At 53.7% G+C, this 55,156-nt stretch overlaps 2 protein-coding genes across 4 annotated transcripts; one reads left to right on the top strand and one right to left on the bottom strand.

The window, feature by feature from the left end:
* Positions 1–5,073: 5,073 nt before the first annotated feature.
* Positions 5,074–27,207, top strand: PADI6 (peptidyl arginine deiminase 6). The gene is made up of 16 exons (XM_059895207.1): positions 5,074–5,165; positions 5,883–6,066; positions 7,787–7,859; positions 10,501–10,565; positions 11,056–11,167; positions 11,982–12,107; positions 15,593–15,771; positions 16,034–16,137; positions 20,098–20,209; positions 21,654–21,761; positions 21,964–22,118; positions 22,829–22,985; positions 23,090–23,213; positions 24,311–24,381; positions 25,494–25,655; positions 26,803–27,207. Exons 1-16 carry the CDS (start codon positions 5,074–5,076, stop codon positions 27,034–27,036), a joined length of 2,058 nt encoding a protein of 685 aa, XP_059751190.1. The 3' UTR covers positions 27,037–27,207.
* Positions 27,208–28,524: 1,317 nt separating this feature from the next.
* Positions 28,525–54,376, bottom strand: RCC2 (regulator of chromosome condensation 2). 3 transcript variants are annotated; one of them, XM_059914750.1, is made up of 13 exons: positions 54,316–54,376; positions 52,885–53,170; positions 47,187–47,280; positions 44,037–44,180; positions 41,321–41,452; positions 40,864–40,952; positions 39,411–39,525; positions 37,316–37,482; positions 35,272–35,452; positions 34,871–34,976; positions 33,843–33,915; positions 31,766–31,843; positions 28,525–30,989 (listed from the first exon to the last, which is right to left on the bottom strand). In XM_059914750.1, the coding sequence occupies exons 2-13, from the start codon at positions 53,161–53,163 to the stop codon at positions 30,885–30,887; spliced, it is 1,563 nt and encodes a 520-aa protein (XP_059770733.1). In that variant the 5' UTR covers positions 53,164–53,170; positions 54,316–54,376; the 3' UTR covers positions 28,525–30,884. The 3 variants fall into 3 exon arrangements, with proteins under 3 accessions (XP_059770733.1, XP_059770715.1, XP_059770724.1); XM_059914732.1 differs by having other exon boundaries at positions 54,208–54,366; XM_059914741.1 differs by lacking the exon at positions 54,316–54,376 and having other exon boundaries at positions 52,885–53,254.
* Positions 54,377–55,156: the final 780 nt, after the last annotated feature.

Raw genomic sequence — 55,156 nt, forward strand, 5'->3', positions numbered from 1 at the left:
AACCTCTGAGGGAGAGTGAAGGGGGAGGGGGAGGGCCGGGCCCCCCAGGGGTGCAGCACATCCCCAAAGCTGCACTGAAGTCAGTTTCCAAACAGCCAGCCAGGTGAACCGCCTGAGGTATATGGATGCTCATTTGATTATTTGCTTTAATGTGTGTGTATGTTAAATGCACTCCTCTGTATTTCATGGTTAAAAAAATAAAGTTATAAAAAGTTGACCGGATCACAGGGACACTCGGCAGGAAAGAGCAGCAGAGATGATGTCACGTCAACCTCAGGCTTCTCCATATACCACAGAGCGATATTTATCAGGTTCGAGGGCAAAGGTGCAACCTGATTCCTGGTCACGTTGTCCTTTGAAAAAAAGGCAACAGACATGGAATGCAAGAACCCAAGGGGGACATGAGAACTGACTGTCGTTTCAAACCCGCAAACGTTTCAGACATCAGCAAATTCTCATTGTCTCTCCCATTTGTGATTTCCGTTCCACCAGCTAGAAAGCCACATAAAGCGGAGTCTTGTCCCTCTTGTTTTCTGCTGTGCCACACGCTGCCTAGCTGGACGTGGCACAGAATAGGAGCCATGGGTTTCGTGGAATGAGGTTGTTAGTCCCCATTGTGTCCTTTTCATATGTTTTCTTTTATGGCCCTGACATTAGGACTTAAGATTCCCCTGAAGAAAATAAAACTTGATGACTTGAGGTCTTGAAGATTGAGGCCAGATTTTGGCTCCATAGAGCCTGAGATGCTCAGAAAACGCCCAGAGATGCTGTTTTCAGGTGAGTCGTGGAGAACATCATGGTGGAAAAAGATGGTCATCCAGAGTGTCTGCCCTCACACAGACTAAGGAGAAAGGGATCCATAAACCCGGTCACCATGTGCTTCTCTGAAGAGAATCAGCTCCCCCCAGCCCGCTTGGAATTTGCTGAGGCAGAAGATGCACAAGTGTTTCTTGTGGACAGAAGGGGGCCATGCACAAGGGGAAGCTGGTGTGAAGTTGTCCCCACAAACCTGACCAATAGGACAGCCTGGAGCAGTGAATGAGCTCAGTAGACAAAAGCTGAAGCCCTTGCCAGATTCCTCGGGCTGCAGAAGGCTGGAGAGATGAGCTGACGGCTAAAGCAGCCCTCGCATCAGCTAAATGCAAGTGAGCCTCCTCCAACCATTCATGGGGGTTGTGGGGCATCAGTAAAGGAGCCAGGGGAGCCCGAGTGAGAGAAAGCACCAGTTTCAGTCCTACCAGCCCCATGGAGCATCTTGTGATGGCACCCAGGAGCAAGAACTTTCCCGCTGCCTCCCCTCCCTAACACCCATCTCCCCTCCCTTCTCCTGGATTCACATGTTAGTTTTCTGCAGCTGCTCTAACAAATTACCACAAACTTGGTGGCTTAAAACAACAGAAATTTATCCTCTCACCGTTCTAGAGGCCAGAAGTCCAGAACCAGTTTCACTGGGCTGAAATCAAGATGTCTGCAAGGCCGGGTCCCTTCCGGAGCCCCAGGGGAGAATCCGCTCTTTGCCTCTTGCAGCTTCTGGCGGCGGTCGGCATGCCTCGGCTGGTGGCTGCATCACTCCAGTCTCTGCCTGTGTGGTCACGTTGCCTTCTCCTCTGCGTATGTCACTCCCTCTGCTTCTCTTATAAAGACACGTGTGATGGCATTTAGGGCCCACCCAGATAATCCAGGATAATCTTAGCTCAAAAACTCTTAGTCACATCTGCAAATTTAGTCACAACTGCAAGGACTCTTTCTATATGAGATAACACAGGTTCCAGGGATTAGGGCCTTGATATCTTTTGGGGGCTATTATTCAACCTACGAAAGGTTAGGAACCACCATTTGCCAGCTGGAGAGATAGAAGGGGAAGAAAGAAGCCAAGCATCCCCTTTCCAGAGTTCTAAGTTTTGCAGCTGCGTTAAATCCTAATGAGAAAGACTTAACTTTTTTTAAATTGAGATATAATTGACATATACATTGTGTAAGTTTAAGGTGTGCAAACGTGTTGATTTGATACATTTATATATTGCAATACAATGACCACTGTAGTGTTAGCTGATACCTCTATCCCATCACAGAATTATCACCTTTTTGTGGGGGGGTAGATTTAATTTCATAAAAGCAAATTAAGGGGTTTTCTTTTGTGTGGGGTTCAACTTTCAAACCTCTGAATTGAGATTGTTTGGTGACTGTTTTTGTTTTCGGTTTTTGTTGTTGTTGGGTTTTTTTAAATTTATTTATTTTATTTATCTTTGGCTTCGTTGGGTCTTTGTTGCTGCGCGCGGGCTTTTCTAGTTGCGGCCAGCAGGGGCTACTCTTCATTGCAGTGCGCGGGCTTCTCATTGTGGCGGCTTCTCATTGCGGAGCACGGGCTCTAGGTGCACGGGCTGCGGTAGGTGTGCCACGCAGGCTCAGTAGTTGTGGCACGTGGGCTCTAGAGCGCAGGCTCAGTAGTTGTGGTGCCCAGGCTTAGTTGCTCCGCGGCATGTGGGATCTTCCCGGACCAGGGCTCGAACCCGTGTCCCCTTTGGCAGGTGGGTTCTTAACCACTGCGCCACCAGGGAAGCCCTTGGTGACTGCTTTATGTCTGGTTCCCGGAAACAGATTCTGCCCACAGGAGGTTTCTGGGCCGGAGGTGGGGGTGGGGGGAATGGTGGGAGGATGCTATTAGGAACCATACCTGGGAGGGAGTCTGGGGGGCAGTGGGAGACGATGAACTGGGATGTAGTGACCACAGAGGTTTTGGGTAATCCCCTGGGATGCTCTGGGGCTGGGCCCTCAGAGTTGTCCTGAATTAAGACAAGCAGCCTGCCCTTTGTCTCCGCACATTGGATGTAGCTGCCCCCAAGGAGGGACCGTAACCTTGGGAATTGGCAGTAGACGATTCCCGGAAAGGGACTTGCTGTGAGCAGCCGGAAGCCAACACTCATAGCAGCTGGGGAATTAATGCCTCCGCCCTGAAGAAGGGGTCAGGTGGCATACCATAATGTCCACCAGCAACCCAAAGTGACCGTGGGAGTTGATTATCTCAGGAAACATCACGGAGGAGCTGAGGGAGGACTTCCTCCACTGAATCAGCATGTGAGGAAGCATGGGAATCCGTGTAAAAGTTGCTTATGGTTACAAACCCCTCGCTTCATTGGAGAGACCTGGGGAGGCCCACTGGGTTATCTTTTGCAGGGATTGGGGGTCATTTAGTCATTTGGGCCACAAAAACTGATTGAGTACCTACTATGTCCAGGACTCTTGTGGGTGCTGGGGAGTCAGTGGTGAACAGGAATCCCCCTAGAGGGGGTGCAGGACCTGCTCTAGATCCCTCCAAGCCCCTCTCATGCCCTGAAGGTTCTCCATGCACCAGGCCGAGGGTGCCCCTCCCCACTATACTCAGAGCCCCGCACAAGGCAGGGCTGCCCAAAGGTGGGAGGGACAGGACTCCCATGCTGTTCTGCTCCGGAACCCTGAGCCCAGCCCTCTCGACCCCTCCCAAGTCAGACCATCCCTTCCCCCCAGCCGGGCTTTGGCTGGCTTGTGTGTGAGCAGATGGGGGGACGGGTGTGGGCCAGCCATTTGGGGTGAGAGCATACACATGATGGGCTCCTCCTACCAGAGGGGCATTTAGAGTCTTCCTGGCCACCCCCTGCCTCCAAGAGCCCCCAAACAAAGCCACTCCTGCAGTTATGCTGCATGCTTAAAGCCTCCAAGGAGGGCTAGTTTTCTTTTTAGTCTCGAATTCACCAAGCCTGACTCACCGGGCAGCCTTCACACGGTACCCAACTTATGTCCCCCAGGCGGTTACACACAGGTTACTCATCACAGCATTGTGTGCCAGGGCAAAAGACTGAAAACAAACGCTTATATATGATTGTACAGCCTTCCTCAGAATACTACACAGCCATAAAAAAGGATCAGGATGCTTTTTTACCTACTGATACGAAGAACTTCTCTCTGAGTTATAAATGTGATGAAGTGAACAAAACGAGGTACAGAATACTATGCAGCATATATATTACCATTTACGTAAATGTAAGAAAGAGGGGAGGATATAGGTTCATGTTGGCTTGGTGACGCGTAACATTTATTTGGAAAGACTTAGAAGAACCTGATGCCTCTGGCTGCCTGCACGTAAGGGAACTGAGTGGGTGAGAGACAGGAGGAGGGAAACTGTTGCTAAGCCCCTTTTGAACTTGGACCCATGAATGTCATAGCTATTCACGAGTAACTATAACCCACACTGAAAACATAAAATAAGCAGTTTTAAAGTTAGCTGGTAAGCCTCGTGGGCTGGAACAGGTGTTCTCATTTCTTTGCTCAGTGAACTCAGCAGAGATGGGGAGCAGCTGGTGACCACGCTCAGCGGGGCTCTTTCATCCATTCATTCCACCAATACCTATCGGGCCCCTGCTGGGAACTGGTGACACAGCTATGGTCAAGGATCCCCCTAATCACCTGGGGAGGGGGGGCAGCTTCCTGGACCACACCCCAGGAATTTGCAACTTTAAGAAGCCCCCATCCCCCTCTCATTTTTGCAACCACCAGAGTGCTGAGGACCACTGGTCCAGCACTTTGTGCCTTACCTCATCAATTTCCAAGAAACACACACCTTAGAATCCAGGCCCCAGAGCCTAGAGGTGCTGTCACGTGCCCCCCTCCTGACCACTGCCCCATGCACCCCCTACAGATATTTGCTCCTGACAGCTTCCAGCTGAGTTAAGCCTCCAGCGCCATGGCCAGGTTGACCAGTCCCAGACATCAGCTTCCCAGAGCCCCTCTTGCTCCCAGTTGGAGGCCAGAGACGTAGGCAGCCAGCCTCAGCCTCCGAGGGTCTGCAGGCACTAGGTGCTTCATAAATTAGTGATGCACGGGCTCTGACCCCAGCTGCTCCTCGGCACCTCCCTTCTTCCCGGCAAACCTCCGTGGAGAAAATCAGTTACACTTGGGTAGCTGCTTAACGAGGGGGCGGGCTGGAGAGGCCCTGAGCCCATAAGAGGGCAGGGCGATGGGGAGCCCCGGGGTCATTTGAGGTCACTGTGTGAGGGTTGCTGAGCAGGTCTGGGGGCGGTCAGCTTGCAGAGCCGTACCATGTCCTTCCAGAGCATTGTCCATCTGTCCTTGGACAGCCCTGCCCATGCCATTTGTGTGCAGGACATGGAAATCTACTTAGACGTCAATGGGTGAGGAGCTGGGGGCGGGGCCGGACTGGTGCCTCGTTCCCCTCCTGAGGCTGCCCTGGGATCACGCGGGAGTTGAGGGTTACCTCCATCCTCCGTATATTACCCTGTTGTCCTGCCTCATCTCAGGGGGCCTAGTTTGGGTCTTTAAGGGCCTCCCGGTCCTGCTTCTGCCCCTCATGGGCTGTGGGGCCTTAGAAGCAAGAGCCTTGCCCCTTCTTGGTCCCCTTATGTGTGAAATGGGGGTGAGGTTGGCTCCCAAGGCAGCCGTGAGGATTGAGTGAGGGAGGCGCCTGTGAGCTGGCGCCTCGGTGGGGAGGTGACTCACAAGGTCATGTCTTCCCCAGGTCGCGGCACAGACCTCCCAATGTTTTTCCCTATAGGGATCCCTTGTGGCTGAGACAAGTGGCTCTCCCCTCCGTGGAAGTCAGGAGTTGATAAATAATATGTATCAATAGCTTGGTAACTTCTAGAGTGTCGGTGGGAGGATGGGGTCTGGGCTGGAGCTTGTCGGAGGGAGGACATGGGGGTCCTTGGAGCAGGGCATGGTAAGAGTAAGGCTGAAGTTGTGTTAGGACCCCAAAACTTCCCTGACCATAAGTTAGGGTGTCTCAGCACCTGAGAGGCTGGGGGGCCATCCCCGTCCACGCCAGCTGCACTCTAGGCCAAGAAGGTGAGGCTCTTGTGCCCCAACTTCTACCTCCTTGCCGGGCTACCTAGGTGTGCTCCGCAGCAGTGCAAGTCCTTCACCGTCGATAGCTCTCCGGGAGTCGTGGTCCAAATCTACGGCACAGACCCAGTAAAGATCGGGGAGGAGGCTGCCATGAACCGGTGGCCCGTGTCACATCCCACGAACGTGCTGGTGGGGATGGCATCCCCCAGCTCTGCCAACGACAAGGGCAAGGTAGGTCTTGGGGGGAAGGTGAGGGGGACTCCCCCAGGAGACGGAGCTAACACAACCCCTGGGGTCTCCCTTCTAACAGCTGACGTTTCCTGAGCTCTGAGTCTATGAGAAATTCAGTGCCAAATGTTTTGCACATCTGACCTTACTCAGTGCTTGCAACAAACCTGTGAGGTGGGCACTCTGTGACCCCATTTTACAGACGAAGAAACTGAGGCACTGAGTGAAGGAAGTGCTCTGCCCAAGCCAGTAATCAGCTGAACAGGGATTCAAGCTCAAGCATGTCTGTCTCCTCCATATGTGCTTCTGACCAGGACACCAGCTTCCAAATTAGCTGCTTTTGAAGTCTGGCTTAAAAGGTTTCAGCAGCAGAACTCAAATGGGCTTTTTGGCTAAGACTGATCTCCCAGATGCGGAGCCTCTTAATGAACCTTAAGAGCTACGCTGAGTTCAACGCTGAGTACTAGGTATCATGAGTTGAATTTCCAGAGGCTGGCATTACCTCCTTTTACATAACGAGGAAACAGAGCTAGAGAGACCCCTGTAAACCTAAATAGCATAACTACCGTGGGGCAGATCCAGGATCTGAGCCCAAGTCCGTGCCCTTTCCCCTGGGCAGGCTGTCACCCTAACGGAGCCCCTGTGAGGGAGAGGTGCCCTTCCACCTTGTAGAACGGGCTTATCAGTCTGAATGGTTAGTGGTGGTTCTGAGTGATTAGAACCACTTGATGCCCAGGCCACATCCCCTGCCAATCAAATCAACCTCTGGGGCTTCACAGCTCCCAGGTGACTCCAATGTGAAGCTGAGGGTGAGAACAGCTGAGGAAGCACATTCAGGACCAGGGGACTCGTGTTGGCAGAACTTTCTGGAGGGTAGTTAGCAGAGGACTAAGCGGGGCTGACTGAGGGCAGTACACATACCCCTCTACACTCTGTGCGCAGGGCAGGCAACTCCCTAACAGGAAGGTAGTACACTTAGGTAAGACTGAGCATCTCACAGATAAGGGTTGAGGCTGTGATGTGGCCCAGCTGAGCCTAGAGGATCTGAGACATGTTCTCTGCCCAGGGCTCAGCCTCCAGCACCATCAAGAGTGAGATGCTTACTCCTGGCCCCAGCTAATGACTAGTTCTGTGGTTCGTGATGGCCTGTGGTCAAGGCCAGTGGCTGAAAGGCAGGTCTTTGTCTAAAGACTCCTCTGGAAGCAGAGGTTGGTGTGGGACACAGGAAAGACTATCCCGCCCCAGTGTCCTGCTTCCTTTTGGGCAGCTTAACGCATTGGAGGCCCTACATCCTCATGGCCCATCTCATGGGGCAACAGGTGGGGTCCAAGGAGGGGCAGGTAGAGTGGGGAGGATGTTAGTGTTAGTGTAACTTAAAGCTTGACCTCTAGAGCTGGACAGCCAAGGTCGTAAATTCTATGCCACCTCTTTTTCTGGCTGAATGATTTAGTCCCTCGATCTCTCTGCCTTTGGGGGTAGAGCCCACCTGGATGGGTTGTTGTGAGGCCTCGGTGTGGAAGGGCCTGGAGGGTCACAGCATGTTATACACGGGGGTTATTACAGTACGATGACTCTGTACTGGCTCACAGCAAGGCACCGGAAGCTCAGAAACTGTAACTCAAGACCAAGGTCAAACGGCCAGACTCAGGTACATGGCTCAGGGTCCTGCTCCGGCCCCCCTGCCCTCTAATGCTCCCATGGGTGTTGGGTGCTGTCTCCACAGGTTTCGGTCTCCTACTACCAGCACAGTGAGGATGTCCCCATGGCCACAGCTGTGCTCTACCTCACGAGCATTGGTGAGTGTCCTCCCAGCCCTGGAGAGGAGGGGTGGGCTTTGCAGAGGCGAGAGGAGCTGAAGGGGGCTCTCCCTGTAACGAGATGCCTCCCGTGGGTCACAGATGGATTCACACAGTGCCCGTTCCCGTGGTCCCTCAAAGCTCACTGCTGACCTCATTCTCTGACCAGAACAGAGGCCATCGGGACCCCACATGTTCACGTCATCCACCTACCTGTGTCAGGGTCCTACATTCCGCTTCCTCTGCTGCAATGGATGACGTGTCTGGTCCCAAGTTAATCCTAACCATACCAGACTCTTTCCCCTCTCATTCAATAACATTCCTTCAGCAGTTCTTACTGATGTAGGAAGCCACTACCCCTCCTGCCCTCCTCTTTAGATTGTTCCAGAACAAACTATATCTATTCCCTTAATAGGAACAAGTTATTATGCCTATTCTCTTAAGGAACCAGCTATAATGTCTGTTCTTAGACCTGATTCTATGTAGTCTTCAAACTCCACTCCCCCACCTCTCTGCATCCTTAGTTTTTCCTCACTTTCCCTTGAACCTGCTCAGACTAGACCCCTACCACCAATGCTGCCCTCAACGAGCCCCTGAACACCCTCTACTGCACTCAGTTCAGTGGTCTATTCTCTTCCTCTTCCTGGACCTGTCCTCAGTGTTCACGACACTGGTGGTCCTTTCTTGAGCCATTTAGGGACCCTGTACTCGGCTTTGCCCCTCTGCAGCTGGCCTTTCCTTCTCAGATCCCTGTGCTGGATCTTTTGGCCACACCCCCCGACCCCGCCTGTCAGTGCAGTGCTGCAGGGCTACACGCAGCCCACAGGTGACTCGCAAAACTCTCTAGCCCAGCATCACCCATAAACTTGGGGGTCTACTCACCAACAGAGCTTCCTGAGTGTCTGACCAATGTCTCAAACTTTTTTTTATAATAACAGGTAACATTTGTTGAATACTGAGAGTGATAGGCAGTTTTCCTATATGTTAAACCAGATCAAATTACTCACCCTCGGAGAGTGTTTCAGAGAAAGCGATATGCAATTTTCAGATCAACATTTCTCCTTTTTATTTTATTTATCTATTTCTTTGGCCCTACCCTGCTGGCATGTGGGATCTCAGTTCCCTGACCAGGGATCAAACCGGCGCCCCTGCATGGGAAGCGTGGAGCCTGAACCAAACTTAATACACACCAAATTGAACCGATGCCCTCTACCCCCAAGTGCCTCTTTCCTAGTAGTCTTCCGCATCGTGCTAGAATCTCCATCCTTCCAGCTGGTCAGGCCCAAGCCCTTGGTGTCGCCCTTGCTTTTCTCTTAGCCCGTGTTGATCATGAATCTTGTCGGTGTTGCCTTAAGTCTAGCTCGAATCCAGCCACCAGCCACTACCAAAGCTCTCAGCCTGGTCCGAGGCATGGTCATCTCTGCCTGGGTCACCGACGGGTCCCCAGTGCGGTTCCCTGCTCCATCCTTGATCTTCTACAGGTCCAGTCTCAATTCCGCCCCCAGAGAGGCACCTCTCTAAAAGGCTATCAGATAACATCTCTTCCAATCAAAGCCTCCTACCGCTTGCCCACGCTCAGATTAAAGCTGGCATCACCGTTACCTACACAACCTACCCGAGCTGGCCTCACGCTACCTCTAACCCACGGCCTCTTTCCCTTCCTTTGTTCATCCTGTTCTAGGCACACTGGCCTCTCTGACCCTTGAACTTGCCACCATGCACTTCCTATTCTAATTGCTTTTACCCCAGATACTAATACGGGTCACTTTCTTGCCTCCTGCAGGTCTCTGTTCACACTTAGAAGACTTCTCTGATCTAAAACTGGGACACCCCCTCCATCCCCTTGTTCCCTGCGGCATTTTACCATTGGACATAATATGTATTTTACTTATTTCTTCACCCCTTGCCACTGCCGCATGTGTGCATGAGTACGCACGCATACCTCCTAAGATCAAAGAAGATAGGGCCTGTCCTGTGCGCTGCTGTATCCCTAGGACCTAGAACAGTACCTGGTTGGTGACGGGCATCCTTGAGTATCTGTGCCAGGTGCTGAGTGGACAGCAGTAAACGAGGTCTGTTCCCTTGGCCCTGACATTCCAGTTGAGAAATAGCACACTGAATGTCAAGAGTTATGAACAAAAATACAACCAGGGTAAAGCCACTCAGTGGTCAGCAGGGTGGGGAGGGGTGAAAGGTGGGATGCAAAGACCCAGGAGGAGCCCCTGTGGTGATACTTGGGCAGAAGCCTAGATCCTTAAGCTCTAAAGGGGCTTGGAATTGCCATGTATTGAGCCCTGGCCATGTCCTAGAGGGCCAAGAGCTTTCCCAAAGGCTGGGGAGGAGGACCTTCCAAGTAGGAATCACCTGGGAAGAAACCAAGAGGTACAAATGGCCTCATGACCACAGTGGACTTGTTTTGTGGCCTCCCAGGAGGTTGGGGGAGATACATGAATACCTGGGCCTCTCCAGGCTTGCTCACGAGACACTGTCTGCCTCTGAGGAAATTTCTTCCAAGCCGGCAGCATGCCCCAAATGCTGGAGGACCCTGATACCAGCCTTAGGCAGCCCTGGGGCCTTACCTACAGCTCCAAGGCTGCATCCAGCTGGCCTAGGTGGCTGAGACCTTTCCCTCCTGTTGCAGAGCTCTCCCTGGACGTGGATGTCTACCGCAGTGGGCACTTCGAGACAAATGACAAACAGGCTAAGGTGAGGCTGCCAGGGGCAGGAAGCAGGCCAGGGGCCCAGGAGCCAGATCTGGCCCACAGACTCAATTTGGCCTTCCTAGTGTCAAATTGCTACAATACAAATCAGAACTGATGCTCTTTCAAAACATTAGAATGTCTGGTGGCACTAGTCTCCCATCTTAGCCTGGTCGTGTAACCAACTAGGCTGGAGGGTCAGCTGCCCCCTTCAGATGGGGCATGTCTCCTCCAGTTTGCCCCAGACCCCTCCTCCCCTAACACTGAGCAAAGGTAGGAAACTGGTAACCCACATCTAGATCTCCACCTTCCTCTCAGCCCACTTACCTGATGTTACTGTCCTGTCCCTGTAGGTACTTGAGTGGGCAAACTCTGATCTAGAGGTCCCCGTCGCCCTGGAGAAAGGCTTGGCTCTGCCCCTGAGGTGGAATAGCATCTGCAAAGCCAAGGACTTAACCTGGCTTCTGCCTGAACCAACGTTCCTGTCTTCTTTACAGAAAAACTGGGTCTGGGGCCCCAAGGGCTGGGGTGCCATCCTTCTTGTGAACTGCAGCCCGGCTGACGCGCACCAGCTCGTGGGCAGGAAGAGCAAGGTGTTCTCTACAGAGGGTGAGAACTGGCCGCTGACCAAGGACCATCACCCACTTTCCTCCCTGGGCTCTGCCTCCCCTGGGGCTTCACGGCTCCACCCCTCAGCAAACCCAGAGTCCAGGCGGATGTCCCTGCTCTGGGCCCATCAAGTCTCTTTTCAATGGCTTAATGGCTTGAAGCGTGTAACTGGGCAGAAAGGGGCCCCTTGGCAAGAACACAGGCTCTGATGTCAGATAACAAGCAGTTACTTCCTGGCCATGAACTTGAGTATGTTAACTTCCCTGGTCTTGTTTTGCCATCTGTAAAATGGGGATGATACAACGGACATCCCAGGAGGTTGAGAAGACTAAATGAAGACACACAAGGGGTAGGCGAGACCCTTCCTAAAAACCCTCTTGTAGCCTGGGGCAGGACCCTGGGTGTCCTAGCAAAAGCCCTCTTGGATCTGGTCCTGACCTGTGGTCTGGATGTAGATTCCAGGTCCCAGCAGTAGAATGGGATGTCCTGATTCACACCAAGGCTGGAGGGGAACGCACGCTGAACTGACCATTCCAGGCCCTGTTCCAGGTGTTTGTGGGAACCATCTACCCCTTACAACTGATGGGGTAGATGCCACCGTCACTCAGAGTGGGCCCCAGCTGTGGCAAGTTGCCTGTAGCCATATGTGCAGCAAGTAGCAGAGACAATGATGCAGGCCTAGGCCAGAGCAGGAGGCACAGGGTCCTCGGTGCTCCAGTATACAAGCCCCTCCACCCCCGACCCTACTGCTCCCTCCACCCCTGGAGCGCTGGCCTCCAGAAGCCCCTGAACCTTTGCCTTGTCTTTTGCTCAGAAACAAAGAGTCTGTCCCAGATGATACTGAGAGTTCAGGGACCCAGCTGCATTTTAAAGAAATGCCGGGTGGTTCTCCACACCTCCAAGGAAGAGTCGGAGAAGGCAAGAGTCTACCGGCCACAAAGTGAGTGTTTCTCAACATGCCAGGGCCAGTTGTGGCCACACCTGCTCCCGGCAGGGTCCCCGTCAGAAGCCAGCTGGGGACCGAGAGCAGCAGGTCAGGGTCTGTTACAGCCGGACTTGTGTCCCTGGGATCCTCTGGCTGCCACCTTCACCATGGAGTAAGTTCTATACACGTGGGTGAGTCATTGTACCTCCAAGCCACTTTCCCCAGTGGGGGCGATGATCGTGCCTCTCCTACAGGACTTTTACAGCTGGATGAAGAGAGGTGGGCATTAGATGAAATGGTGGCTATAGCCTTGTATAGATTAATGTCTTCTCCTGAGTATTCCTGCCAGGTGAATCCATCTGTTTCTTAACCGAGACTTGGCTGTATTAGGTTTTGAGAATTCAGAGGCTGGGAAGCCAGAGTGGCAGCTATGCTAGCACATCCAGCCCAGGTACCACACAGCCCAGGTACTGTGTGGCAGGCAGGTGGCACGTCCCTATTCTACAGATGAAAGCGTGGAGGGCTGCTGGCTTAGACAGTGGATGTGCCCAACTCCAGCAAAATACCCTTCAACAAACAAGTCTTTGGATTTCCCTAAATGCGTTTAGTATTCAGTGCCTCTAAATTGAGATTTAACTCTTTGCTACTTTCTTTAAAAGCCAAGTCTAGCTTCAGCTGGGCAACTGGGGAGCGTGCCGCAGCTCCCTCCTTACCCACGCTCGGGGGCCTCAGCTCCGAGTCGGCTGCTGCATCTCTTCGGCAGACCTAGGTCACAGCTGGACTTGGAAGTGACCTGGGACTAGCAGAGAAGGCAGCCCAGGTTGTATGTGGTCCTTTGACATGTGGGCTAGAAATGAGCCTTAGAAACTGTGGCCTGGTTCAGGCCATGAGGGCTGTTCTGGTCCTATGAAGCCCACTATGTCCAGGCAACTCTGAGGTGGGCTGGGCTGGATGGGCCTCGGAGCCTGCTCAGGAGGCCAGGGATGTGTGTACCTGCCTGAGATGCCATACTTCAAGCTACCTACCTGCCTTTTAAAGTATTCAAAAATTTAGGGCAGGGCAACACAGCACACTGTGTTAACATACCCTCCAGGTGAAGCTGAGTTGAGCTGAAGTTGGAGAGCCATAGTCTAAAAGATAAAGCAAAGGAATTTAAGAAATTTCCAGAGAAATTGAAAGCCAGAGCATAAGGTTCGAGAAAAAAAGGAAAACACTTGCATGAAAGCAGTGATCAACTATGACCAGTGCTGTTGAGTGACTAAGATGCCCAGATCAGTGGGAAAGTTGCTTTTCAAAGCTGGTCATTAGTGACCTTGATAAGAACAGTGGGGATAAAAAAGAGTAGGGAGTTCCCTGGAGGTCCAGTGGCTAGGACTCAGCACTTTCATTGCGGTGGCCCAGCTTCAATCCCTGACTGCGGAACTAAGATCCCACAAGTTGCACAGTGCAGCCAAAAAAAAGAGTAAAATGGGCAGGCACAGCAAACACAGACCATGGAAGGAGTCTGCCATAAAGGGAAGTATGTGGCAGTAATAACTGGGTGGGGCCTGGCATGGGGTGGGGGTGGGGAACAGTATCTGAAGATGGTAGAACACAGCATATCCATGTGCAGATGGGACCCATCCAACAGAGGTGGTGAAATAGACTCAGGAGAAAATTATAGGAATGAATACACAGGACTCAGAGTATGGGAAGAGGGAGAGTTAATGGCCACAAAATAGTGTTTCCAAATACTGCTGAGGCCCCCCTCTGAGGTTTGATCATATCCTTAAAGATCTTTCAGTGTGGCTTTCTCCGGCTGCTTGAATGCCAGGGTTGAGGTCTTGGTGTGGGAGCTGATGGCGTGTGCAGGGTAGTGGGTCAGGTAATGGGTCTTGGAACGAGAGGAGGATGCAAAGGGGAGTGAGGGTGGAGGGTGGGAATCGGCCGTGTAGAAAGGTTTGGGGCCGGGATGAGACTGTAGATGAGCTGGAAAGACTGAAAGAAGATGCCAGATCTGTTTTGGAGGTGGTATCCGAGCCATGAGCCTTGACATTGGCGTCTAAGATGATGCAGAACTCGAGTTCATTGAAATAAGGTCGGAGAAGCAGACTGGATGGTCTGGTCTATGGTGTAAATGGTACCCAGCACCCTAGTGGTGGAGACAAGCCAGTGCTAGAACAATCCACGGAGGATGGTAACGGTGGTAGTCAGGTACAGCGAGGAAGGGGGCAGGTGGCATTATCTGATAGCATGTCCTTCAAAGGGATAGGATTCTTGAGAAATGAAGAGATGGTCTAGAAGTGCCATCGAAGATCAAAGGGCACCTGCCCTACCTCTAAGCCCAGTGGTACACAGAAGGTAGAAAAAAGGAGCACGGTTCAAGGGAGTGTTTACTCTGTGCCCTGGGGCTCCTGCTCTAGAAGGATAAGGATATTACTTGCCCTCAAAGCCTAGGGCAGATGGACAGACAGCCAAGTACCAAGCAGGGGCTTGGGGAGTGGAGGTGGTGAGAGCTCAGGTTAAGCCAAGCTGAGCGAAGGCAGAAAGGGCCTTCTAGGTAAAGGTAACTGTGTTGTGGCTGGTCCTTCTGGCCTCCTTTTCTGTATAATGAGGGTGATCGTTACAGCACCTGCCCCAAAGGATGGTGAGGATGTAAATGAGTCCGAGCCCCGACCCCAGTTGCCGGCATGTAGTAAGTCCACAAGAAACCTTAACTGTGCTTAAGAGCAAGCGACTAGATACGAGAGAAGGCCCCCAGCAGCTGGAGAGAGACCGGATGGTGGGCAGTCACTATCCAGCCCCGCAGCACGCCAAGCACGCCTGTTGCGAACCCTGGGCGGGGGCCCTGAGGGGATGCAAGGGGTGGTCATCTGGTCTCGCCCCCTCAAGGTCTGGCTCAAGGCAAGCGAGGAAGCCTCCAAAGCAGGAGGCCACATAGGTACATCCCCAGCGCTGGGGCTGTCCAGCTGGCCTGCCACACGCTAAGGCCAAGCCTGCAGCCAGCACCCCTAGCCCTTGTGACGAGGTTCTTCTGCAGAACCGCCTGGAGCCCGTCTGCGAGGCGAGCCACAGCCCCACTCGGGTGATCACTGTGTTGCAACCCAGAGCAAGAGGCCGGTGAAGCCAGGCCATGGCCCCAGCTTGTGTCGGACTTTTTGGGTGAGGCTTCCAAGCCTATCTCTGCACAGTTTCTCATCTTGAAGACTTATAATATTCTCCCCAAAGCTGGCCAAAGCGTAGAACCACCATGAGCCTTCACCTCTTGAAGGCAGGTGTTTTTATCTGAGTCCCAGCTCCCGACAGGTCTTTGAAGAGTGAGTAACTGGCCCCCGTTCGTGAACAAACACCTGGCTGTCCACTAAGCCCTAAACACCAGGAACCTAGGGGCCGAAAAGCCATCTTGGCCCCCGCTCTCCTGGGACTCCCGGCCTGACTTCCGACCTGAGGAACATGCCATTGGGTGTGGTGATGGGCACCAGGCTCCTTCAGCAGCCGGCCTATCCTTCTCTCCTTCCTAGAAGACAGCTCTAGCACCTTCGAGTTGGTGCTGGGGCCTGACCAGCACACCTACAACTTGGCCCCCGTCGAGGATGACTTGGAGGAAACCTTCTACGTTGAAGCCTTAGAGTTCCCATCCGCCAGCTTCTCGGGCTTGATTTCCTACTCGGCCTCCCTGGTGGAAGAGTCTCCAGACCCGGTACGTCCCCGGGAAGAAAAGCGGCCCTCAGAGCAGGGACTGTGGGGGAAGAGGGACCTGTCACAGCTGGGCAGAAAATGGGAGCATGGTGGGTAGAGCTAGGGTGTCATGTCACCTTCGGGTAAGAGTCCTGTAGAGGACAGGTGAGGGCCCGGAGGTGGGCTGGGCTGAGCATCTGGAGGCCCGGTGGGGGGGGAGGTGGGGAGGGGGAGAAGGTGGACGGGGAACCAGGTCACCAGCAGGACCTCGTCTTACATCGCAGTCGATTCCAGAGACCGTGGTGTACAAAGACACCGTGGTGTTCCGGGTAGCTCCTTGCGTCTTTGTCCCCAGCACCCAGATGCCTCTAGAGGTATACCTGTGCAGGTAAGAAGCCCTCAGGCTGCCTGGGCCGGGTCGTTTCTATAACTGGCATGCTCTCCTGTCTGTCGGTGGGGTGGGTAAAGATGATTAGACTTCTCACCAGGAATGTGAAGTCCTTCCACCTGAGGCAGCCATCCGATGCTTGTTTGGATACTTACAAGGCTAGGGCTGGAGCCGTGACCACGGCGGTCCCCCTCTGGTCTTAAGGGGAGACAGACAAACAGCATGGTTTCCGGTAGGATCCAGGGCTATAAAGCCAGGTAAAAGGATGGAGGGGTAAGGACGAGATTGTTATAGGGACAGCAGGGAAGGCTGCAGAACCAGGAGGGAGCAGGCAAGAGGAGGGGGAGGGGCGACAGGGCAAGGTGAGCAGGGCCTCAGCGTATTAGGGCGTAGCCTCTGGGACTGTAACGGACCCCCAGACGGTGGTTTAAAGTCAACTTTCTCCCACCTAGATGCCCCCAGTGGCAGTCAGGGTTCCTTTCAGGCTGTGGTAATGCTTTCCCCTGGGGCGGCAGCTTCATCTTTATGATGCAGGCTGAGCACAGGCACATCTGAGGCCCGGCCCCTAGGAAAGGGGAAGAGCCAAAGTCCGGGCAAAGCCACTCATTTGTCGCTGCTGGAGTCTGGAAGGCTCCTGAATTGCTCTGCTCACGGGCCAATGGCCTGAAGAGGCGCAGGCCACACCTAACGGCAGGGAGGCCAGGAACGATCTCTAGCTATGCGGCTGGAGGAGGGGAGAAAAGACTCTGGCAGGTAAAACCCATGGGAAACCATCCAGGGTTCTGCACAACCACTCCGGCCACGTGGAAAACCAGAGGTACAAATAAAAGGAACCAGTTCAGCCACTGCGATCACGTGGGCCAAATGCAGCCATGGCTCGGGCCGGGGCGGTGGGAGCTCAGTGGTTAGATTCAGGATTGCTTGGAAGGTAGGCTCCCCCGCCCCCAAGTTAGCTGGGGGATGGGAGGCAAAGCAACAGGAGTGTCCCCTGGGTTTGGGGATGCAACGAGATGAATGGCGGTGCCCCTGCCTGGGGTGGGATAAATTGGTGCTTTGGCTCTGGAGACATAAAGCTAGAGACACCCATTCAGTTTCTAAGTGTCTGGAGCTCAAGGGAAGGTCTGGCAGCTGGAGATGGGGGGGCCCTGGCACGTTGTGGGTATTCAGAGCCACAGGCCTAGCTGAGCTCAGAGGAGGAGGGAATATATTAGGAAGATGCCTGAGAAGTGAGCTCTAGAGCCATCGAACCCTTGGCTCCAGACAAGAACCTAGCAAAGGAGCCTGAGAAGGAAGAGGAAGTTCAGATAAAAACCAGGAGAGCGGAGACCCAGAGGTTAGGGGAGGGTGATACCTGGTAAGGGGCCAACCATGGGAAATTCCGAGAGGAGAATAAAGTGCCCATTGGGTTTGGCAAGATGGAGGCCACTGTGTAGAGCGTGATCCTGAGTGGTGGGTTTGAAAGTGCGGTGGGGTCACAACTGCATCGAAGGAAGAATGGGAGGGGAGTACTCTGCAAAGCTCCAGAGAAATGGTCTGAAGGGGATTTGGGAAAGGGAAGGCTGCTTTTTATGGGAAGCAAAGAATAATGCTAATGGATGTGATCCAGCAGAGAAGGGGAAAACTTGGTGTGGAAAAAGTGAACAGGTCACATTGGCCTTAATAGGTAGGACAGCTCACCCACTTTCTAGGAGCAAATTGACTAGAGCAACTGTTAGTGGTAGGATGCTGTCTGGTGCTAAGGACCTGTTGAAGTTGCCAACTTAGAGAACCGTCACTGTGGTTTTTCTCCAACTATTTTTGGTAACGAGCTCTAGGGAAGAAGAAATGTAGAACTGAATCTAACCAGGGTTGTAGTTTTGTCAGGCAGATAAGCCCAAGGGGAAGGATAAGGGTATAATTATTATGATGCATCACAGACTCAAAGTTGGATAAGGAGAAAAGCTAAGACACAGGGGGTTGGGAATAAAAGCAGTTGAGGTCCAGGCATCACTGTGATATCAAGCTGCTGGCCCAGGGACCAACGTGAGCAGGGAAGATGGAGGTGATGGAACTGGACAGTTGATCTTGGAGGTGGTGAGACCATTAGGATGGGAGGGTAGAAATAAGACCTTGTCAAGTCAAGGATCTGAAGAGGTCATGGTGGCCTGGCTGTAGCACCTCATGGCAAGGAGTACGTCCATCCCTCCTCCAGACTTAGCGGAGGGAAAGAAGAAAAATAGCTCTTCCATGGGAGGGCTGCTAGGGAGTAGGGTCCACAGAGGAACGCCAGGCTTCAGAATGAGAAGGTAAAAGGGAAGACCTCGAGAGATTTTGCTGACAACTGATATCCAGGTATAAGATCTTTCTTGTCTTTTGTATCTGAAGACAGAAGTTCACTCACAGGAGGCATCTACTGAGACTCTGATCTTCTAAGACTCTCCCATAAGGGTGGTATTCAGGCATGGCTTGACCCAGCTTTGCCACAGATGGTGTACAAGACTGAGGCTACACTTCCTCCCCCAGCACACATCTCAGACTGTTTCAGACCTTGTCAGGCTGGCCAGTTCCCTGCAGTCTTGTCTGTGTAGAATCAAAAAATAGGTTCTTTGGAACAGTAGCATGGAATAGCAATTCAAGTTTTGGATCTGGATTAGAATCCAAATTTTTTACACTTCCCAATGGTGACCTTGCTGGCATTCAACTCATGAGGACCTGTTGGTAAAATGGGTGGTCTCAATGTCAGCCCCAAACATCACTGTTTCTCTCCAACAAGGAATGGATGTACACTGTGGACCTGTAAGCCTGGTGCTGTACATGATGGCACTAAGACCACAGGGCTCAAGACCCACCCCTGCCAACCATATGAATATGACAACCTTGTTGGCCATCTCAAGGGGGCACTAGGCTTCTTGGTTTCTCGGGAGAAAAGTACAGCCCCCTTGCGGTGAGAAGAGTCAGCCCTCTGGGTAGATCAAGGCAGGAGAGCCTGGGGCATTTCCTAGATCGCTGGGGCAGGGGGTGCAATGTGACTGCAGAGTAGGGACAAGCAGGGTCTTAGGACATGAGAGCGGAGACTGACACTAGCAATTTTTTAAAAATTTTTATTGGAGTATAGTTGATCTACAATTTTGTGTTAGTTTTAGGTGTACAGCAAAGTGATTCAGTTATACATATATCCATTCTTTTCTAGATTCGTTTCCCATATAGGTTATTACAGAATGTTGAGTAGAGTTCTCTGTGCTATACAGTAGGTCTTCATTAGTTATCTATTTTATTTATAGTAGCATGTATATGTCAATCCCAATTTATCCCTCCTCCCCTTTCCCCCCAGTAACCATAAGTTTGTTTTCTACAACTGTTGACTCTACTTCTGTTTTGTAAATAAGCTCATTTGTACCCTTTTTTTTAGATTCCACATATAAGCAATATCACATGATATTTGTCTTTCTGTGTCTGACTTACTTCACTCACTATGACAATCTCTAGGTCCATCCATGTTGCTGCAAATGGCATTATTTCATTCTTTTTATGGCTGAGTTAATATTCCATTGCATATATGTACCACATCTTCTTTATCCATTCCTCTGTTGATGGACACTTAGGTTTCTTCCGTGTCCTGGCTATTGTAAATAGTGCTGCAATGAACATTGGGGTGTATGTATCTTTTTGAATTATGATCATAATTATGACCCATAATCATGGGTCATATGGTAGTTCTATTTTTAGTTTTTTAAGGAGACACTAGCAATTCTTGACCTGACTTTGCCATGAGCTAAACCAAGTGATTCTGGGCAAGGCACGCCCTGAGCTTAGCAGCTGGTGCTCCATGAAGTGGGGGCACAGCAGCTCTGCTTACCTCACAGGCAGGGGCACCATCTCTCCTGACCAGAAGGAGGTTCCCCCTTCCCCTGGGACAGAGAGGTCATGACCAGTTGGGGAGCCTTGGAGGCCTTCCTAGAGCCAGCTTATCTCCCATGGCAGAGAGCTGCAGGTCCAGGGCTTCGTGAACACAGTGATGGAGCTAAGCGAGAGAAGTAACATCCAGGTGGCATCTGTCTACGAGGACCCCAACCGCCTGGGCAGGTGGCTCCAGGTAACCCCCCACCTGTGGGGGAGGGGTGGGGGAGACACCATGTGCGGCACATACAACAAACTTCACCAGCTTCTGTTCAGCCTTCCAGCAGAGCTAAGACTAAGCAGGGGCGTCTTTGTTCTTAGGAGGTCAGTGGTGGCTGAGATGAAATGACTTGCCCAAGGTCTAGCCACTAACGGGTAACGCTTAGAGTCCAACCTCCTCCCATTCCAGAACGTACGCGTTCGAGACCACAGAACACCTAACCCTAAGGCCCAGGTGTCTGAGGGGCTGATGCCTTCAGCTACAGGCTGGCCGGCCCGGGGCACTGCCCCAGGGTCCAGCTCGACCCTGGCTGAGCAGGAAGTGTCGAGCCCAGTTTTTTGAGGTCTGGTCTGTAGTCACAAATGACGAGGACCTGTCTAAGTAGTAGCACTGAAGGAGAAAGGGGCCGACTTCTGCCCCTGATCTTGCCGTGATAGAACTCTAGGTACCATGAAAGCTAGAAAATGATATGAGCTAGTGAGTTACTAGATTAACCTCGGCGCTTTGGGTGGTCAGGAACATCTTCAAACGCGGGAAGCAAGGAGCTGGCCGTGCAAAGATTGGGGTTGGGGGTGGATTAGAAGTAGGAGCCCTTCAGGCACAGAAACAGCCGACTGAAGATAGATCCACCATGTGATGAACAGAAAAGCTGGTGTGGCCAGATCAGAGTGAACAACCGACAGAGGTAGGTAAGAGCTAAATTATATATCGGGGACCTTTTACACAAAGGTAAGGAAGAGAAGAAACCAATCCCAAGCAAGATGAGGGGAATTCCCTGGCAGTCCAGTGGTTAAGACTCTGTGCTCTCACCACCAAGGGCCCGGGTTCGATCCCTGATTGGGGAACTAAAAGCCCACGAGCCGCGCTGGTGCAGCAAAAACAAAACCAAGCAAGATGACATTGAATGGTATGAATCAGGGGAGTTGAACGTTCTGACTTAGGTTTTAAAAAGACCCTCTGGCTGAGAAATAGAGAGCCGGCCTTAGGAAGGGGCAGGACTAGAAGAGATGCTGATTGGAGAGCCTGACAGTCACATGGGGAAGAGGTGGTCTTCCCCAGGTGGCTTCCCTGAATAGTACCAGAGAGGAGTCCACTTGGAACATATTTTGGAAATAAAGCCAACAAGGCTTGTTCATGGATTTGGTGCAGGAGATGAGAGGAGGAAGAATCTTAGGTGACTCATCAGGTTTTAAACCTGATGAACAGAAGGACAGGCCAGGGAAAATCCCCAAGAAGGGGGGGATGCCTGCGCAGGGTTTTGAGGGCTGAGCAGGAGGTGGCAGGAAGACGGGGGTTCTCCCTGTACCTGCTCTCTGGAGGTGGCCCGTGCACAGGGAGCACTTGGGGCTGGAACACTGGACGCGGGAAAGCAGCTGATGGAGCGAGAGAAACTCACAACTTGTTTCCCTGTGTCCTCCAGGATGAGATGGCCTTCTGCTATACCCAGGCTCCCCACAAGACTATTTCCTTGGTCCTCGACACCCCTCGGCTCCCCAAGCTCGACGATTTCCCCATGAAATACTCACTGGTGGGGGCTCGGTTTGACTGATCTGAACTTGGTCCAACCTCTCAGGCCCGGTGCCTGCTGGAAGTGATGGGTGCCAGGGGAGAGGGCCCAGGTGGCCTCTGGGGGAAGGGGGTGTGGGAATCTACTGAGTCTGGAATGGGGTAAGACTGAGGCTTGACGCCTGTCCCTCCTAACACCCTGCCCCTGCTGGGTCTCCTTCCAGAGCCCTGGGGTTGGCTACATGACCCAACGCACCCAGGACCATACGGTGGCCAGCATAGATTCCATTGGGAACCTGATGGTGTCCCCACCTGTCAAGGCCCAAGGGAAAGAATACCCTCTAGGCAGGATCCTCATTGGCAGCAGCTTTTACCCCAGGTGAGGCAAGAGGCCAGGTGGTGGCCAGATGCCTTAAAACCAAAGGGAGGGACTCTTGTAGTTCACCTGGACCCACCTGATTCCCACAGGACTCAGCAGGTCATCTGCTCTGGACCTTAAACCGTCAAGTCAGGACCTCTGAGTCTTTGATTCATGTAGGAGACTAGAGGTAGAAAAAGCAGACAAACCACTCATTGAGTGGTGATTCCAGGGTTTAAATTGAAGCATGCTAAATTTGGTTGGCCTATTGACCCAACATGATGTTACTGCCACAAGATGTGTGGCTAGATTTCTTGGTGGCCGCTCATCTAAATCCAGGAAATACTTGTGTCCCAGGGTTCAGTCTTCATCTAGAATCCATTGGCTCAGTCCTGAGTTGAGCCAGAGTAAAGGATTCTTTTTTAAATTTTTATGGAAGTATAGTCGACTTACAATGTCATGTTAATTTCTGCTGTACAAAGTGACTCAGTTATACTTGTATACATTTTCTTTTTCACAGTCTTTTCCATTATGATTTCTCACAAGATATTGAATATAGTTCCCTGTGCTATACAGTGGTAAGGGATTCTTAATAACCACCCCACCCCCCTATGGACTAGCCAATGGGTAGAGCAGCCAGTTACCCGAAGGTAGCCTGGCACTCACCGAGTAGTTGGCAGCCAAGCTGGGCCATGCCGGCTCACGGGCTGTTCTTTCCATCTTCCCTTTAGCAAGGACTGCCGGAACCTGAGTAAGACCCTCCGGGACTTCCTCTACGCCCAGCAAGTCCAGGCCCCAGTGGAACTCTTCTCCGACTGGCTGATGATCGGCCATGCCTATGAGTTCATGTGCTTCATCCCTGCACAGTACAAGGTGGAGGACAAAAAGGTCTGTGTTGGGGGCTGGAGAGGATGTCTCCCACCCTCTTTCAGAGACTTCTGGAAGTTTCTGGAAGGGAAGCTAGAATCTGACCCTAGTTCTTTGATTCCCAGGACTTCCGGCTGCTCCTGGCCAGCCCCAGCTCCTGCTACAAACTGTTCAAGGAGAAACAGAAGGAGGGCTATGGAGACGCACATCTGTTTGAAGGGATTAGAAAAGATCAGCTCCTTTCTAATGGTAAGGGGAGCCCCCCCACCCCCCGCAATAGAGGGCGGCTCCTCGGTCCCAGATGTCCTTTCTAGAGAACCATTTCTACTTGGTTCCTCCTGATAGAAAAGGATCCTAGGGAAGCATAAAAGCATGAAATGTACCATATTAGAACATCTTGTTCTCTTTCAGGGTAATTCTGGTGGTACTAGGACAGGACAGGCAGATCAGCCAGAAATTCTGGGATGGCTGAGAGGCTGCTAGAATATATGCAAAGGGGGAACTTAACACACGGATGGCTCCATGTGGTGGGGGACAAGCCAGATGCTACCAGCACTGGTGTCTGGATCTCTTCGGGGAAGGTTGGGTTAAGTACCTGGGTGTTGGGACTTCAGGGTCTCCTGGTCACCCTGCAGGAAGACATAAGTGGACAAGCAGAGATTGTGGGGCCTGGTGCCACAGCAGTTCTGTTCTAAACCTTCTGGAAACCTAGAAAGGGAGTGAGGGGGGCAGTGAAGTTCTCGAAGTGTGGCCTGAGGCCCAGCAGCTTCAGTATCACCTGGGAGCTTGTGAGAAATGCAGAATTTCAGATCAAATTTTGAGGTGGGGCCCAGGACCTCATGGTTCTAGGAGGGCTTATGGAAGGCGACCTTGAGCATGAGCCACCTGTCACACACCAAAGACCTTGTGTTATCTCAGCTGATGGCCAAGTGGAGCAACTGAAGAACAAAGTTAAATAACCCGGGCAAGATCCTAAGTGGCAGGTAGCCAGGCTGTACACAGAAGGCATAGAGGTGCCCAGGTGAGTGGGGGCCGATGGCACTTGCTCACCTGGTCCAGGCTGCCTGCCTCAGACCCGATCCCAGGCTCCTCCCCTCCGACTCGGGACCGAGTGGCCGGTTGTGGCAGTGTAAGTCCTCCCTGGGCTTTCATGGACCCTGCTGAGTCCCCACATGTGACGTTTGACCTAGAATGGGTCCCTGGAGGCCAGTCAGGCCACCCACCATTGTCACTGGCCAGAGAATATACCCAGTCAGCTGTGCCCAGGACTGGAGTCTGCCCAGCCCTGGACCACGTGGCCCACCCCCTGGCTCACAGGCCTGCCCGCCCTCTCCTCCTTCCTACAGGGAGGGAGGCCAATACCATCAATCAACTTCTGGCTGATGAAAACATGAGGAAGCAGAACGACTATGCGGAGGTAAGGGCCAAGGACTGGGGACCTTCTCCAAAAGGCAGTGGGAGGCAGTGACCACCTTGGCAACGGGTCCCTAACTGAGCAATAACTATGACCAAGCATCACACACGATACCTTACTCTAATCCTCAAAATAACCCTATGAAGTAAACCCACCTTGTCTACGAGGATAGCAAGGCTCAGAAGAAAGCCTCCAGCCTGAGCCGATGAACTGGGGAACCAGGTTTGAGCCCCAAGTCATCTAGTGTTGGACCCGAAGACAGTGCTGTAGCTCAACCTCCCGACAGAGGACCTCCCCAACCCTGACTTCTCTAGGAAGCTCTGGGCACCAGAGAACACACCAGGGCCTTCTCAACACTTCTGGATGAAGCGGCCCTTCAGCTCAGAGTCAGAATCACCCAGCACCTCAGGTCCCTTAAAATGTGAATCACAGGCTGTGAGAAGCAGATTTTCCAGAAATTAAACAACTTCTAGCGGGGAAGCCATGGCCTGGAAAAAGGACGATGACAGGCCCAAGGTCACCCGTCAGCACAAAATCGCTTGGTCCGCTGAGTCCTTATGGCTCCCGGCCAAGGCATGCTCTGTGCCCTGACCTTTGCTGAAACAGGGGAGGCCTCCGGGCACGGCAGGGTGGGCAGCAGCCAGGTGGGGGTCCAGACAGCATCTCTGAGCCCTGGTGACACGCACCCTGGGTGTGAGGTCATGAGCCCTACGTCAAGACCTAGGAGATGCTCAGGCGTCGGGTATTAGCTGGTCTGGGCAGGGAAGTGCCCCGGGGGTCCGCTGCTGGTGTCCCTTCCTAAGGATGCGAGCAAGTGCCTGGGTTTGAGGACCTATTCTTGCCCTTGCCCAGGTCCCCCACTCTGGCCAGGACTGAGGGCCAGGGGCCCCACGCTACTGTACAATTAGGACTAGGAACTGCCCTGGCGCTGATGAGCTGAGGGGTCCCAGCCTCTCGAGACCAGGCCTTTGCTCTGAGCCCCGACTTCAGAGGGCCGGCCCCCCGCCCTGCATGGCTCCCCGCCTGCAGTCAGTGCCGAGGAGATGCAGCTGCTTCGGGCTGGTACCCGGTACCTGACAAACTCGCTGCCCTCCCGGCCCTTTCCCGCCCCGCAGAAGTGCATCGACCTGAACCGCAGCATCCTGAAAAGGGAGCTGGGCCTGGAGGAGCAGGACATCATCGACATCCCGCAGCTCTTCTGCCTGGAGCGTATCGCCAACATCCCCTCCAGCGAGCAGACCGAGAAACTCTACGCGAGGCCCTACTTCCCTGACCTGGTGAGGGGTGCAGGGTGCAGGCTGGGTGTCCCCGGGCTGGGGCTGGGGACAGTCTGGCCGGCTCTGGCCGGTCTCTTGACGGACACAGTGCTAGACTACGGAGGCAGGGCCCAGCAGACAGTGGCGCCTGAGAGGAAGGGAGGTGAAAGCCCTTCTCTCTCCCAGTTAGGGAAGACCCCTCCAGGGAGCAGGTGAGCGGGGGCCCAGGCTGGACGACTTGCCAAACAGGGACCGACTTCAAGGGCCCTCCTCACGGACGGGGACGCTGGGCTCCACCAGAGTTGAGGGGGTAAAGCCGTCCGCTGGCCATGAGACCGTGGGCAAGCTCCCTGATGAGGTCTTCCTGTCCGTGTATCCGGGCAGCATCCTATTTAGAACAGGAATTGGGAATTTGGGGGTGTGGGTATACGAGAGACCCCTGCTAGGCCAAGCCTTCCAACCGTGGCCTATATCTGACCTTTCTCTCACCACTGTGACCCATCACGTAGGTGCTTAGAATGAATTGAGATGCTTGGGCTCATCAATTCCTTAAACACTTGCAGGCCTCTTCTCTGAGCCCCAGGGACACAGGCCCTGCATTCAATCGCACATGGTTCTTTTTACAAGACCAGTGAGGCCCTCTGGGCATGCAGTAGGAGGCTTCATAGGCCCTGGGAGTAGGGAGGTATGGGTAATGGTGGGAGAAGCTGCTTTTGAGGAAGAGATGCTAGAATTAAGACGTGAAAAATGGACAGAAGTCCGATGGCAAAGCCAGGGGTAGAGAGCATTCCAGAAGAGGTAGGCAAGATTATGGCAGAAACAAGACTAAAAGGCCAGGACAAGAGAAATGCAGTAGAGGACTGAACCAGGGAAGTTGGCAGGCCTCAGCTGGGCAAGATTTTGGTTTTGCTATTGAGAAATATATCAGGAGTCATTGGAGGGTTAGGCATAGCGGGGTGGAGTTTGCTCGGATGGATTAGCGATGTCTGTCTGAGCACAGGCTTGGAGAAGGGGTACCCTGTGCTTGTCTTTCCTGGTCTAGCCCAACCACAGAGGCAGCTGGGTTTTCCCTTGCAATGAACCCAGTGGCCTTCCTTCCTTAGAGAAGGGACAGGGGACTTTCTTCCACGGCTCTGACCCCTGTTCATCCTCACTGCCTCTCTGACAGCTGCAGATGATCGTGATGGGCCAGAACCTGGGCATCCCCAAGCCTTTTGGGCCCCAGATCAATGGTACCTGCTGCCTGGAGGAAAAGATCCGCCAGTTGCTAGAGCCCCTGGGATTCCAATGCACCTTCATTAACGACTTTGACTGCTACCTGACTGAAATTGGAGACTTCTGCTCCTGTGCCAACATCCGCCGGGTGCCCTTTGCCTTCAAATGGTGGAGGATGGTGCCCTAGACCCAACTTAGCGCTGCCAGCCCTGCCCCAGCATGAATGGCCCACTATCACCACTCAACAGTGTCTGACCCTTGCCCTGCTCAGGGGCCTGGAGTCAGGGTACTACATCCCTTACTCACCCTGTTCACCCCCGTCCCTCAGCATTCAGTGGGGTGGCAATACTGGCGGCTTGAGCCCCTTGGAAAAAGATGGAAAATGGTCACTGAGAAGTTACTGAATGTCCATTAAAGCTCTAATCGTTCTCACTGCATTTTGGCCATGGCCTCATTTCGGGGCAGGGGGTAATGGCTAAGGATGGAAAGCGGAGCAGCTGGGACACCTGTGGTCAGGCTGTCCCACTGGGAGGGGTAGGGGACCAGGCTACCATGGAGTTGCTGTCCCTCGTCTTTAAGGTCTCTGTGTGTAGTGGGAAGTGAAGAAGTGAAGTGGTTGGGCTCGGACCATGCAAATTCTTCTCCAGTTCAAGCATCTGATGAGCTGGATGTAGATGCTTGAGCTGAATGTGACAGACTCTAGGCTTGGGGAAGGGAGAGGACTCCCCCTCGGCCTGGTAGGAGCTGCAGGAGGCCAGGCCCGAAGAAGAGTGACCCCCGTGCCTTGTGGACAGCGGGCGTCAGCAGGTATGACTCTGAAGGGCAAGCTGCGACCCGCAGGCCTGCATGGACCCTTGTTAAGCCCGAAGTGTCCAGGGGAGAGGAAACAAACACCCACTCTAGGACCCAAAGTTGCCTATTGCCATATCTCTGCCCACCCCTATGTTGATGGCACAAAAATGCTATTAAGTCCAATGATCCTGAGGTTGAACCACAGCTGCTCCCACCCTGCCCCTCCTTCTGCCGATGGGAAGCTCCAAGCAGTCCAGGTCCACAGGCACTGCCCCATTCCAACCTGGATCTGATGACATAAAGCAGCCGGCATCCCAGAGGCTCCACAAACAGCACCCGTGTTGGCATGCTGGTGGCTGGTGGCCTAGAGCAAAGGCTGTCAACTTGGGTAGAACAGAGAAGGCCTGGGGCCTCTGAACCCATGACTGGCTATTTGGCGCCCCCGGGTAGACAGCTCGCCACACTGCCAGTGAGGGGCCAGCACGGCCTGAAAGGGGCACATTTGTGACCAGTGCTGAAGTGACAACAGGGCTCCCTTATGAGGAGTGGGTGGAGGAGGGTGGGGAAGAGCGCACGTTTTATAGCCCTCTTCAGGTGCTTTCCCGCCTCATCCTCTCAAAGCCCCAGTGCGATGAATATGAAAAACTCCATGTTTTGAGTTGGGCCAATGGGGTGCTGAAGCCTCCCTGAGGGTCACACATCTCCAGGAACAGAGCTGGGAGCTCCACTCACCTCCCAACCCCAGCAGGGGTCAGGCCTAGAAGCTAAAACGACCCGCTCCCCTGGGGCCCAGAGTGGGAGCCTGGGCCGGGCTCACGCAAGAAGCCGTTGCGTGTTCTTACGTTCGTTCCGCTGAAAAAGAAGTGCAGAAGCCAAAACAGAGTAAACAATGATGTCGTTTATTTCAAATGTTTACTCCAAGAAATATATATATAAAAAAAGACAATTACAGCACTAAACCAGGCACCTTCGACCAAATCACAACCTCTCCTTGGACTCTCCCCTTCACGCTAAGCCTCCTCGTCCAGTCTCCTTCCTGAGCTGGAAGACACGTCTGGAGCCCGAAGGATCAGCGCACCCCAGCCCCGTGGCTGTGTCCCTTCCTCTGGGAGCCCAGGACCGTCTCCCCCCCACTCCTTGTTCTAAAGGATTTTCCCCCTTAGGAAGTTCATTTTAAAATTCTAAGCCCAAAGGAGTGATTGTGGGAGAGAAGAGGGCAGTCTCCACGTGGAAGGGACATCCCTTTCCTGCTCCAGTTCCTGGCAGGGGGCCCCAGAGCGGGCTGGCGGTGGGTTTCAGATGAGTCCACTTGAAGATTGAAGCCCCACTTGGCCAAGGGCAGCTCCTGCAAAGGCCAGGACCACCCAGGCTACTGCTCCCTTGACCCTCTCGGTGACTGCACCACCCAAGGGAGGCTGCAAGGGTACGAGGAGCGCGTGCGCCTAAGCCCATTCCAGGAGAGAGGTCTGTCAGGAAACCGAGGGGTTATATGCAGGGAAGCTTGAGTCAGCAATGGTAGTTGGGGGGTGATTTGGACAGATCAGGTTAGTTTAGCACAAGTTCTGAAGTTGCAGAAGCTTCTCCCCTGGACTATAAACACAGGACAGTTGAGACGAGCATGAAGTCAGACTAAATCTTAGAAAGAGGCAGGCCGGCCTCCTCCCGCGAGGCCTTGGGACTGGCCAGGACAGATACCGTTACGCGCCCTGCGAAGGCAGAAGCCCCTGTCAGGAGCGACAGGGCGGGGGGGACGAGTAGGGAAAAAAGCAACAACGACTAGATCATTTTTGGCATTTTAACATGGAGACAAAAGTGGTAACAATAGCAAAGCAAAAATTCATAATAAAAAAGACCAATATTTAACTTTCCCATCACCCAAGTCTCACACTGAAGTTCTATTCCCGTTTCCCCCATAAGCACCACTGAACTAAAAAATCTATTTTAAAGCACCCAAACCAGTCCAGACCCTCTCGAAACCAAGAGCCCCAGCCAGAGCTGTCGCCTCTCTTGGGTCCAAGCGAGAGGAGGGTTCCGGGAAAGGCACCTCATAACTCACGCAGCACGACGCCAGGGACGGGTTCGGGCACAGGGCACTTGGCGGGGAGCCGAGGTGGCAGTCACAGCCTCTGTGCTGACACGCAGGGAAGGGGACTTCTTCCGTGATCCCAACTATTTGGTTACACAGCCAAGCAAACGTGACTAGAGAGTTGGGTTAGCGGAACAGGAACCCGGGCCTCAGAAACAGACCGGGCCCCTTCCAGCAGGATCCAGCGGGGGGAAGGGGGTCGGAATAAAGACAGAAGCACAAAGGCGATAAAGGCTGGTACACAAAGGGCTGATCCTTCTTTGCAAGGACTCCAGAATGCACTTTTTACTGCTGGCTGGTCAATCTCTAATGGCGAGTGCTGGCGAGGCGGCCCCGGCTCAGAGGAGCCTTCGAGCCGGATCTGGAACCAGATACACTGTCCCCACATCTGCCCACCCCCCGAAGTCCCCACTGGTTCCACAATCACCTGATTTTCATTTGGACTTCTTTTACAGCTAAAGCAGGTATAAATGGCTAAACACAGATCCCCCACCAGGGGGGAAAACGGCAGGTTCTATTAATGTCGCGGCCAAAAGGCGGCGGGGGGCTTAGAAGCAGCCAAGGGGAGAAGCAGAACACACACGGCCTGAGCCGGGCTAGAAGGAAAAGCAGGAGAGAAGTGACCCAGATGCTTCCGAGCACACGGGCGCCATTCTGGATGGAGACTGACCACCAGGGACGGTCTTTGCCTAGATGCTGCTGGCCCCCACAGGGACATTTTTTTCTGAGCGTGTGGTGACTCCTCTCCCAGGTAGCACCCACTGGGCTCAATGCTAATCACAACCGGGAAGGGGTGTTTTTGACAAGTGTATGTAGGAGAGAGGGGTAAAAAAGGAAAACTTAAAAAAAAACAAAAAAACAAAAAACAAACCTAGATTGCTCAAAGTTTCTGCCTCTTTTGTAGGAATGGTAAGTCAACTATGAGCAAATATTTTAATTAATCATTAAGAGGGGGAAAAAAAAAACACTTTGGAAAGCATACAGAAAAGGTAGTTGACGTTGAATCACGTATAAAACGGAACCTCAGGGAGTCTTAACAAAAATGCACCTTCGGTCAACTTTTGCTTTTGACAATTCCTCGTTTGACTTCCCGTCCCAGTGCACGTGGAAATGACAGCTGCCGCGAGAGGTGTGGAGCTGGAGAGGCTCCGGGAGCATCAGAGGGTCCGGGGGTTGTACTCTGGCAGTTTCTTGATCTTCTCCTTCTCCGTCTCACTTTCGTCTCTCGCTATCACCAAGGAGTGTGAGTAACCCATGGCAACCTGGGGGACAAACCAGCGCTGGGTGGGCAAGGGTGCTTCGGCTAGGCAGAGTTTGGGGCCGACAAGCCCAAGGCAGACGGCGGGACACCAGGAAGCTGGGCTCGCCAACGGGGGTCAGTATAGAGGTCAAAACAAAGGCATCCTGAAAAGCTCAAAAAAGCCCTTTGCTGAGGACCACCAGTGTCAACGTGACCTGCCACCAGTGCCCTGCTAGCCTGCCTTCTGGGCTGCCCCGGGGAGACAAGGTGGAAGGAGGCCCCCCCAAGCAGTGTTTGGACGCCAACTGCCTGCAGAGGCTGCGGGGACTCGGGACCGTGCTCCCTGTTCCCTCCGCCTCTCTGGACCACAGCCCTGCCTTGTGCAAGGGCACAAGCCCCAGGTGCGTATCGGTGACAAGGGCTGGCAGTCTGGTGCGGCAACAGCAGAGGCCTCGCCCCACCAGCTGCCCACAGCCTAATGGTGTATAGAGGCTTGGGTGAAGGTACCAAGCCAACGTGAGTGATGCACTCGGCCTGGAGCAAATCTGCTATGGCTGGATCCTGGCCGGTGTCCCTCAGGGTGACAGCAGCCACGGGGCCTAGCCAGCACACCTCTGTGCCTTTCCCATCACCCAGCAGAAAACTCTAGCACGGGGCACAGGAAAGCTACCCAAGGAGATGTCAGATGAGGCTCAAGCCGGCTGCAAACAGCAGAAGGAGGGAGAGGCACGATTCGGCTCTGCTTTTCTCTCTGCTCCCGCGCCCCTGCTCCGCCCGGGCCCAGGGCTCCTCACTCACCTGCTCTGTGAAGATGCCGTCGAGCGTCTTCACCTCCTGAGCTGCAGTGGAAGACTTGGGCTTGTGATCCCCATAGCCCTGGTGAGGCAAACAGAGGGATGCTCACAGAACCTGGGTCACCAACACCAGTCAGAAAGAGGGAACCTCACCATGTGGCTGGACCGCCCACGGACCCGGAAGCCTCTGTGGCCGAGCCCCGCCGTCTCAGACCCAAAACCAGGCCCGGGCAGCAACAAGAATCCACAGGTGCCAGCAGGTGACCGGTTCCTAACCCCAGGCCCGAGACACTAAGATGTAAGCTATAGGGGTTTATGTGATAAGGACACCTTTTAGGGAGAGTCACTGGTCAGATGACACCATGGCCAGGGCAGGAAGAAATGGCAACTGCGGCCCTTCAGGGCCACCAGGTCACAAGGAGTGCTGGCTGTCCCCATCCCCACCTGTGTCCATGATTAGCAATGACTCCAGGACACCGGACATGGAAGGGACGGTCAAGGACTGCCTGGGGAACGGGGGCGGGGGGGGTGGGGGTGGGGGTTCTGTCACATGCTGTGGTGTGAAGATGGGCGATTTCAAGGTGGACAGGTCCCTCAGCTCAGCTCAAAGAGGGGCCCACATGGCAGGTGAGCTTCATCTGCCACCGGCTGAGTGCCACACCAACTCCTCACCCGAGAGGCTGCCCCCAAAGTCCCCCTCGTTCCCCTCTAGTCTCTAAATCGATACTCAGAGTCTATTTCTGATAGGCCCTAGGAACATCTGTCCTTCTCTAAGAACAACCCATAAAAACTGGGCAAGGGGGCTTCCCTGGTGGCGCAGTGGTTAAGAATCCGCCTGCCAAGGCAGGGGACACGGGTTCGAGCCCTGGTCCAGGAAGATCCCACATGCCGCAGAGCAACTGGGCCCGTGCGCCACAACTACTGAGCCTGCGCTCTAGAGCCTGCGAGCCACAACTACTGAGCTCGCGCGCCACAACGACTGAAGACCTCACGCCTAGAGCCTGTGCTCCGCCAACAAGAGAAGCCACCGCAATGAGTAGCCCCTGCTCGCCGCAACTAAAGAAAGCCCGTGTGCAGCAACAAAAGACCCAACGCAGTCAAAAATAAAATAAACAAATAAATTAAAAAAAAAAAACTGGGCCAGGTTCTCAGTCTCTTTCAAGCTTCCACATATGGGGCCACCTCTGAAGGGCCCCCCAGTGTCTGCGGCACGTGGGGTCCCCTCTGAAGCCACCGGACTGAAAGCGGGCGCACAGCTCCGAGGAAAAGGCGTGTTCAGGCCACCAGCCCTGGAGATGGCGCAGGGGGTCAAGAAGCACCCGCCTCCTTCCATCACCCCATCAGCTCCTACACATGAGAGCAGAGGGAAGGGAAAATAGGCCGAGTTCCCAGCAGGAAATAAAAGAGCCAGGCTGACGATCAAATTGCAGGTAGAACAGGCAGACCGTCAGGATGAGCTCCATAGCCCCGCTGTTCTTGATGAAGACTCACTACGCCCCAGAAGCTAAGAATCAGATGTTTGGTTGAGGCCAAAGGTGTGGGGGAATCCGAGGGCCATGGGTTCTAGTCACTCAAGTAACTGAGATTAAAAGCTGGAACACAGACAAACTTATTTGGGAAAAATAAGAGAAGAATGTCCCCAAAAGACCTAAGAGGCTGGAAACCAGAAAGATTCAATGCATGGTCACAACTGACCCCACCGTTTAAAAGGACAAGCTGTTCCTGTCGACTGAAATTCTCCTGGGGAGAGGGAAGAGAAACCACCCTCTTTCCTACTGACATCATCCCACAATTACGGTTTACAAAACATGAGGGGAAATGGGATCTGAAACTTCCCAATTTCAACTTAACAATGTGGACAGAAAGAACTTTCACAATTATTTGATAAGCAAAGGAACACTCATGAAACCTCAAGCGACCTAAACATCAGGGAATACCGCAGACCTTCGTGCAACAAGGAAACACACACACAAGCGAGCGCACGCACGCACACACACACACGCACCTTCCTCCTGCGAGCTTTCAGGGGTGGTTCAGGGAACCCAGAGCGGGCTCTGCCTCCGCCACGCGGACCAGCTTACCAGTTCCCCAAAGGTCGGCGACGGGCCCCAGCTGATCGTGCTCTCGTCCGCAGCCACGATGATGCTGCTCTTCCTGCAAACGGGCAGAGGCTGTCAGCGGCGGGCAGAGGCTGTCACCGCCGAGGGCAGAGGCTGTCACCGGCGGGCAGAGGCTGTCACCGGCGAGGGCGGCAGCCCAGCGCTGCACCTCAGCCACCCAGCAGCCCCGGGCACTTCCCGTGGGCTCCCTGCAGGGTGTGACCTACTAGCATTAACATCAAGCTGGTCCCACTAAAAACTCCATTCCAAACAACACAGCACAGGGCCAATGGGCTGCTTCTGAAGCCCAAATGCTGCCCCGCGCAGGCCCAAACTGCAGAAGCCCTTAGAGCCAGGAGCCTCGGGGCCCCAGATCTCCCCGCCCCACCCCACTCGGGCTCTAGGGCTCTTGGGGTGGGGGGGGGGTCACTTTTAGATGAACAAACACACTGGGAAAAGGAGAAGAGAACAAATCAGGATGAAGTGAGAGTTTATTCCAAAGGGGGCGGAACTTGCCAGATGACTTGGGCGGGGCTAGAGGTTTCAGATTAAAACCACACCGAACCCCCAACAACTACACTGTCATCTCCCCAAAACCTGGCAGGTGATGAACATTAGCAAACTCCTCATCAAGAGGTGCGACAGAGCTCAACGGGTGTCCTCAAAATAAACGGAAAATCACTGACCTGAGGATACTTTCTTGTTCCCGCTGTATCACAGTAACTAAAATTTCCTAACTAAATATGATTTGAACCTGCAATACGAACAGAGCACACCAAGCCTTCGAAGAACAAAACCCTCAGAAGCAGCAAAGCGAGTCACCTGTTCTAAGACCTCCCGACCCCTCTTGCCCAGAGCACAGACCCTCCCCCTCCTGACTCTAGAATTTGGTGCGCCCTATGCCCCATGGGAAGAGTGGAGCCCTCAAGGGACATGCACCTCCCGGGTGTGTCCAACATGCCGGGCACGGGGACAGACATCCCCACTAACCGCGAGACACAGCCACATACCCACAAGCCAGGCTCCGGATTCTCCAGCCGCAGAGGTCCTGCACGGCCTTCGGGTACATGGTGGACTCCCGGGACGTGTTGGTGGCCCCCCAGAAAAACAGACCACCTGGGAAAGACAAACGCGTCTCCATTGTCACCATCATCTCAAGAGCTGGATGCTCACCTCAGCAACATCAAAGGAGAAAGGGAAGAGGATCGGGACCCGCCAGGCACAGCGCTTGGCACCGGTGACCACAAGGAGCTCTGTCCGAAGAATCCGGGAGGTCGATGAAGTCAAGGTCCCTGGTCTTGAACAGGGCAAAGGTCACGGGACTCCCCACCAGAGCACACAGCCAGGGAGGGAAACCCGAGACTTGGCCCTGGATGCCTTCCTCCCGAGGCCCAGACGGGGAAGCACTGACCCACTTCGCTGACGGCAAAGGAGCAGGTGTAGCCAGCGTAGATCTGGGACGCCCCGCGTCCAGGGAAGTCAAACAGCTTCACCAGGCGCGGAACCATCTCGTCCTTCTGCTCGGCGTGGCCCAGCCGGCCGTAGCCCCCGAAGCCCCAGGAGAAGACGCGCTTCTGGGAGTCCAGGACCAGCTGCAGGAGAGAGAAAAGGCAGCGCTGGGACGGGGGACAAGTGGGGTGGCTGCCGTTCTGAGAGCCTGTGGCCAGGGCTGAGGGCAGAAGCACCCAAGATGACCCACACCGGCCTCGGACAGGGGAGGCGCCAGCAGCGGGTCCACGTGGCGAGGATGTTTGCTGTTTTCCCGGCCAGGGACACCATTTTCCATTCCTAACAAATTATTATTATTAAAGCCGCAAGTCTTCCCCTTTCCCTCATCGGAAGCACAAGGGTGATGTCTCCAGAGCAGGCCACTGCACTCCACTTCCTATTTCAATCCTGACTAAACTGCAGACAGAGCCCAGAGGGAAAGCCCCGCCCACCTTGGATTCTCCTTCAGGCGGGTTCACACAGGTGACCTCCACCTGGTCACAGGTGCAGTGTGCAGTGACATCTCAACAATTTAAAGTCCATCTTCTTACATGCACCCCTATGTTCACTGCAGCACTATTTACAATAGGCAAGACATGGAAACAACCTAAATGTCCATGGAAAGATGAATGGATAAAGAAAATGTGGCACATATACACAATGGAATACTACTCAGCCGTGAAAAAAAACCGAAATAATGCCATTTGCAGCAACATGGATGGACCCAGAGTGTATCATACTAAGTGAAGTAAGTCAGAAAGAGAAAGACAAATACCATATGATATCACTTATATGTGGAATGTAAAATGTGACACAAATGAACTTATTTACAGAACAGAAACAGATTCACAGACATAGAGAACTTATGGTTACCAAAGGGGAAGCAGGGAGGGGATAAATTAGGAGTTTGAGATTAGCAGATACACACTACTATACAGAAAACAGATAACCAACAAGGACCTAGCATATAGCACAGAGAACTATATTCAATATCCTGTAACAAATCATAACGGAAAAGAATATGAAAGAGAATATGTATAACTGAATCACTTTTGCTGTACACCAGAAACTAACACAACATTGTAAATCAACTATACTTCAATTAAAAAAATAAAAAATTTTAAAAATCCATCTTCTTTTCTTCACAGCATCCTTGATGTCTCATGTTTCAATCATGTGAATGTACAACTTATTAACATGATTTGACACCAGAGGCCTAAGTAAGATCTATTTCTCCTGACTACGCTGTATAAGGGAGAATCAGTTGTTGGACCTGAAGAGACTGAAAGCTCCCAGTCCTGAGGTCACTCAGCCAGTTGCCTGCACACAGGAGACCGACCTGTCTCTGAATTCTCAGCCCCAGCCCTGGTCCTTCAAGCGAGACGAGAACCAAGTCTGACTCTCAGGCATTTTCAGGCAAAATAACCACAGGAAGGCAACTAAGATAAAAAGATGAACATATAGGGACTTCGCTGGCGGTCCAGTGGTTAAGACTTCCAATGCAGCGGGCACGGGTTCAATCCCTGGTCGGGGAACTAAGATCCCACATGCCGAGCGGCCAAGAAAAAAAAAAAAAGACGCACATACAAAATTTTATTGCCGTTTATCTAGATTGACCTTTAAGGAAACACCCTTAATGACTGAATCTATTCAACACCCCGTCTGAGATATTGTCTACTGACCTGGAAAAACATCCGTGATGTTCTATTAGACAAAAGACAAAAGCAGAAAAACTCTTACTGTATGATCCCAACCCAAAGCGTCTGCACGTTCAGCTACATCTGTGGACGCCACGCAGAAGCAGTCAGGTGAGAATGACGCCCCGGGACAACTGAGGGTGTGAAGCCCTTGAGGAGGGCAGGATGTCGAGGGGGCCAGGGTCAGTTCCTGGCTTTGCAAAGCCAAGGGTCTCCACTGAGGTGACACCCTGGAAGCCAGAAGAAAGGCCAAAAACGCTCAAGGCTTACCGTGTGGTTAGCGCCGCAGGCCACATCCCGTACCACCACGTTCGGGACCGGCAGGATCTGGCCGTCTTTCGTCTTCTCGATGAAGATTGCCACTCGCCGGGGCACCAGCTCGCAGTCGTACTCTATCCGCTGCGCCCGGGCAATGAACTTGCCGTCCGAGTTGTGTCCTGCAGCGACCACAGGGCCGGCCGTCAGCAGCGGCCAGAGCACAGAGCACCTGCCCAGCCTGGCTGGGCAGGTCCTCGTGGGAACTCCTGTCAACCAAGGTAGTGTCCTCCAACCTGAGGCATGACCCAACTTGTGGGGCATAGAATCGGTGTTGTGGGTTGAAACGAGTTTTTTCTTTATTTGAAAAATGAATAGAACAGAGTAAGAAACACCCAAGGACACCATCTGTAAAGAGGACTTTTGTGAAAATTCTTTGCGAGTCTACGTTTGGGCTGGGCTGTGGCCAAAAAAGTGGGAAGCTCCAGATCCAAAGGAATGGTCTTATCTGTGCCCCACCTGGGGGCCTCAAGGAGCCCTGCATGGGCCGAGAACGGACAAAAAAGTTCAACCCACTTTCCCAGGCTTGCTTTTTTATGAATTACCAGTAACCTAATACATCATCGTGGTCGTTAAAGCAGAAACTCAATGTACGTTCTCGCCTCTGCCTTGCCTGACCCAGTAAACACGTCGTGGGAGCGAGCGCGGGGGCTAGTGCACGCTGGGGATGCACCTTCCGAGGTCAAGTTCTAATTCTGAAAAGGGATCTCTCTGGGTTTGGACAATCACACTGAAAACCGGTTTTAAAATAAGCTGGGAAGATTAACTGACTCTGTAGATATAAATCAAGCCAACTTCTCAAAATACCTTTAAACAAGCGTAAACCAAGCAAACGAGATTCGGTATAAAGTGCTGCAACGGGGACTAGTTCATGGTAACTGCTCACTAAATGTTAGCTGTCGTCATCATTGCCAAGGGCATTTCATTTCCCTGAAGGAAAATCCACCTGCTGCGACAAGCTGCCTGTCTGCAGATCTGGGGCAGCCACAGGCAGCAGGGGGGCTGCGCACGTTTCCAGAAGTAAACCAGAAACTTGCTTCCAGTGTTTTGACCGGGGCTGGGGACGGCACCAGGGCCTGTGGCCATGGAAACGGTCTCTCCAACAGTCTCTGGCAACTCCCTGGCAACCAAAGCTGAACGCACATGGGGCTGTTCTCTCTTATTCACTTCTGACTTAGGTATATTTAGTTTCACAAAGTCACTGTTCCCTGAAGTCTAAAGGCCAGCGAGATGCTCCTTGTTCTATTTATACTATCTTCCATCTGCCTGCTTTTAATGACGTGGAGACCCAGGCAACCCAGATCCAGGGGCTGCAGAGGATCCGGAGCAGCGTGAAACTCAGGCGCCAGCAGAGGGCGCCCACTCCTCACCTCCCACTTGGAAGGAGCTGGAAGGTGGGAAGACGCCAGAAAGGGAAAAAAAAAAAACCACTTCGGTGTCAGATGGGAAAAGAAAATGGAGACCTTGTAAAGTCAGGATGGAGAGTCATTTTCCACTCACTGAGAACTGAGGAGAACTACCTTCTGAGTTTTACTTTTCTACTCAATGAATAATAAGTAAATTTCATCCCTTCTGTTTAGGGATGAAAATCCGGAAGACAATCCCACTTTTACATGATATTGGGCTCTTCACGTGTATACCTGAAATAATGGCCCAGGCCGAGGTTTTCAAAACAACCTTACTCTTGTGTAATCTCCTCACTTTCAATGAAGGCAAATCTTTAAATATGAAAATGAATGAAGGTGGTTTGATTAAAAAAAAAAAAAAAAGCTTTGAAATCCCTTTATACAAAAATGAATTCCCAAATCAGAAGAAAAACCTTTGGCAGACTCAAGCCCTGACTTTCATTATGGCAAGTCACTGTCAGACGCCACAACCCCATGAATGACGACATGCTGGCCCACTAAACAGGACATCCACTTAATGGATCAAGGCTATTATCTGCAATCAATTACCCACATTTCTACCATGTGTGTGCAGCCCCACACTGACTTCTGGTTCTAAACATACAGTTAGATTACAGAGCTTTTAAAAAATGTACTTTGCATACCCAGCTGACCATATTCAGGGCACCCAAAGGAATAGAGGTTTCCTTTGCAGTCCATTATCATACTGAATTCAGCCCCACAGGCCATTTTGGTAATTGGCTGCCCGTTGTACATTATCTGAAAAGAAAAGACAGCAGACTTTTAGACATTTTTTTTTTTTTTAAATTGATAAAGTCTCTACCTCCCCACAGGTTGGTGTGAAACAATTACTAGGCTACAAAGGACTTCTAATGGACCCAACAACGCTGAAGGCAAAGGCTTAGAATGTATGTAAAGAAACACCTCCCAGCACAGAGTCAGTTCAGACAAGCAAATCATGTCCCCGGGTCTTTGTAACCCTCAAAATGCACAACGCTGTGCCTCACACATCCTGGTGCCCAGCGAATGCTGAATTCAACTGACTGGCGTGGGCACGAAGGTGTCAGAAAACAGAACTAATCACATGTAGTTCCCAAATCCCACTCTAGTCACTAGTTTTGATGTCACGCAACTTTAAAAAGAAAAGCTTTTATAAGCGCTATTGCCAACCAGTAAAATGAACTGTTTTACACTCTCTTTTACTACTGTAAGAGCCGCTTGCTAATTAGCCTTAATTGAAGGTGTGAAGAAGAAATATAATGGTTCGAAATTAGGAACTTGGAAGACAGCAAAGGCCCTGAGTAATTTAACATGGGATTTGGAAACAAATCTGAGAAAGTGCTTAGAAGACTTGCTATTGCAAACTAATCAGTCTGGGAAAGCCAGACTGGAGGAACTGGAGGGCGTGAAGTACCGACATCGCGGGAAATCGCGGGGAAAGGCGATGCGGCGGGGGAGGGCATGCTGAGTCCCGGGCTCTGTCCGGCCCCGGCTCACTCTGGAAACCGTCACGTTCCGCTGCAGAGCAAGTGGCTAACAAAACAGCAACACCTTGAAAATCCTCCAGACTACAGGTACGTTTGGCCAAGGTCAAGGTCTCTTTTTAAGACCAAGAAACCCAAGTCCCTTCCCTCGTCAGACACTCGCTGTAGCATCCTGCTGCCTTATGTCAGGAGTTCACTTTTTAGGTATAAATCCCACTCCTCCAAACGACTCCAAAGTTTCTGAGGAATAAGAGACGACCGACCTCCTATTTGTGTTCTAAGTACCTGGCCGGTGACTTGTTACAAAGTCAAAACTCAGAGTATTCTCAGATAAAGACCAATCACATCCATGTAACAATTCTCACTTTGGAATAGAACAGGCTTCAAACAGGCCTCTGGAACAAATTATTTCAATCGGAATGAAAAACTGCTTCCAGGATGTTCTTCAACTGTGACCATCTACTAAACCTGACCCACTCAAAGCATCGAGATCCTGCTTTTACAAGGGACCCAGTAACTCAAACAATGGAGAGGAATGTCTGATCTCACCCCAGAAAATCCAACCCCAAAGCAACGAGAAACAAAGGCCCTGAAGGCGGAGGAGGGCGGGCACCTGTGCGGGGCTGGGCACAGCGTCCGTCTGGTTGCCGAGGCCCAGCTGCCCCATCTTGTTCTCCCCAAACGCAAACACGGAGCCCGTTTCTGGAAGGAAAGAACAACATTCATCACCAGAGGGAAAATACTGCTGAGTATTCGGAACTAGACTTGGAATCAAAGGCTCTAAAATAATAAAAACAGCTCCTTTGCCAGGAAGAATGCAAGTGAGACAATTCTCCAAAACGGGGTGGGGCGGAGACCTCAGAGCAGACCCACTCCCCAGCAGAGACCCTCCCGCCGTCCCGGCCACTGGTGCCCGTGGGCGAGGCTCCCGATGCCTCAAGCAGCTGCCCACCAGGCTCCCTGGGCATCTTTCTGATCGTGACCATGGGTCACGGGGGCAGCCCCACCCCCTGCCCCAGGTGGACCATTTGGCCTCTGACCCCATTTTGAGGGAAGCGGCCCTTCCTTACCTGTCAAGGCCAAGGTGTGGTTCCGCCCACACGCCGCGGACACGATCACCTCGTGGCTGAGCCCCTCGATGAGTCTGGGGGCTTCAACTCTCTTGGTGTCGCCATGGCCCAGCTGGCCCTTCTCATTTCGCCCTGCGGGTCAGGAGCAGGATAGATAAAGCGGGGAGGAGGAGAGAGGGCGGCCGGAGCAGCTGCCGGGCGAGGCTGGGTCTCCCAGAAGGCGCCCTCCAAACCCACAAGCCCAGCGCCGGGGGACAGCAAGCCCGGCTCCGCAGGCAATGCCAGCCTTAAGGCTGCCGGTGGGGTCGGGTGACTAGATGAGATACGCAGGGCTGTCCCCAGAGTCGCCTCGGCGTGCAGCTGCCGGCCACCACCTCACCTGCTCTGACCCTCGTTTCTGGGGCAGTGGCTGGGACAGATCGGAGCACTTTCGCCAGCTCTCTGCCCCCGAGGGAAATGGAAGAAAGCCAGGTTCAACCTGGATGGCACACACGAGCGGATGAGCTCAGGGAAGCTCACAGCTCTCAGTTCTCACCGCACCTGCCAGACGCCAATTCCTTCATTTGCTTCACTCTGAGGTATTTTAAGACGGTAACACCTGCCTCACAGGAGTCTGATTCCCTCAGTGCCCCAGGCGTCTACCGTGGACCCTGTATTTCTCTCCTTCTCTCTAAGCCCACCTCCCACGGACCAGCCTTCGCAGGACCCTTAGCCACGTGAACCCCAGCGACGGCCAAAGGCCAGGCCTGCTCTGAACACAGGCCCTCCCCGGCCACTGGCCGACCTCCAGCTCTGGGGCTGCGCTGGCGTGGCATCGGGGGGGGGGGGGGGGGGGGGGGGAGAGTGCGGGTGCCGGAGGCCGAGACCTGCCAGGCCCTCTGCCCCACACAGCCCTGCGGCTCAAAGCAGGTGTGGAGAGCTGGGGGGCCGAAGGCTGGCCCCCCTAAACCGTACCTAGTTTTCAACACAGGCTACAAGGGTTCCAAACTCAGCACCTCAGTGGGCCTCTCCCAGGTCCCTCTAAGAGAAGAACCACACTTGTAACCGAACATTTCGGGAGATTTTATGGGGCCAGAAAGCCAGGCAATTCGGAAAGCGGGGGAGGTTTCCACATCCTTCCCCAACAATGAACTTTGACCTTGCAGTCGTGAAAGAGGGGGAGCAGAGCCACAAAGATGAGCCTCAACTGTCCTGGATGGGACTCGAGAAAGGGTGACCAGCTGCCGTTACTACAGGAAAACCGTCCTCAGGCTTTGATTATGGTGCTCCAGCAGGACAGGCGGACACCAGCTTCTAGTGGAAACTGCCCAGGTTCACTGTGAAAGGCACGAACGAGCACCGGATGCGGTTTTTCGGCTCGAGAGGCCCAGGTGGTCGGCGGGTGCAGACCCCGTGAATTCCGGGCTGCAGCACTGATGCTCTCGGGCCCTGGACTGGGCCCTGAGCCTGCCGGGGACTCACTGTGGACTCGTGACACTCCCAGTGTCTCATCCCCCCTACAGCGGCGAGTCTGCTCATGGGACATGTCTTTGTTCTGGGGCAGGGCAGACGCACAGCTTTTAGAATCATTCCCTGCCCAGGGGGTCAGCAGAGGGGACGTTTTTAGAAGCAACACGGAAGTGACATTCAGTAGAGAGATCAGAAAGAGGACACCTGAAGTTGGGAACCCTGACGTGGGAGGCTGTGTTCAGTGCTGGCGTAGTGAGCCGGAGGGGGTTTTGGGGGAGGGACACAACCCCGTGCCAACTGGGAGCAAACGAAAATCGTGGCAATGTCAGCGTGTCACTAAGAAACTACGAAGTTTAAATTTGGGCCAGACACACTTGTTAGCTTTTTTTTCACCAGAATTACAAAATTAGCAGAGTGCAGGGAAGACAACAGATGTTAATGTATTTGGACTTTGGTACAGCCACTCATGAAATTGCAAAAAAAAGGTTCAAACAGCCCGAAATAAAAATGCAGTCTTATGGACCCAAAGCTAGCCAAAGGGCCAGAAACAAAGGGTGAGGACAAACGCCAACACCCCCTGCGGGAAGAAGAGTCCAGGAGCCAGCAGAGGGTGTGGGGGAAACTGAGCCCCAGCCAGGACCTGTGTGAAGGATCTGGAAGAGGAAACAGGGCAGACGGTGTGGAAGCACTCTGCAAGGGACCCTGAAAGGGAAGGGAGGCTAAAAGACAAGAACAGCGCCCCCCAGCACCCAGGCGAGGGAGTCCAGCGGCAGGGCAAGCAGATCACCTTGGAAATAGCAAGCTCAACTCTCTGGGGCAATGGAACAGGAAACAGAGGAACAAGACTGCATAGACTCGGGCTGGTGTCACCACGTGGCAGATGTAAAAGCTGGTGGCATTTAAAGTGGCAAGAACAGAGGTCTACGTCACACTGTGCTGTGTGCTGGGGGGACAGCACACCTAAAATAGGAATTCAATACTAGGCACACCTCGACATCAGATCCAGAGTCAGTCAGAACGTTCGGGAAAAGGCTGCCTAAAGAGGATTCAGAGAAATCGGGGGTTACGTACAGACCAAAACCTGGCAGAAGAGGGGAGGAGGTGATGTGTTCACGGGGCACAGACTAGCTGGGCATCAGGAAGCGAGGAAACGCACAGCAAGCAGCACAGCCCCGGAGGGCGGACGAGGGTCTCCCCCCAGGGGTGGAGGAAGGGAGCCCACCCGCGGGCCACGCCACGGGACTCGCCGCGTCCCTGTGGTACTTACCCCAGCTCCAAAGCTTCCCTTCCGTGGTGATGAGGAGGCTGTGGGCGGCGCATGACCCCGACACCACCGTCCGTACCCGGACCCCGGAAAGGCACCCATACCTGTGGGGCCCCCATAAGTTCTGACCGAGGTTGCGGTAGGCGGCTGCAAAGGCAAAGGGAACACACGTCAAACAGTCGCAGAGCCCTGGTGGGTGCTGAGAGCTGCCCCAGTGTCACCAGCCAGAGGGCCGACCCCCCAACTCCCCACGTAAAGCACACCCTCGGGGGCCCCTGGGGCAGCGCACCAGCGGTGTGGACCCGTCAGTGGCCATCTGAACAGACACTGCTCCACCTCCGTCTCTGGCCCGAACCCACCTGCCGAATGTGCCAAAAAGCCGGTGGCCGGAAAGCAGGTGCCACCGCCTCTGCCCTGCAGCCCCGCCGGGCTCGGGACTGACCCAGAAGAGCAGGTAGCAGACCCCCAGTCTCCCTCACCCTCCCGACAGCTCCCTCCCGGCCCTCTACCTGGGGGTGGGGAGAGGCTGGGGGCCTGCAGCCACGAGGCTCTCTTGGGGGCCAACCCCGAGCCTGCACCCCTTCATGCCATCTTTCTCAGGGGTCCCATCATGCTGGCCGAGTCATGACCCCTAGCTCCGCCCGTGTATTTGCTCCCACGGAAGGCCCTTCCCTGCCCCCTGCCTCTGTTCTTTGCACCTCAGGTCAAACACCCCTTGCTCTGGGAAGCCTTCCTTGCCCGCATCCCCCTTTCAACTCGTTGCTTTCTGGACCCCGGCGCCCTGTGAATCCTGTCACAGCACTTATCCTACTGAGTTCACATGCCTCCCACCCTGAGGGCCAGGGCCTCCCCGTGCCTGGGGCAGGGCACTGGGAACCATTCAAGGGCATGGGGGCGAGGAGAGACAGCGGCCTCCATCACACCCGCCACTTCACCTTGTTAGTGGACAGGGCGTGGCCAATTTGGGGCTTAATTTCCTCAACTTGGGGCCCTCAAGGACAGAAAAACGAGCCCATTTTTAGGTCCGTGGTGACTATTATGAAATGCTAGCTGCTGCCGAAATCAACTGTGTCAGACTGACCTGAACGGACTGAGAGGTCAACTTCTCCATCAAGTACCTGGCTCCACGCGAAAGTCTGTAAAACTGTTCCCGCCCATCCCCACCCTGCCCGCACCCCACCAGCAGAGGGTGCCGGGCGCGGCCTCTCGTTTAACTACCTGGGGCGGGTCAGGCAAGCGAGGGAAGTTCCCCACCATGATTCAGGGCACCCCTGAGCTTCTCCACCTGAAGACGCTCCTCTACCACTGAAAGGTGAAAGAAGACCCAGCAATTTCCTGGGAAAGAGCAAACCAGAAACGACAGCCTTCACACCTATGCTAACGTCTGCTCATCACGGTGGCATGACTGCCGTGTGCCGTGCTTGTGGACAACACGCGGTGCCAGGAGGCGCCAGGGGACACCACGGCTGACCCAGAGTGGCTAAGTGGACCCCCTCACAGATGAGTAGATGGTCTGATCTGCCAAAGCATCTTCCCTGCATGAGCTCCACGAATGTCAGTGCCCAAGACGTCATCAGCTCATGAGAGGCAGGGATTCTCGGGGCCTCCCAAGGAACCTTCTTCAGAGGGATCCTAGTCATACGAAATGCAGAGCAGCAGTCCCGGGCCACTCGGCCTGCCTGGAGGTCGTTAATGCCCAGGGCCTGGTCCCAGTCAGAGATGGAGCACAAAATCACTGTGTTATCTTGAAAACGAAGGAGGCTGCTGACTTTATGAGATCCAGTGACGCGTACCCAAGAGCCGATGGGCTCTCAGAAGGAAGGCAGCTTCGAGAATGGGAGGGACTGGGAAAGGTGAGGGCGGGAGGGGAAATCCTTCTTCCCTTCATGTTTGGCACCCGTGGGAAAACAAATTCTCCCTCCCTTCCCATTATGTCTACTGGCAAGTTCACGGAGAGCCGAAAGACACTGAAAGACTTTAAAATGTTTGTTTAATGACATAAAACTTCATTCAGAGGGAGAAACATCTGGGAAGCAAAGGTGGGCCTCGGAGAAGACAAAAAGGCACTCTTAAAATGAGCCCAAGTGGGGCAAAATTCCTTCAACTCGAGGCAGCCCTGCTCTGCCATGGGTTCCCCTCTGGAATCTACTTCCCGCTTGGGGCCTGAGTGTCTCTAATTGCAACTGGACCACTCATTTACAGAACAGCTTGGAGAAACAATGCGACACCTGCGCCAGGGCCGGCAGGGAGACTGATGTTATCAGGAGAGGTTCCAGGTGACACCAGCCATCAGGCAGCTTAGGCTGAGAGCTTGGTCCTGAAGGCTGGGCACTTTCCCCAACAGGAAGAAAATGGCTCAAACCCATTTCTAACTCATCTGGACCCTGAGTGCCGCTGAAACCCCGCCCGCTGTTTTCATGGAATAAGATGATCTCCACTGCCCATCCTGAGGCCGCAGGGAGTGTCAGCGTGCAAATATTTGTTCACCGGGCAATGCTGGAAAGTACTTTGGGAATTTTTCCAAATGAAATCAAGAAGCCATAAAATATGGCAAAGTACCAGCCTTACTTCTCTTGGATGGGCCAGTATTCTCCTGAGAAAAGACACCAATTTTCTAAAAACATTTGGGAACTAAGATACTTCTTAGGATTTCCCTGCTTCCCCCACTCCAGACTGCTACTTGCTCTGTCAAACCAGTTCCCGCAACAATTTGGCAGTTTGCAAGGAAACGTGGACTCTTCTGAAATGTCTAACAAGTCCGCCATCTGACACGTGACAAAAATCAAGGACATTTTGACATTCCACAGCACCAGCCTCTTCATTTTAATGAAAGTAAGTGACATGAGAAGATGGGAAAAAAGTGTCGAGGTTTATTTGAGGCTACTACTTAGATTTTTCTGTTTAATCTCAACGGAATTTTCAAAAGCAGAGTTGTACCCAAGTGAGAGACTTGCCCAAGACCCGGGTTCAAATCCAGCCCCATCACTAGAGTGGCTGTGTGGCCCTGGGCAAATCACTTGGCCTCTCTGAGCGCTTCCGTAAAGAGAATACCTACCTGGCGGACAGTCACCAGAATCACACTGGACACCTAGCACACAGGAAGCACTCAATCAACAGTAGCGTCTTCTATTCTTTAGAAATTGTTTCTCATACCTTGTTGCTTAGGCACTTCTTTTCGACCAATCAAGTCCCAGTTGGTTGCCCCAAAAATCAAAAGCTGCCCTTTGCACTTAGACCCTTCAAGTTTCTACAGAGACAAAGAGAGAGGGAGAAAGAATTAGCTTGTAACGCTGCTTCTAGCTTCCCAAATCTGTCCAACGACAGCAGGAAACAAAATAATTCATTGTTAACGCTCTCCCTCAGCGGTTCACACAGCAGACAGAGGGAGCTGAAATAAGCACCACCTCGCCAGCCCCTTCCATACGTGGAATCCCGAACCTGCCCCTGCAGCTCATTGGTTAAGCCCAGGTCGTTTTAATCCTTTCTCTTTAAAAACATCTTTGGCAAAACCCTACAAAAGAAGCCAAATGCTATTCCTCCCCTCCGCTCTGCAGACTGCCTTGTACAGGTATTTGCAATAGGCCTGCTGCGTCACACAGGGAGTGAATGTTAAAACTGCTGTCCTCGGGGCCAAGGCTGCATCTTCCCACTGCAAGCCCAGCATACCACACGTGGACCTGAAGGCTTTGGGGCCCTGGGGCATCTCTGCACAGAGATCACATCGGTCGACTTTCCTATCCTCCCCGTGCACTGCCCTCGCTGCCAGGAGCCTTCCGCGGGGAAAACAGCAGAGCCCCGTGTTCATTCCTCCACTGGAGGGAGGAAGACCCACGGGGGGCTGGCGGATCTGACGGGGCAGCCTCCGATGGGCTCGTCCTCACTGCTGGCCGAGAGCCAGGGGACTGATGGCCAGCGGCCCCGCCAGTATAACTCAGTCCCCATCCTCCATCACTAGGGCCACATGCTCTCACTGTCACAGGGGGAGCATGTACTACTTAAAAAGGCCACTGTCCGATTCCGGGTGGCACTCGTCCTGTGCTCAGCCCTTCCCTTCGATTCTGAGATGCCCAGTACACTCTTTAAAGTCGACTGTTAGTCAAAGATCCACTTCTGAAGGCTCCACTTAGTTCCACACAGGCAAGGGAAGCAGTAACTTCCCGTTCTGCTTTCATCCTTTACATCATCAGCATCCCAGGACGTTAAAAGCAAAGAAAGAGTTTTCCTTCGGTTTACAGAAGCATTCTTGGAAGGCTTTGAGGAAAAAAAGGCCACACAGCTGCAAATCCAGTCATTCTAACCCCTACACAGTGACTGCCCTGGCGGTACGTTCTGGCAGCCTAGTACATGCATGTGTAAGAGGAACACATCCTCATAGGGGGGATTCCGTTTCTTAGGGAACTCTGGGCAACCCAAACCCGATGTCACGGGCACACACACACACACACACACACACACACACACACACACACACACACCCCACCCCCGGTCCCGTCATGCTCGCCCGCTCGGCCACGAGTACAGGGCTGGAGGCAGACGGTCCATCTACAGGGCGCGCCCACGGTCAGCATGCAAAGGGGCGACAAAGCAGTCAGGGCTGGAGGATGACTTCGCCACATTTCAATTATTCAGAGAATGACCTTAATCGGGGTAGTCCAACCCCACGGCACCCAGACTCCAATTACTTGAATGGGAGCCGAGTTTCCCCTGGTTATCTCCCCTTCTTTGTTTAACTGGCGAGCCTGGCTGGAACATTCTACAGGTCTACTGCAGGAGACAAATAGCATCAGGGGATTGTCAAGTTCCCAGTGGAAGGAGCAGCCCTGGGTCTCTGCCCACAATACTGACTTGCTCTCCACTATTCCTCAGGTCTGCGTGGAGGGGCAGCAGAGACTCAGAATGGACCAAAGCACCGTGGGATGAGCTACCAGGCCAGATGGTGGGGAGAGGACACCGGAATAGCCGTGACCTCAGGCCAGGCCACCCCCCCCCCGGCCCCTAGGTGGGCAGAGACGGTTAAACCACTCCACACCAAGGTGCGCGCAGCACAGCAGCAGGTCAGAAGTGCTGCTGGCTGCTGCGGGACCTGCAGCTCTGCCAGAACTAGCTGCCATCACCCTGGGCATGAGCAGGGTCTCCTTTGTGACCTGGAGATGCCAGCACCTGCACAAGTGAACAAGGGTTTATGTGTACTGGCCCATCGAGCCAGCGGAGCATTTATACAAAACCCCAAGCCTTCTGACACAAGGTAAACACCTTGTGGGAAACCTTGATCAACTGGTCAATTGTGTTTCCTCCAGTGACAGTGGTCCAAGGAGGGTGGTAAGCCGTACCTTAACTGTGTTTTTATGTCATGGGCCTCATTTCCTCACACGTTAGATGTCATCATCTATATAACTCTTTGCTGTAGGCTGCTTATAATTCAATTCTTCCCTCCACCTTATATGAAATAAAAAATTCAAGTAAGGACCAGAACTCCTAACACCCACTTAAAAATCACAGCCATGGGCTTCCCTGGTGGTGCAGTGGTTAAGAATCCACCTGCCAATGCAGGGGATACGGGGTCGAGCCCTGGTCCGGGAAGATCCCATGTGCCGCGGAGCAACTAAGCCCATGCACCACAACTACTGAGCCTGCGCTCTAGAGCCCGCATGCCACAACTACTGAGCGCACGTGCCACAACTACTGAAGCCCGCGCACCAGAGCCCGTGCTCCGCGACAAGAGAAGCTGCCGCAATGAGAAGCCTGCGCACTGCAACAAAGAGTAGCCCCGGCTCGACGCAACCAGAGAAAGCCCACACGCAGCAATGAAGACCCAACGCGGCCAAAAATGAATAAATAAATAAAATTAAAAAAAACACAGCCCATGTCCCTCTTTGTCACAGAGCTGAACCCACCCACAGGTGGGAGAGACCCCGGATGCGGGGGGCTCCATCCAGAGAAACCCCAGGGACAGCTGCCAGGGCTGTGAGCACCAGAGGTTATGGGACCCTCCCAGGTGTAACCTGGGCTTCACCGATGGGCCAAGAGGTTGTTTTCTGGATGAAATCAGCAGACATGCTGCCCATGTCTAAATATCATGTGGCAGAAAAGCTGGGAGAACAGTCTCCCAACAGGATGGGTGAATTTCGCTGGCTGGGACACACGCACCGACCTTCTTCAATCAACAAAATGGGGTTTCTGGTCCAAAGCGATTTTTGAATTACTGCCCAAGTGCAAGGAGCATGTTTACGAGGCTGAGAGTGAATCGTTAACATACATCCATTTAGAAGGCTGCCACTCTCCGTGGAGGGAAGACCACTCAGAGAAAGGGCCGCAATGACTACTCCCTAGTGGGCTATCAACTAAGACAGGCTTCAAGCTCAGTTTTCAATTGTATTTATTTGGTCCTTTCAGACAGGACAGAGTTGTCTCAGGGTCCACAAAACCTGAGCAACCCAACACTAGAAGAACTACAAAGACCTGGACAGCTTGTGACACTCACCTGTCTTCTAGGAGTCAGCCAAGGCTGCTCGCTTTACCTACAGCGTTATGAAGTTCACAGGGAATTCCGGCTGCATCAACCCTAGAGGGTCGTAAAATGCTCATCTGATACAACTACACGGAAACCTTGTAGGTCCTTGGAGAGAGCATTTTCCGAGACTGAAATCCTAAGAATGTTTTATAAAAATACACAGCTTTTTCTCAAGGCAACTCTGTCCCTCAACCATACAAGTATTTGGGGTTCATCTTTCACAAGCCCAACATCTGCCGCTTTGAGGTAACTGAAGGCAACACGGCTTCAGACAACTCATGGCAGCTGCTCTCATACAAACCTCCTTCCAACAGCCCTGAACAGCAGCGAGGCTTGCGAAATTCTCAGTAAAAATTCTCTTTCTGAAAAGAGCTGGGGACGGCTGCTGGCCTGTGGCAGCAGACAGGATTCTCAGGACTGCTTCCCAGGCGCTTCCCCTGGAGTCTAGGAACCTGGGACCAGGGATACACCCAGGACTGGGGGCAATGCCCACCTAGGGCAAGGCATTGGGAACGCAGTGGGACAGCCTGGGCCTGGCCTTGACCCTGGACCAACGGATGCTAAAAGTGAAAATGACTTAAAGCTTGAGGTGTGCACTTTCCATGAAGCACAGAACAGCATCCTTCGTTGGACCCTCAGTCTCCTGATGGTGTGCTGGCCAGTCCACTGCACATGCTCTCTCTCTGTGACTACCTCCTTGGGTGAATCTCAGCATCACGGTAAGAATCTTTTACTTCCTGATAACAAAACTCATTACTCTAAAAGGTTGACTGGAAACACTCGAGAGACAATGTAGCAGAGGCAGAGCCCAGCTGACCTTTCTTTTCAGTTCCCTCCTAACACCAGGATTGGAGGGAAAATGTCTGGAGTCCCGCACAGAAGATCACATTTGTTAAAGGAAAACAGTCCCTGCGCTCCCTTTTCTCAATACTGTGGCCATGGCCCTGGCCTGGTCCCCAACCCCAGGTGACACGTTTCAGTGATACAGGCTCTCCTTAACATCACCCTCCTCCACCATCTAACACGTTGGCCCTTTCCACTGAGATGGCAGTTACAAAGCCATCTCCACATGAACAATTTGCAGAGGCGTTAAGGATGACATCAGAAAAAAACCCTGAGCCCAGTGGAAATCTAGCTCCATGTGATATTGGGCTGGTCCCTTAGACTCTGTGCCCCAGTTTTCGCACCTATAAAGTGGACCTAGAAGTGCAATTATTTTTAACCATTTAAATACTGCCTGAACTCCCCTGGGGGAAATCACGCTGGTACGGACTGAGAAAAGGATCCCTCCAGACCGTGAGACTCTAGACCCTAAGTGCAAGTTCTTACTCTTTTGGAGCTATCTGAGCAACTGGTGAAAGCTTTGACCCTCTCCCTAAACACAAGTCCCACACTAAACCCGTGGGGTTTGAGCATCACTGACCCCACGTGAGATCTCTGGCTCCGCAGGGTTTTGCAGGCATATAAATTGGTCACGATCTTAATGAAGATTTGAAGGCCCAACTCTAATGAGCAAATTGAAGCCCACTCAGACTACGGGGGTTTGTGGGGGGCGCTGCACAGAGACCACACCAAGCGCCCGTTCCTTCAGACCACAATCGACGAACAAAGCCCAAACACCTCTGGGGGTGTGGGGGCCCTTCCCGACCTCCAGGGGGAGGGCTCTCCAGAGCATGCGCCCTCGCACCCTCCCCCGGCGCCCGCCACCCCCGCCTCCCCAGCGGCGCGAGACGGCGCAGGGCCGCACGGGGCATGCGCGGCTGCCGCCAAGCCCCGCCCCCCCGGAGCGCCGGAGCCGAGGCGGCGGGAACCTCAAAGCCCCGGCGTGAACCGCCGCTCCCGCAGCGCGCCGGCAGCCCCCTCCCCCGCGGTGCCGGGGCCGACCGGCGGCCGCAGGGGGCCAGGGGCGACCGAGGACACGCTGCGCCGCGCCCCGGGCCCGGTGCGCGCCTCCCCTCTTCCGGCCGCAGACAACTTGCAAAAGTCTCCCTTCCCGGGGCGGGAGGGGGAGGGGAGGCGGAGGGAGTCGGCTCGAGCGGCGCCGGGGGCGGGGCCATGACCCCCTCGCGCGGGCCGGCGCGGGCTCCCGCTGCCCCTCCCCCGGCGGGGGGCCCGGGGCGCGCGCCCCAACGGCCAACGGCCGCGTGGGTGGGCGGCGGCGGCGGCGGGGTCGGGTAGGCCCCGGCCCGCGCCCGCCCCCGCCCCGCGCCCTTTTGTTATGCGGCGGCGGCGATGATTCAGCCCGCGGCCTGCGCCGGCCCCGCCGCCCCCGGTCAGGACGCGCGCGGTGACGTGCCGCGGCCCTTGCCCCCCGGCCCCCAGCCCCGGCCCCGCACTCACGACGCGCTCCTTGGTATGCTCAGGCTCGGTGATGACCACGGCCGCGCCGCCCGCCTTGGCTGCCGCCGGCCGCGCCGCGCGCTTGCCCCCTCCGGGGGCCCCGTCGAGCTCCAGGCCGTCCTCGTCGCCGCTGCTACCGCCGCCGCTGCTGCTGCTGCAGCGCTCGGGCCGCTCGCGCTTCCTACCGGCCGGGCCACCGCGCTTCCTGGGCCCGGCACGGGCCGTGCCGTTGCCCGAGCTCGGCTCCTCCCAGGCCGCCGCCGCCTTCTTCCTGGGCATGGTCGCGCTGGAGGAGACACGGGGCAGCGGCGCACAATGGACGGGTTATAAACTGCGCGGGGGGAGGGGAGCCAGCCGAGCCACCGGCCTCCACTTCCTCCCCTGCCCTCCCCAAAGTGGCGGCCGCGGGGTGGGCGGAGAGGGGGCGAGCCGGGAGGAAATCGCGCCCCTCCCGGGCCCCGGCGCGCCTCCTCCGGGGAATCCCGCACGGGAGTCCAGGTCCCCGACTGCAATCCGCTCAGGAAAAGAAAAAAATGGAGACCCCCCCCCCCGGGCCCATCCTCAAGTTAGGTTTGCCTACATCGCATCATAATTGCAGCCAGGTCCCCAAAAAAGTAAAGGGAAAGAAAAGGGAAGTCTCTGATCTCCGAGGCTTTAATTAGAGAAGGCTTTGGGACACTTCAAAGACCCCCTTTTGGCACCCCGGTGAAGGAACTCCCCCCTCCGCGGCGGCCCCACCTGCTGCTTTTGTCTCCGCACCCCCCTCCCCAAGCCCACTCAAACGCAGTTCTCTCCACCCCCCGCCTGAGTCCCCAGTTCCGCTCCAGCCTGGGGGTTCCGACCTCGGGCTCTAATTAGCCGAATCCCTTAGGGTTGGCTGCCCCCCACGGAAGGGTGCGGTGGGTGGTGGCGCAAATAAAGCCGGCCCCCGGCCCCAAACACCTGCTCGCACAGACACGAAAAATAAAAACTTTAATGGTGCCCGACACTCTCCCGGCCCCTCCCCGAGCGTGCGGCTCAGCCGATCCTTCCGATCCCGGCTGCAAAGTGCCCGGCTCCGCCGCTACTTTCCCCCAGCGTCCCTGCGCCTTCGTCCTGTCTGCTTTTTTTTTTTTTTTGATTGATTTTTAACAATGGGATCTCTGTCTGTCTCCGATTAAACCACGTGGATCCGCCTTCCTTCCCCTTTTTATTCATTCAATTCCCCCAACCTCCCCCAGGTTTTTTTTCTTTTTTTTCTTTTTTTACCTTTTCTCCTCTTTTAAAAAAAACTTTCCCAGACCCCGCAAACTGATCATTGTCGATTTCATTTTCAGCCCCTACCTGCGTGGAGTGATGAGAAACCGGAGAGAAAAAGGAAGAGGAGAGACTAAAAGACGAACCGAAGCGCTTTTTTTTCCCCAGCCCAGACGAGGGCTCCAGCCCACTCACCAGATACACTTAAAATGTAAATACAAGCTTCCAGAACAAATGCTACAACACAAAACAGAAACACATGTGCTGCCGGGCGGCAAGCGAGCGCGCGACGGGGCCGGCGGCGCGGGTCCCGGGGCGCCCGCGCCCCCTGCCGGCCGGCGGACCCGGCGGCGGCCCGGCCCCCGCCCTCGCCCGCGGGGCAGCCCGGCCCACCGAAGCCTGCGCTGGGCGCCACGCCGCCAGCCTTCACTCCCCGGTCCTGCGCGTTTCGTAGGCGGCGCAGCACGTCCTGCGCGTCAGAGATTACTTTGGGGGTTAGGAGAGTGTTAGATTGTTTTTCCTGGGCATGTCTAGACAGGTCACCTGAGGACACTCGCTGGAAAATAGTTACTTCGCTCACGAATCCGCCAACAAGGGACGTGTCCTAATTGAGTGGAATGAAAGATGAATACAATTTGAATAATTTTCTCCTGTGCAGAGAGAAACTGTTATTTTATTTGCCTATGGATGTGCCCCAGTATGTAGCAAGGTGCTGTTACACGGTAGAGTTACATACATAAAGGTTTGCTGTATTAGCGAATTAATTAGTAATTAATTTGGAAGCCAAGGAGGCACTGGAGGCTAGTTCTGATGGAAATTTTTCATTTTTTTACAAATATTTACTGAGGCCCCAGTACATGCAAGACACACAGTGCTAGATGCTGGGGAAACAAAGCTAGAGAACAAGATTTCTGCCCTAGTGGAATGCACAGTCTAACGGTAAAGAAAGATAATTCAACAAGTAATTGCAAGTGTAAGTGATGGGGTTCAAGACATGCTACCCCAAATTATGCCACCTTGGCATATTGAATCAACT

This window comes from Balaenoptera ricei, chromosome 1 (genome assembly GCF_028023285.1).
Source record: "Balaenoptera ricei isolate mBalRic1 chromosome 1, mBalRic1.hap2, whole genome shotgun sequence".
NCBI lineage: Eukaryota > Metazoa > Chordata > Mammalia > Artiodactyla > Balaenopteridae > Balaenoptera > Balaenoptera ricei.

Excerpts from the sequence above, each read along its gene's own strand:
- RCC2 (XM_059914750.1), bottom strand. The coding sequence starts at position 53,163 with ATGCCCAGGAAGAAGGCGGCGGCGGCCTGGGAGGAGCCGAGCTCGGGC. Across the intron at positions 44,181-47,186 it reads AGAAGTGCCTAAGCAACAAG|CCGCCTACCGCAACCTCGGT; the intron begins GTATGAGAAACA and ends TTGCCTTTGCAG. Across the intron at positions 30,990-31,765 it reads ACGGCATCTTCACAGAGCAG|GTTGCCATGGGTTACTCACA; the intron begins GTGAGTGAGGAG and ends TTTGTCCCCCAG.
- PADI6 (XM_059895207.1), top strand. The coding sequence starts at position 5,074 with ATGTCCTTCCAGAGCATTGTCCATCTGTCCTTGGACAGCCCTGCCCAT. Across the intron at positions 7,860-10,500 it reads GCTCTACCTCACGAGCATTG|AGCTCTCCCTGGACGTGGAT; the intron begins GTGAGTGTCCTC and ends CTCCTGTTGCAG. Across the intron at positions 24,382-25,493 it reads AGCAGAACGACTATGCGGAG|AAGTGCATCGACCTGAACCG; the intron begins GTAAGGGCCAAG and ends CCCGCCCCGCAG.